This window comes from Antennarius striatus, chromosome 11 (genome assembly GCF_040054535.1).
Source record: "Antennarius striatus isolate MH-2024 chromosome 11, ASM4005453v1, whole genome shotgun sequence".
Classification (NCBI taxonomy): domain Eukaryota; kingdom Metazoa; phylum Chordata; class Actinopteri; order Lophiiformes; family Antennariidae; genus Antennarius; species Antennarius striatus.
Window position 1 is genome coordinate 3301978 of NC_090786.1, and position 61754 is coordinate 3363731.

Genomic DNA, 61754 nt, shown 5'->3' on the forward strand with positions numbered 1-61754 from the left:
CCCACTTGAGGACGGTGGTGGTGGTTTCCACGCCGGCTCCAAAGATGTCCCCCACCGTCATGAGGACGTGGTCGTCGCTCAGCCCCACTGACTCGCCGCTGATCTCCGTCGTGTTGTTGTTCTCGGCGCTGCGTTTGGCTCTCAGCAGGGCGTCCAGCAGGTCCCTCTGGACGTGGTCGCTGTAGTCTGCCTGGGGTGGGGGGGTGATGGTGGTGGTAGGCGGCATAAAGACATTCAGTCAGACGGAGCTGCGCTGGTGAACACTTTCACCTCGACGGCGACGGCCTACTTTGTGTTGGTCGTATTCCTTCTGCAGGAGTTTGTCTCTGATGGAAACACACTGCTTCAGGAGACGCAGGTCAGCGTTGGGAAAAACCTGTGATGGATGGAGTAAAGGTCACATGACCTCATTCGTTCTCCGTCATTATTTCAGACTGCATTGGAGGAGCTCCGTCTACCTGTAACCAGGGGAAGATGTCCACCAGGCTGTCTTTGGCCACCGTGTCCACGATCCCCTGGCTGTAGCTCAGCATGGCCTCGAACTCGGGGTCTCCCCGGTGGTAGGAGGAGTTGAAGCAGAGCGAGCAGATGACGTTGGTGACGGCTCGGGTCAGCTCGGGGGACAGATCCAGGGCCAGGCCCCCGGCCCCCGCCTCGGACAGGACGGAGCACAGAGACTGAGCCTCTGCACAGACTGGGACAGAGACAAAGCTGAGTGTCTGAGAGCGCCGCTGACACCCGCCAGCAGCACTTACGCTGCTTGACATACTCTTCCATGTCCATCAACACACACTGGAGTTTATTTTGAATAACACACACACACACATACACATGCTGTCCTGTCGCTGCTGCAAATACTCATCAGACGAACATATGGGGTGGAATCCACAGCTGAAAATAGTCCCAAACACACCCAAACACATGCACTGTCCCCGCCTGAGGGGCAATTGTTAAAATATCAACTGGAAGGATAATAACGCTGCTCTTTGAGGCGTTTTCTGGACCAGTGGATTTAAAGAATAATAAGTGTGTGAAACATCAACCGTTGTTTTCAGATTGTCCCATTATTTACGTGTTATAAGTATAGAAGTATATAGTTAGATATACTGTATAGTTAAATATAAATATTTGTTTTATATGTATAGTTATAGATTGAAGTTACTTCTTGTCACAAGGTGAACACAAACAAAACGATTCATCTAGATAATAAATATAGTTTACACAGACTTCTATTTTAGCAGGATTCTGTCATTTTATTTCACCTTACAGACAGAGCAGTGGGTAGGAATTTACCCTCATGCGTCTTGAGATGGGTGTGTTTATGTGTGTGTGTGTGTGTGTGTGTGTGTGTGTGTGTGTGTGCGTGCGTGCGTGCGTGCGTGCGTGTGTGTGTGTGTGCTGTACTTACTGATCTTCTCAATAGATGCAGAACCTTCTCCAAACATGCACAAGGCTCCGTGGACTATTTTCCTGTGGAATCTCCAGGTGGCGCTGTAGTCTCCAAACGCGATGTCCTTCCCCTCTCTTGTCAGAACATCTGTTGTTACCTTCATCACAAGGGGTTTGGGACACAGACACACACACACACACACACACACACACACACACACACACACACATGATTACTGCTGCCAGTAATGGAAGGAGAAGACAGTGAGGACGATGGATACCCACAGTTCTGGGTCTCCCTGCAAATATCTTCCCCTTCTTCAGCAGCACCTCTTTGGCGTGTGCGTGCTGGTTGACGACCACCACGCAGTGTGAGCCCATCATCAGGGAGTAAGTGTGTCCGTATTTCTGCTGCAGGTCTTTGAAAAGCACATGAGGAGGTTTGGGGCTCCGCAGACTCAACAAACTCCCAATCACCGGCAGCGCTGGGAGCCTGGGGGGCTCCTGGGGGCCGTCAGCAGACATCCTGAGCTTCAGGTGCAGCAGCAACAAAGTGAGGCCCACGGCCAGAAACAAACACAGGCAGAGAAACCAAGGCATGTCCGTCAGCTGGGGGGCCAGAGCAGAGGAAGCTGATTCAGCGGAGGCCGAGCATCACAGACAGGAGCTGTTCAGGAAGGCTGCACGCTGCTGCAGGGCCACGCTTTTATACGGCTCCTTCAATGTCAAGTCCTTCACCCGGTATTTAAGGCTGCGCCCATTCAAACAAGATAAGATGAAACTTGATTCATTGAATCCTTGCAGAAAAAGCATGACAGCAGGTATCCCCATCACATGGACACGTGTCTGCAGAGGAGGAAAGCACGACGTGTAGAACGCTACTGACATTTACTGATTATCTGTGTTTTTAGTACAGTGTGGTGTAAATTTAAAAGTCTTGTTTAGGTTTTGACACACGTGCACTTTTACTCACGCATCGACATTTTTATGGGTGTTTTGTCATTTACAGGATGCAAATATGGTTGTTTTATCCCTTGTTCTCAAGTTTTATTAGTTTGTGTGTTTTGTGATTTCACAAATATTATTTGATGGAAACATAAGAGAAATGGTCACACTTCAGAGTCTATCAGGATTCTAGAATTATTTTCCCACTATGTTGACTAGTTTTATCAACTATACACAAACTCATAGAGAGATTACAATGGAATAGAAGAGAAGGCAATGAATCTGGATATATTAAACTATGACTTTCAAGGTGGATCTTGATAACGGGGTGGATGTTTGACTATTTTTACTTCACTGCACTAGAAATTGTCAACCTGTTGGAGGACATTTTTTGGTTCGAATAGCGGACAAGAGGAACAATTGAGTGCAAATTGATAAATGGAGTATAAGTTGTTTAATTTTCTCTCTTTGAGATTGGATGTTTTCCATTTTTTCCTGCAGTGAATTTTTTTAAAATTTTGATTAAAACAATCAGGCATAAAACCAAAATATTTGAATATAAATTTAATATGATTAGTCTGCATTAAAATGGGGTTAAAAACATGTTTTTTTGAGTAAAATATGTAATTTTTGCGAGTCAATCGCGTTTCGCCTAGTTTGACCCTCCTCGCGCACTGTCGTTAGCCAAAACAGAAAGATGGCTTCCGCAGACACACAGCCGCGGTTCGGCCAGTCCGTTAAAGGCCTGTTATCCGATAAAGTGGGCTCCTGCAGCGGGGATGTGATCGCGCTGACCCGCCAAGTGCTGAAAGGATCCCGTAGTCAGGAGGTAAAACGATTCGGTGGATTTAATCTCACATTATAGCCGTTGCTAACAGTGTTATCGCGTTTAGCAAGCTAACGCGGAAATACCCGGAAGCGTAGTTATTTTCAAAGTAAAGGCATTTTGTATTACCAGCGACATAATCGCCATTGACTTCTACAGTCAGACTTTAATTCTGAAAGTTTGCTTTCAGGTTTTATTTTCGTTAACTTGGAACTTCTAGCTGATGTAATGTCCTCTGAGGAAATGATGATAAATATGTTATTGATCTGAACAGTCAGGAGTTATTGACGACAATCAATCATACCATCGTATTTGTTTGTCGATATCTCCTCCAGCTTCTGGGCCAGGCAGCGAGAAACATGGTCGTTCAAGAGGACGCCATCCTGCACTCTGAGGATGTGAGTTCAGATTGTGTTCCACTTGTCTCATGGGGGACAGCTAATAATAATCTGTCTTCCATAATCTGTCTTCCAGAGTCTGAGAAAAATGTCCATCATCACCACACATCTGCAGTACCAGTGAGTATCAGAACATCCCACGATCTATACACTCCGGTTTCTCCATCCGTCACACGTACAGAACCACGAGCAGCAGTTCTGTCATTTAGATTTTTGTTTGTTTGTTTTTTAATCTTGGTGTTTTCCACAGAAATTAAATTTAAAATACCTCTAGACCCCCGTCTTTAAACCGGACACATTTCTCCACAATCAGTTCTGGTTTTCATCCAGGACGTCATTTAAAGGTTGACGTAGCTCTGATGGATGTTCTTCTATTGTCAAACAACAGATCACGTCATATCGCACGGCTCAAGTACAAATATGTGACACTTTTTTTTCTCTAACTGGCATTGAATAACGGATCTCTTTCTTTCTCTCTCTCCCAGACAGGAGGCCATCCAGAAGAAGTAAGTCTAAACTACATTCTGTTGTTGCTTGGGTGCAAACAGCTGACGTCGTTGTCTCAGCGGTCAGCCATAACACACTGGCGACGTGCACTGACACTCCTTTGTCCTCCTCCTCTTCCAGTGTGGAGCATTCTAAAAACCTGCAGGACCAGCTGAGGCACCTGCTGAAGTGACGGCGCGTCAGGAGGGCCCTCAGGGCTCCGTGTTGGGCCCCTTGTAGACCGCACTAACGGCTGGTTCAGTTGGGACTCTCGTCATGTGATGGACGTGATGCGTGTCAAACAAAAAACAGCCTCACTGCAGAAATTTTTTTTTTTTTTGCAAAAAGTTTTCGACTTCATTTTGAATTCTTTGTGATTTTACGTCAACTTTTAATTTTAGGTTTTTTTAGAGGGAAACAATCTCATCAGAAAATATCAACCTCTCATGTGTGAAAGCTTGAATAAGGAAACATTTGGCAGAGACGGACTCCTCAGCCCTTGTTTTCCTCCATCAGAGCGAAGATGAAGAACAAAGGAACAAACTTATCCGCGGCCTGAAGGCCAAACAGCTGCGTGACCCTGACGGCGTCCCTGAAGCCACGCTGCAGAGTCCCGTTACGTAATCCTGCATGTGGTCCTCAGCGCCGCGTGGAGAGGGTTCTCCGATGACGGGCTGGCCGCATTCCAGCCCGACTGGAGACGTCCTGGCCTTCAGCAGAAACCCACGTCTGCAGACAGATTCCAATCTGGTTCAGAAGTGTTGGGACTTGGCGTAAAAGTAAACAATGATGTGATAATCCGTTATGATTTAAACTCATATTTTCTTCAACATCATCAAAAAAAAAATTCACCTGCAGAAAGTCAGTTTATCAATTCAAATTCTTAGGTTTAGAAATTAGATTAAAAATTGTGTGTATGCATTGTGTTCCCATCATAATGTTCCTGATTTGTGCCTGTATAAATTGATGTCATAATATTTTATGGCTTTTTTGCTTTTTTAAGTAGTTCAAGCCTCTTTGTTCGACTGGTTTCTTAGCAGTCAGTCAGAGAAAAATACGAAACGAGTGTTTCTATTGTGCCGAGGCTCCGCTGTCGCCCGGGGCTTCAGCCTTGAGTCTGAACGTTCTCCTCTGACAGCTCTTCATCTTATCAGAGCCCCGAGGTTCAGGGACAAACGCTGATCACAGAACACCTCTCATCTTCCAACTCCCAGAAATCTTCTCACCCCTCGCTTCAAGGTTGAGCACGACAAGCTGGTGCTGACGGATGAGGCTAAGTCGGCACCGCACACACACACACACACACACACACACACACACACACCAGAAGCATCCCTTTATTTGGGGTTGTGATTGTAGCACTCTGGGATGGAGTGTGGAAGGTTGTTGCAGATCCTGATAGAAAACAGGGATCCGGGAATAGTTTCCACCTGCTATAAACATGTTTTCTTTCTCAACATTTTCATTGATTAACACTAAAGTAATGGGTCAGGAAAGATAAACTTTCAACCCAGTTGAAAATTTGTGAAGCAGAAATAGATTTTTGCAATAATAATATCACTAATGAAAAATATTCCTGAACAATGGGGACAGAAATGCAAACCACCAGGTTTCAGGCCCACAAGGGAAAGCGCCGTGACGTTCAGCGCCACCTGCTGGAGAGAGTTGGAGGTGAGTCCACCGTCAACAGCGTGGACGAAGCACATACCGGAATACAGTACAGTAATCCCTCGTTTATTCTTACTTCAAGATGCACGGCTTCACTCTATTGCAGATTTTTAATAGGTAGTCACGTGATATAGCACGCGCATGCTATTGGCTGACAGACTCGTGGAACGCAGTGCACTTCCGTGTATTAAAGAAGCATGATTCTTGAATACAAACGTGTTTTAATCTGTCCATTAGAGTGTGGGAAAAGGTAACACAGATAGAAGGTGGTTTAATATCAGTATGGGGAGGGTTTATAAACGTCTAAATTACCGTAAACATAAATAATTTGTCGCCATATCTTGGAATTTCATTTTTCACAAGTGGTAACGAGTAACGAGGGATTACTAAATATATTCCCTCGTTACTCGCAGTTAATAATTTTAATTTGCAGCACGTTTGGGAGCCATTATCAGGGTTTCACAAAGAAAAAAAACTCTACTTCACAAAGCAAAAAGTAAACTTGCAGGAGGAACCGTGAGTCTGGGGCCCCGCCCACACGATGACGGATTTTTTAAAAACGCAACTTTTCTGTTGCGTTTACGCCTTCCGTCCACACGACAACGCAGATATCCGGGACGAAAACGCAACTTTTTAAAAACGCTGGCCGAAGTAGAGTTTTAAAAAAAACCCAAAACGCTGGGTCTGCGTTGTCGTGTGGACGACGTATCCGCGACTTTTTAAAAACGCTGACGTCTTGCCTGCGACGAAAACCGCTGTGACGTCATATTTATGGGCCCGTGTGTTGTGACAACAAAACCACGGAGGATCCCTATTGGATAAAATTTGACTCAATACTGCCACCACATGGTTTGGCATGCTTATAGCCGTCTTCGAAAACGCACTGGTGCGTTTACGTGTGGACGGAGTTTTTTTTTTTATAAAAACGCTGTCGTGTGGACGCGAATCGTTTTCGATGCGTTTTTAAAAAAGTTCCGTTTTTAAAAAAAAATCCATCATCGTGTGGGCGGGGCCTGGGACGCAGCGCACGCTCGGATGCTGTCAGCCAATAGCATGCGCGTGCGGGGATCACGTGACGACAGCTCATGTGCGACGCTTCCTCCTCACCGCTCGCTCCCTCGTCCTCGGTGGGATAAAACTTCCGTCTCATCGAGGACAATATATAATGTATAATTTTTAAAATCTGCATCTTGAATCGCGAATAAGCGAGGAAACTGTAGGAATTCTATGAACTTGAAAAAACAAAACTGGGCTTCAGTATCGGGTTTATTAGAAACATCAGTCATGAATCAAACCGTTTCAGTGTCATTGATGTCAACAGCAAAAAAAAAAAAAAGGATTTCAGCTCATGCATTTAAAAATATATCCTTTTTTCTCTGATGATCAAAGTCTAAATCAGTATTTGATGCTGGCAGCGATCGTTCCCATTAAAACAGGCATGCAAAGACATTCATGAATGATTTCCACTGAAATCACTGGTTCTTCTTGTTTTGAATCACTAATATTGCTCCCATACAGTAACAAGAGAAACGTCCCGTAGGCCCTATGGGACGTAGGGCAGGGGTCAACCGTCAGTACGTTTAAAAACTGACAAACAGAAGGATGAGATCAATACTGTAATCAATAAAAAAAAACACTGCCTCTTCTGGGTTTACAGTATCTGTGGTTTTACAGTAATATGTTTACAGCAGCAAGTCAACCTCAAGTCCCGCCAGGAAAAATACCCACAAAGCCTCCAATCCACACAAACACGATTCAGACTAAAACTAAAGGCTTCATAATCCTATCAATTTAACTCGTTTAATAAATAACACAATGACTGTAAACCTGATTAGATTTTCAGAAACCAGACAGTACTTTTCATCTAAATCTATGACGCAAGTAAAAATAGGAATATAATTATTCCATCATGTTTTCCCTGGCAGAAATGACTTTCCATAGAATCCAACATCAATGTAGATCAGCGGTCCCCAACATGGACCGGTTCAACGTCTGACAGTATTTTCACAAATCGTCCTTTAGGGTGTGGTGGAAAAATAAAACTAAATAAAACAATGCAACCAGGGTTTAAACTGGGGTTTTTTTCTAAATAATAAACGTGAATCCAATGTTTTAATTTTATTAGCAGCGTTCTCGTAACGTCACACCGTTTGTTTTTTTGTTTGTTTTGCTAGCTTGAGGGTTTCAATCTAGCAGTAATGTATTCTGTGTTAGCAGCCAGAGCGGTCCCTCTGGTAGTCATGTGACCGAGGCAAGCCTCTCGTCAAGCGTCATTTAAAACAAAATATCGTTCAGAATCACATCAGTAATGAAATAGAAATAATGGAAGTTCTTGATTCTGTCTGTGTGACCCGGTATCGACTTAACCATGGATCGGTACCGGTCCACGACCCGGGGGTTGGGGACCACTGCATTAGATGAAGAAGGTAACTTCAGTCATAATGGAGGTATAAAAGCTACCAAAAAAAAAAGTAATAAAAGCACAGCGTGACACCAGCAGGACTAGCAGGAAGTTCAGGGTCACGACCCCAACCCCCCTTTACCTGCTGCCCTGTAGTTACAAACCAAAGGACGCATCATCTTAAACTAGGAACCCAGGGTCCGTTGGGCTTCTCTTTACTCCTCCTCCTCCTCTTCCTCGTCGTCATCCTCGTCGTGGCAGTGGGTGATCTCCTGGGGGACTTGGGGGAAGAAGTGGGGGGGCTGGATCTCACTGATGGAGCGGGTCAGCTGGTGGCGTTTGCACTCGATCTCCTTGAAGTCGATGTCGTGGCGGTTTCTGGTCGCCAGCGGCGACTCCGCGTCCATGATGCTCACGTGGGCGTGGTCTACCGTTGACTCGTGGGGCATCTGGAAGGAGGGGGGCGGGGCTTTGTTAATAAAAATTATAATCGATAATGAGAGATCGGGCGTTGCTGAAGAGCGTGATCAAGCCTCACCAGGACGTGTGCGGCTCTGAACAGGTAGCTGAAGGGGTAGTACAGCAGGTTGATGAAGGAGGCGGCGTACAGGTCGGCGTAACGCATCACCTGGGAGGCGAACAGCGTCTGGCGGGATCCGCTGCGGAACAGACTTCCCATCATGCCGTAGCACATGTCCATGTCGTGGGTCACTTTCTGGACAGGAAGAAAGATGCGTTTAAACACATTTGCTTCACCAACATCCTTTCCCCCACCACCAGGATTTTGGCAGCCATGATTGTAGTTTTTTTAATGTTATTTCACCAATAAGGCTAAGTTTTCAGCATCTTTCTATCTGGTTTTTGACAGGAATAAATAAAATAACAGAAGAAGAATCTGGGTGGAGGTGAACGGTACCTTTATCCGTCTCTGCAGTGAGCTGATGTCCGGCCTCTCGTTGCTGCTGCTGTCCAGATGTCTGGGGACAAAACACACAGGATCTTAGTTTCATGAGCCGTAGGTATTCAGATTCACCTTCCGTCTGTGATGTGGGGCTCTAGTGCGACACCTAGTGGTGGGGAGTGTCATCTTAACCTTTTATAATGACGAACTTACTTGTAAAGCTCTGCATGGATGCAGTCCAGAGACTGAAGCTCTTCAAATAAGGCTGAAAAACAACAAACAACAACAGGGCATCGAACTTATCATCTGAAATCAAACTTATGACGGATAATAAAGCAATGTTAATGTGTGTGTGTGTTTGTGTGTGTGTGTGTGTGTGTGTGTTCTCACAGCTCTTGTCTGTCCACACATGCAGCTCCTGGGCCAGCTCGGGGATCACCAGGAACGTCCTCCAGCCCTGACGCTTCTTGGATTTGAGGATGTCGCCGAAGATGTGGTCACCGATGTAGATGATGTCCTTTCCTTTAGCGCCCAGCAGGTCACACACAATGTCTGATGAACCTGGGGGGACAGACGGATTTTACCTCTGAACCAACGGGATCTGCGTCACCTGTAACCACATAATCGATCCTGTTTACCTCCGGAGTAAACAATCCCGTGCTGGAGGGGTCCGGTGTAAGTCCCGATCTTCAGCCGACCCGTGATCTGAAAGAAACCCAGACCCGGAGGAGTTTCACTGAAATGACGTCTCCTAATTTACATATTCTAAACAACACAAAGAAAAACAAGGGGAGCCCGGTAGTTTGGTCTTGCGGGCTCCCGTAGGTCACACTCACTGTGTCGACCTGCCGCAGCACCGTTCCCTCTCCGAAGAAGACAGGCTTACGGGCGTCAACCAGGATCAGGTCAAAGTAGGACTTCCAGGGTCGGTGGGGCGTACCGGGCTGAGTAAACACAAACACACACACACACAGACATATACACACACACACACACATTACAGATGTCTGCTCTGATATATCGGTCAGGTTTCTGAGGTTGCTAACGTGACTAACTCTACCTTCGGTCCGTGAGGGAAGTCAAACAGGTAGGTCATGATTTTCTGGAAGAATACAAGAACATTTTAACTTCCTGTCCTGAAGAGTGAAATTTAAACATCAACACCTTTTCCTTTGAGAAACACTGAAACGTTTGTTTCCCATCTGCTCACCTCTGTGTATTTGTAATCACTGTTGGTGGCCAGAAATACTTTGGACACTTCGTTCATGCGACTGAGGAGGAGAGGAAGCTTCGGCTTGGTGGAGGAAGAACAGAATCAACATCGTCATCATCACAAACGGCTACGTTTAAGCTGCGCTCGTCGCTCCGGTTCACTTACATCCTTCACCACGTACTTCTCCAGGTTTTCAACCGTCTTTTCCTTCAAGGATCCCTGCGTGAATGAATGAAACACCTGAATGAGGACGAGCAGGAGACGACCGGAGGAGAGGAGGAAGGAAAGTATTGGACCTTGAAATGGATCCAGTCCACTCCGTCACGGACGTCCTGGAACATGCTCTTAAAGGACATGAAGAGGTCGCCATCTTTGAAGCCGGTCGCACAGCTGCAGGGACAGAATCAGGTGGGCGTCTGAAGTCTGAGCGGGATTTTTATGTCAAATATCCTGTGTGGGTTTGTGGTACCTCGTGTATCTGGAGCAGTTACTGAAGAAGTCAACCAGGCAGGCGAAGAGATAGGTTTCTGAGGAGGAGAAGAGGTATTTTTAACTGGGAAACATTGTTTGAAATACGAGTTCAGTCATAGAATGGATTAAACTCGTATCTCCAGGTTCTACTCTACTCATTGAGTTCAACAAATATGATGTAGAAATGCTGGTATGGGGACAACAAAATATCTCAAACCTGATCAGAAGCTTTTTATTACAGATAATAATCTCTTCAAACAGTGGCAGTCCTGTTACATTCGGAATTATCTCGTAATAAAGGCATCAGCTGCTCTGATTTGCTTCTTACCAGGCAGGTTGAAGAGAGTGTTGAGGATATAGAAGCGGTCGGTGTCTCCACGCTGGATAAATTTGTTGGGGTACATTTCTCTGATTTCAGGTCTGTAACAATTACAGACACATATAAAGATATAAGAGGTTAACATGATGATAAAAGACATACTAATGACTCATGAGTGACTCAAACCGTAGGCAAATTATGTGTTTTCTACAGACTTTTAAGGACTGCGATGACCTCACCCCTTCAGGAAGTAGAATCCGTGCACACAGACCAGGATGTTCCCGTAGGTGTCCACTTTGAGCAGGTTTCCATACATGGTGTCAAACACCAGACCTCTGAGAAGAACAGGAAGCCAAAAGCATGCTTGAGAGTGAGGATGTGTCACATTTGTACTGAGGAGCGTACTCAAAGCGGAGAAAGGTGAACCGACCTGGTGGGGAAGGTGGGGTCGTAGACGAAGTTAAGCAGCTCTTGTGGATATCCGATGGACACGAGCCGCTCCACCGTCAAGTCGAAGCCCAGCGACTCATATTCAGGAGATTTATACACTAGACAAAGAAGGAGAGGACGAACAAATATGAGTGATGGGAAAAACACATTATCGTTTAAAAACACAGTGAAACCTGCACCAAAGTCTGGAAACTGGAGAGAGGAAATCTGTGTTTTCTGCCTGTGTTTTGTCCTCGGTGCTGCTTCACACATCACATACAAAAGCTCTCAAACAGCCCAGGCTGTATTTGTATAAATAAAACCACCAGGTTTATCAGTGTGGACATGAAACCTCTTGTTTTGTCGTACTTACCTGCCAGAGTGTAATCCATATCGAAGCCAAAACACTTGATCTTCTCCATGGCTAAGCTCCGGTTCACAAACACTCTGCGAGGGAAAGATGTCAAACGACACATTACAGCTGGTCACGAATCCCGATGGGACAAATCCCACGGCGATACAAATGTCTGTTCAGTTTTTAAAAGATCAGGTCCAGAGACAAAGGAGCGACTTTGAGGAAAGTCCTGACATCAAATCTAACAAGAAAAACACAACGTTCATGCAGTCCTACTGGTTATTTACACAGTGATCAGTGCATCTGAAAGAAATCCTCTCAGCTCCACTAACAGCCTGTTCCCCCCACTAACCTCACGTTCTCGGTCATTAGAGCTGCAATTTAAACTCTCGACTAAATAGATCAGAAAGGATTACAAGAAACTGAGCTGAAAACAAAAAATGATGCCAAACATTAAGACAAACGATCTTATTCTAAAGCAAGAAACTCTAAATAATCCCAATAAAAACAATGAGCATTTAAAAGAGGAGTTCCTCAGCAGCGACTACAACCTCAACACTTCATCTCAACACTTCCCTAACATCTTACTCACAGCTTTAGAACTTTTTTTTAGTAATTTCAAGCCTTCAGAATTACTAATTTACTTTCAGATAGGTGGACGTGATTAACTGGATTCATCAAACAATCATTACTAAAAATCACAAAAAAAAAAGACAGTGACAACTTCTCTGTCAGATTTTATAGAAGATAATCTAATCTGGGTCTTTGCTCAGACTGGACAACTGGCCTCGAGTCTCCATTCAGATGACATGAGAGATGGCGTCAACTCGACCGAAATGGATGAGGATTAAAGAAAAGATGTTGAAAAAAAAGGGGAACAAGTAAAAAAAAAAGCACACAAAGAAATCACAAATGATCACCACCTGGTGTCTCCTCAGGGAGAAACCCACAATCAGTGTCAGTACGGATGGAGTTCCGTGAGAGTTGGATGGAGCATCGATTCACATCATGGACACCACAAAAGAAGGGAGTCATTTAGTCAGTGGTCACGGTTTGGAAGTCATACCTCATTGCCGGATGGTTTTGAGCCAGATCCCTTGGAAAGCTTTGTGATAGAGAATACATGCAGTATTACCACTGAACCCATGGCTGCTCTTACTGATGACGTCATGCTATGTAACGTTTCTTCTGCCATCCGCGTGTCGTTATGTCACAGTCTCACAGACAAAATAACGACACAACAGACTACATGAGCTCCTAAATGAATTTAGAGGTGGTGAACAGTTTATTACATACACATCCTTCAATACGGCGAGAATAGAGAAGAAAAGGACACACAAAAAAGAAGAACTGGCGACTTCCTGTTCTATTTCCTCTTACGGTATGAACAAACATCTGAGAGCCTAAAAATAGCTGATGTTTTATTTCGCTTATTCGGGGTTCAGATCGTTTTGGTTGCATAAGTCAAGGAAACAAATGTGGAACTGCAGACACATTCGTACTGAGATCAACCCTGATCCACATTCAAAACACACATCGTGCTGAAAACACACACGTACCTCTGATGAGCCTCACGCCTGTACTTCTTCATGGCCAAACCATCCATGTTGGCTGGGAGGTCAGCGTAATTCTGGAGACGGTCACTCCACGAAGTCGTCATCTTGAACCGTAAAGACTATTTCTAGTAGGAAAAAAGCTGTAGATTAAAGCCAAAAAACACAAATTCCTGTTACCGTGACAACCACAGGTTATTCTTTCATCCATGTCTGTGAACAGGACCACACAAAATGTTTAAAAGGGATTTTATTCATCAGACTGGGAGTGTTGAGCTTGTAGTAGGAAGTAGATGTTAAATTAAAATCAAAACCATTATTTCGACAGTACAGAATCCATTTCTTCTGACAGCAACATTTAAAACTTACAATGCTAGAATCAATTTACCTGCAGGTACGTACCTTCAAATCTCAAATATGCAAAAATCAAAAAGGATGACGACAGCAAAAAGTAGCTTTGATAATAGCAACGACTTTACTCAGGAAACCTGAGGTCATAAATTAAATTTTATAATCGCATTAACATCATTTAACGGGTCCGTTTCCTGGATTTATATCAGTGTCAGTAACGACCTCTTGCTAACAACAAAACATCGAGGCTATGCTAATTTTAGCTTGTTGTAACGTAGCTTCAAATGCTAACACTACCGTTTATCGTCCTGCTGACCTACCTGCTGGTAGTTCGGCTGCTAACGACTCCAGCGCTCCCTCCGTTAGCATTACGTTATGAAGCGTTAGGGAACAGCGCATAAACGGCGCCTATAACCGCTTATTACGTTCGAAATTCGTATTACAAACACAGACACTGTCTGTCACAACACTGTCAACACAAGACAACAAATGCACCTTCTTCTTCTTCTTCGTCGTCTTATTTTTTGCGTCACTTCCGCTACTTCTTCCGGTTTGGATCCGACTGGAGGTGAGGAGACTGAGGCGTCTTTGCGCGTTGATTCATTCTATATTTTTGCTTCCCCCCCCATGTTTATGCACGCTTTTGTTAAAAATAATTTTTAATAATTTAAAAAAGTTTGTGACAGGAAGTGGGTAAAGTGTGGCGTCTTTGTGCGTTTATTCACTGTTTTTTCATTTTTTTTTGCATGCGTACATACCAGTTAATTACGGTTAAATCACAGTTACGCTTGGAAGTTTGTGATGTTTTTGTTTTGTTTTTGTTTTTTTTTCGGAAATCAGGAGGCGACATGGCAACCCACAGGGAGGACATGGCAACCCACGAGGAGGACATGGCAACCCACGAGGAGGACATGGCAACCCACGGGGAGGACATGGCAACCCACGGGGAGGACATGGCAACCCACGGGGAGGCCATGGCAACCGAAGAGCGCAACTGGGCAGACGAATGGTGCAACTGGGCAGACGAAGAGTGCAACTGGGAAACCGAAGAGGGCAACTTTTTAACCAAAGAGCAGGAGGCCGCATTCGAGCTGCTGACAATCCAACACGGTTTCTACCTGGAGCCCGCTGTCAGATGCTCGTTGATGGAGGTGTGCCTGGCGGTGGGAGAGATGCTCGGGTGCGACAGTTTAAAAGCGGCCGACTACATGTACGGAAAGGTGGTGATTTGTGTCGACAGCATTGAAAAGGCGAAGCAGGTTGTGGAGAGCGGTGTGGTGATCAAGAACATCCACACCCCCGTCTTCTCCGGGTTTCCACCTGAGCCTGATTCAGTCAGAGAGAGTAGTTCCAGGGTGGTAGAGGTTCAGCTGGAGGAGTGAGAGGATGATATGTTACTGGAAAATGTGTCATCTTAATAAAAAAAATTTAAAAAAAATTCTGTTCGAGGGTATAAAAAGTATAAAATTTCTTTCTTGACCTCAACATGTTTTTAAACATTTTTATTTAAAAACTCCAGAAGGAAGTGACCAACCAGTTTTTATGGACCAAGAGATTTAAAAAAACAATTTTTTTTTAAATTGCAGAAACTAATGACAAAAGTAAACGTTATTGTAGAGAATTTTTAAAAAAATTTTATCTGCCTTTTTAAACTTGTGTTTTCAGGACTTGTTTGTTTTTAGCTCCTTTTATAAAATTGGGCACATTGAATTTGAACGGAGCAACGGACATGGTGGAAAGAGCCTGTTTTCAGTTTGATAATTGCAAAATAAGTTAGATATTTTATTTGTCCAGGAAACACAGAATTTTTGAATGGATTTTACTTTCATGTGCTGATGTACTTTTTGTGGGACTGCCGTCACGTGGTCCCTCACAGCTTAAATCACTCTAATAGATTTTGAATGAACCTGTTATCACAGGAGGACTCCATAAGAACTATTGCAGGAGCATCACAGGAGTCCGAAGCCATCACGACTAAAGTCTCCACTGTTGGACGTGTGGTGGAGATTTGTGGACCCACCCAGGATGATGCTGCTGCTGCCCTGTCCTCCACTGTGGGTGTGACCTGAGTGGGGCTCACGGAAAGACTTCTGAGAAGCTGGAGGAGGCGACTCACCCCAAAACAAATGACCTTTTATCAGTTTTTATTGTACAGGTTGTTCCAAGTCCAGATGATGCCGAATGTTTCCCTGTCAAAGATTATTTTACTGCAATTTTTTTGGATGTGAATTTCTTTTTAATTGAATCTCTTTTGGATTTTGTTGTGAATAAACATACTTTTTTAAAAAATCAATCTTTTTCTTCTTTCTGGATTTATTCAAAAACTTAAAAACCTTAAAATATTTGCAAACTTCAATCATATTAGATTTTATATTAATTTCAAAATAATTTGTGATGTTCTAGTCATGTCTCAGAGAATCTACTCAGTAGATTCAAAATATTCTCATTAACTAAGCGTGTGTGGTTTAAAATATGCTGAATGAATCCGAGGAGTCTGCTGGACCTTAGCAGAAATATGTTTAGTGATGAAGTCTCACAGAACAGAAACTCCTGATTTCACCTCTTAAAAAATAAATAAATAAATAAATAAATCATGTGTGAAAATAATAATTTTATTTCAGTAGATATCAAAGAGCATACTGTATATACAGAGTATAGCACCAAGCGCTTTAAGACCACTGCTTAATCAAACATATGTGGAAAACGGCTCGATTGGAGAAAGATCCCTCTGTTCACGATCAGACTACCGACGAGCCGGAACGCCTCGACCCGTCCCGTCGTTCCCTTTGGATGCACATGTGAACAGACTAGAACCAACAAACTTGCTGTGAGTGCTTCCAGGAAAAAAAAAAAAAAACACACCTGATGATGACCTATGCAGATACTCTTATTTAAATGCATGATTGCTAACAGTGCAGTATTTCACACGGATCACGTGTGCAGCATTCTCTTTGGCAAAACTACCAGTAAACGCGATACAATTACATCCATGGTTAAATGATGATATCACTGAGGACACTGGCGTCACCTCCTGAGACTGAGAGGGACTCAGAGCTTTGATTAAGTTCATCTAAATATCTTCTATTTGAAGGCTACAATAGGCATCAGAAAAGAAAAAAATCACGCCGCACAACGACTGTGTGTCTGGCGCCCGACGAGAAAAGACGAGCGTTCATCTGGTAGTGTACGAAGCTGCTGGTGATCCATCACTAGCACGACGCTGGTGACTCAACATCTCAGTATGACTGGAGTTTCTGCAACATCCTGCATGTACTCAATGTTTATAAGTACAGTAGAAATTTACAAAAAAGAAAAAAAATTGGCATTTGGATCGTGTCCCGTTCGATGGAAAAATGAAGCCTTGTTCAAATCGTTCGGGCCAAAAACAGAAAAAACTTGCAAAACCTTCAATTATGAGACACTTGTCTTTAAAAGCAACAATATGTGTCGTCTGATGATCGACTCCTGTCTGTAATCAGGTCAACCACGGTTTGCAATTTCCACGTGAGTCTATTGTAAATAATATTGTAATTACAGACGTAATTACAATGTGTGAGCAGAGGATTCACACATTCTTGACACGACCCGTCGATCCGTGAGCAGCAGGAGACGCGACAATCCAACACGACGCAGCGACATGTGACTTTAGCTGCAGCGTTACTGAAGACTTGTGCTCATTTGTGACGCTCCTGCTGCTCGAATGAAACGTGAAGTTCAGTCGATGCTCTGAGGCAGTCACACCGGTGAGGCTGAAATGACTGGTTAAACCGTCACTCATCTGATCTACGGGTGAAGGACGGGACAACACGGTCGGAACGTAGATTTCACACATTTTCGGATAACTGGACAACTTTTTTTAAACGGGACCTGAGAGCAAACGGATCAGAAGGCCACTTTAGCTCATCACCGGCTTCTGAGCCACAAGAAACAAATGAGTGCAGAAGACGCCTCGGGTACGTCTGAACCGACTTCTCCACATGAATCTGCTGACAAAAAAGTTCCGCCCCACCCTGTCCTACACCCTCGATTAGCTCGGATGTGAACACGATGGTGAATCAGCATCAGAATGACCCCCCGGTGTCAAGTCAGACCAACAATGGCTACCCCCCCTCCCATTTACACATTTAGATATTTATACAAAACGAGTTGCAGTAATGCGGCACCACAAGGCTGTGTAATAGTGTTTTGTCAACCAGAAGGCACGAAGGTGTTGGTTTTAATTAGGTTTCTACATGAAAAAGCCCTTTACTAGCAGAGTTAACAAAGGACCAACTTTGGCAAAAACTCCCAAAATAAAGGCTCAATAATGCTTTTGTCTTACAGTATAGACGGTGAGAGGAGATGCGAGTGAACGCAGCTGAAGAACCGTGTAACTGCTACACAAACGTGAACACGAATGCTGCCTCCTGACAGAAGAATGCTGTTACACCGGACTGCCCGTCACCAGGAGCAGCGACCAGGTGTTGCTATCAGGACACCGAAAAAAAACAACAACAACCCAAAAACAAACAAGTACCACGAGATACCGACTCTCCTCCGGTAAACCGTACCTACATGGAACGTGCGTACGGCGTCGCCCGCAGCCAATCAGCTCCGACCCTCTCTGTGACTTCACTCTGGATTACCTAAGCGACGGCGAGTCTGTGTCCACAGCTGCGTGTCCGTCTGTGTTTTCACGTGTGACTGCATCGCTGATATGGCTGTGCTGAAAAATCTGGACAACGTAGTGATCGCACGGGTCCTCCGTTGGCCTGGCGCCCTCTTCCCCGGTCAATCCTTCTCTTTCTAAACAACTCTGCTGATCCCACAGTTCGTGGCTGTCGCCCACTTCGATCCCAGAATCCCCCGTGAAGCGCCGGTATCTGCCTGGAGTCATGTCCTTGTTGGGGTTGTTGGCTCCGTGAAGGTGGGCCGGCGTCACTCCCGGAGTCGGCGGCAGAGCCGAGTTGCCGTCGTCGGGGAGGGAGTTGGGAGAGTCGGGGCAAGGAGACTCCTCGGGTAGGTCTGTGGGTGGTGGAACCAGCTGGACGGGGGTGTAGGGAGGAGGCGGCGTGGACGGGCGGTCGCCGACCTCCTCGTAGGGGGGCAGCAGGTACGAAGGCAAGAATCCTGCAGAGTAAACAATAAAGATCAGCATGAAAGTCTGAGGGACTGGGACACATAACCCTTATCTTTTTATCTTTATCCCTCGCTTGTTCGCGCTTCAAGATGCACAGTTTCAATACATCATGGATTTTTTGTAGGTAGTCACGTGATACCGTACGCACATTCTATTGGCTGACAGCACCTGGAAGTGTGCCGCATTCCGAGACTCACGGAACGCAGCACACTTTGGTGAGACACAAAAGTGCTTTAAACAGTCTATAACAGTGTGGGGAAAAGGTAATACAGATAGAAAGTGGTTTAATATCAGTATGGGGAGGGTTCATAAACATTTCAATTACAGTAAATAATAAAATAGTTTGTGGCTCTATCGCGGAATTTGGAACCACGAGTAACGAGAGATTGCTGTATTCCATTTTTTTGTTGACACTCCAACACTTTTGACTTTGCGAGCAAATTAAAACAAAGTGAAAGTGTGTGTTTGCACAAACTTCGGCTGGTAAATTGATTGTGACTCTGATACAGGTGGAATTCAGCTCTCTGTGATCAGTAATTCAGGTGGTTAATACAATGTCGCAGGTAGAACGTGTATGTGTGGAATGTGCAGCATTTCGTACTGAGATAGAGGGGGAGCTGGGAGTTGTTGTGAGCTTCTCTGTACGCAATGAGGTTGATCTCATTCTGCCGCCGCTGCTGCTGGAAACGCTGCTTTGAGCGCCAGTGGTGACAAACGCAGCAGCACGTCAGGATAATGATCAGAGTCCACACCAACCAGAACCCTGCAGGGAAACCACAGCCAACAACAGCAGCTAAGTACATAGAAAAACAAAGGGTACACTCTGAGCTTCAGCACCGGCGACAAAAAATCTATAATTAATGACCTCATTAGCCGAGCACGTCGAGTTTTTTCACTGACAGATTATCTGAACTCCACAGGCGCTTCATCCAACACCCTTCTCAGTTACTATTCAACTTCTATGACAGGTAGGTTGTTATTAAAACGGCCTGTTTGACAGACGATCAGTCAACCGAACAGCAGCACAAACTGCAGCTCATGCAGATCTGACAAAGAGCCTCGCTGCACTGCCCGACTGGTACGACTCGTATTTCAGACTTCCTTTTCTTAAAAACAAAAAATAAAAGCACTCTGACATGGAACGGTGTTTTCCTCATGACAAATTCTGTTTATTCCTGCTTTATGTAACCCAATATTTAGCTGTAAAGTAAGAGCAACCAATCACTACCAATGAAAGACAACAAGATTTACATATTTTTATCAGTCCCTTCATCAAATTTACCAACAAACCAATAATGGGAGAAGCCGTGTCTCTAAACGCACTGATTATAGTGTGGTGGATCTGCAGAACCTCAGATAGAAAACAGGCCATCCCAGAAGAACTAAACAATAGTGTGTGATTTCCTTTCCACCATGATGGATTTGATCTACGTACTTGGCAGCAGGACTATATTCCGACTCATTACTCCCATAGGTGACGCTAGCCTTATCAGTGTTTACGTTTGACTACTTTTTGTTTTGTGTCATCTCAACTGAAGCCAAAATGAGTCCAAATGAGGGACATGGTGTTCTTTGTCACAATCCCCTCTGGTTGAGGCCTATTTATCAGCTCAGTGTTTGTGCTTGTGTCATCCAAGGCACTCTGCACGCACCTCACCCAGCTAACATTGATTAGAGAAGCATGTCAGTGAACATGACATTATCCGGAACGAATTCGCAGGCGTAAGAACTGGTGAAAGGATTAAAAACTTCAGCAAGATTGTGACTTTTTGTGGTTCTAAAGTGCCCGAGTGTATTCTTCTTTCGCCACAGTCATGCTGTTGATTAGTAGCCAATGGTGGAAGACGTGGGAACTCACACCACAGTTCGTAGTAGTAGTTACAGCACTGTGTCTCCCCGCAGCAGTGACCCCAGTCACAGATGTAGCTCTGGTTGTTTACTCCCTGGCACACCAGCTGGCCCTGTAAATACACCAGGATATCAATCTGTTACACAAACTGACTTGAGGAAATGGCTGGAATCACATACTGCATCATACATACCAAACTGAGGTAAAAATAAATGCTATTAAAAACATTAATACCAACAGATTACTTTCTTCTGCCTTTTTGGATGAACATGTCAAGGTGTGCTGATTTATCAACTCAAAAGAATAGAATAAAAGTTTAGCATTGATAGTTTACCGAATTATAATGCTTTAAAGCCATGAATACAAATCTATCATGCAATCCTGCAGTCACACACTTCCACCACTTCCTGATTAGCCAAACAGATCAACGACTTTTTTTTCCTTTTTTTTTTTTGGTGGATCAACTAGTGCCATCTGATTCAAAAACAAACATTTTCAGCTAACACTAATATTTTCACTGAAACATTACATAACTTGTCGTTAAATTAAACAAACATGTGGCCTAAAATAAGAGCCTGTGGAACCAGGTCACACTTTGTTCAGGTACATCTATAGGGGAATCTAAAGCTTCCTCGTATTTCGGGAAAGCGTTCTTTAAATTCGGTCTTAACACAAGTGCATGACTGTCTTTGCTTGTTCAGGGAGTTAAATTAGAATAACAAGGTTATTTTGGGTTCAACGTGATTCATAAGCTGTGCCATAACCAGTCCCTAGTTAGCCTGGTCTAACTTGCTATTTTAGGAACGCTGCTAACTTTTAAGTAGTAACCCAGGCGTGTGACTTTTGTGACAAGTGAAACTAGCGGAAATGTTGTGCAGAAATTAAATGCTGTAATTAAACAAACAAACAAACTCGAAACCAAAAGTAAGAAAACTAGTCGACGAATTAGAAACTAGCTTAGAAAAAAAAGTTCAGCTAACAGGCTAACTGTGTTAAGGCATTTAGTTAGCTTCAGAACTAGCTAAGGAACTATCGGGTGGGCTAACGCTAGCTTCTCGCATTACCTCCGCCACCGCGTCCAGATTAGCTGGAATGTCTTGTCGACTGTTGCTCGCTTGTGTCCCCATTTCCAAATTTATTTAAGACTGATAGTTTTACACCACACAACTTTTCAGGAACTGTCACATTGTTAACATGGCTACAGCTAGCTAACATCACAACATAACTTCCAACAATAGTTCCGTCAGAGCCACCCTTTGCTTCTATGATTGGTGAATTGTCAAAGGCCGTCCTGAATACTGAAGAGCGATTGGCTCAGTCTGCCGTCAATCTTGGATGACGTAGCGTCACCGTCCTTAAGGAGGCGGGGTTAAATTATTTTACATGAAATGATTAAAAAAAAAATAAAGGCCATATTGCATGGAAAGTATAGTTACAAAAGAATTAAAACAACAAAAAAATTTCTAATTATTTTCTTAACGTGACTCATCAGACAAGAAATAGTTTGCTCTTAAAATGTTGTGTATCAGAGCAAAACATTAATAAAGAATTGTTTTATCATATTATGAGTTTAATAAATCATTTAACTTCTACTTGACGGTTTATTTGTCATCTGCCTGTATGTAGGAAATATTTGGTGCTAACAATGTTTTGGAAATAAAAGAAAGGCAAAAAAACCCCCCATCCTATAGTAACTTCTGCAGTAACTTATACTGAATAACTAGTAACTAGCAAATAAAGTCTGCATTGACATTTAGTTTATTTACTAGGTGAACCAACTCTTTATATCCATCTTCGAAAAGACATGACGTCCAACTGTGAGAAAACTGGATCTGATCATAATCTTCATTATAATACAAATTTGAAACATTAAAATATCTCCTTTGAGGGGGTTAATAGGTATCGGGGCAGAGACACAGCTATTATATGAAGTCTAGATCCAATAACCTAATGAAAAATCGTGTATTTTTCATAAATACATGATCCCTAGGTGAGGGAAGTGGGTGCGGTGACTTCATTTGGCGTGATGAAACAGAGCAGAGTGAAGTGACATGATGATGACATCACCACACTGTCTGCTGTGCCCCAGGCACGACGGTTAAATAACAGGTTATCTCCTAACTGTGCACACATTATGAAAAATATTGCGCAAATGTTTCTCAACAATAATGGATGAAAAGAAGATTCTATTTGACTTTTATGTCCCAAACCTGCTTATTCCTGAAATCTAAGCTCTATTTTGTCTTTTTTTTGTTCTCTCAAGAGTGCCTTTATTCAAAAATGGCAAAGAAATTGTTATTTGTTCATTTGTCATACAGACTCTAAACTATCCAGGACTGGAGTGCATTAACCTATCAAAGGTTTCTCTCTTTTTTTTGTGTGCATTGTGCATATATTAATAAATAATTTGACATTAAATTGTGGCAGCTGAATCAAACAGGTTTATCTTTGCAGTGTGAGCACCCACTAAATGTTAAAGAATAGGATTCAACCCTTGATCATAAAGTGGAGGCCCCTATATGAGGTCAGTTTCCTGTTATTTATGATTCCAGATCTTATTCTGTTTTGCTACGAAAATAAAATACATTAAAATAAAAAAGACTTAAACCTGTTTAGTGAGCACCCTGCACAATAAAATCACTTTGCACCCTTTCTGTTTTCTTGCATCTCTCTGCTCTCCTCCTCTCAAACCCTTTGAAACCTTCCAGCCCAGTTTGAGAGAACAAAAGCAAACAAATCACATTGTCCTCTCAGGAATTTTGGCTTGTTCGCTGCCTTTCATGACCTCTTCTTTAGGCACCTCTCTGCCTTTCTTCATTCAGGGTCCCCAAGAAAGTCAATGGTTCCTTACATCCCAGTTTGACAAGTCAGGAGGATACACGCTAATCCCCTTAATCTGGCCTTTCTCCCGCGCGCAGCCACAGGGAGAGAGGGACCACAGAGAGTAATCCTGTCAGAGAAACAATAGGATTAAGGGCCCAACCCGTGAGTGACAATCAGGTATCCACTGACTGATCTGCAATGCAGGAGCCCCAGCCAACCTCTCTTCAATGTGACTTTATTTTTGTTTGGCGGGCCCGAGAGGGATGGGGGGGGGAGTTGTGACGGGAGGAAGGACATTTCTTTGAGGGGCTGCTGGAGGTCTGACAGGCCTGTGGTCCCCTAAGCACCAGGGACCCAGGAATGACTGACAGGTGAGGGGTAAGAACCGGGAGGGTGTGGTATGGGTGGATGGGAAATTCGTATCTGGGGGTGAGCGTCCATGGGACGGACAGAGCACAGGCAGAGTGACCCTTTTGTAAAAGAAAAGGTCATTTGATCCGCTGAAAACCAAATTATAATTGCCTCACAAAGGGAACTGGAACAGCAGGTTTTTAGCAAATGTTACAGCAAATATTCCAGCCATTGTGGACTATTTACAGCTTTGGTAAACTCATCATTTGGTGATGATTCACACGGGTAAGAATGTGAAACGGATAAGAATGTGAAACATTGTGAATTAAAACTTCTCATTTAGGGTTAGGGTTAGGCTCATTTATGTTTGAAAATGGGCTTTTAGAAGCAGGAGAACCTCCACGAAGACGCATCAGTTCCTTTAATCTAATAAAACATCATCAAAAAAAGCATCAGACCATAATTTTTGGCGTCTGGATTTACAACAATCAAACATTTAAAATCTGGTAGATCTGGATTTATATTTAGTTCTGCATAAAACAGCTCACACCCATAAAAACCAAGGATATCTGATCTGGTTAGTCAGGCTGCAAAAGCAGCAAACAATTGGACGCTGTTGAAAAAACAAACTTCATGGCGAAGAAGATAAAAATAAAAATTCACATTGGAAATCTGCCCTCAGTAAATGTAACGTACAGTATTCAGATGCGTCAGATATTAAATACAGATAGATAGATAGATAGATAGATAGATAGATAGATAGATAGATAGATAGATAGATAGATAGATAGATAGATAGATAGATGTGTAGATAGTGTAAACTTTTGAGCTGTGCAAATTTGTTGCTTATGCAAGTAATAAAACACCACTGATTAAATCTGGTGGATGATAAAACCCTTGCACAAATAAAAATTCAACCCTAAGCTCTTCTGGAAGTGTAGTTTGATCTGTGGTGAACTTCCCCTGATGGCCACTAGGTGGCCTCATTGGCGCAGATATGTCTTCAGCTGGGCGCTGACAGGAAGAGACAACACAGCCTTCTCATCACTTTGAATACAATCAACCACCCAGAATTCACACACACCTCAAGCAGCGAGGTGGTCCAGATATCCTGAACCATCTCCACCAGAGCCGGGCTTCAGACCCGGGCCTCAGACCCGGGCCTCAGACCCGGGCCTCAGACATGGGCCTCAGACCCGGGCCTCAGACATGGGCCTCAGACATGGGCCTCAGACCCGGGCCTCAGCGCCGGCCTTAAGAGCTGTGCCTCAGAGCCAGAGGAAACAAGCTTCACATCCAGTGAAAAGAGAAGCTGTCCACTCCATTCAGCTCCAGTGAACTTGGCCAAAGAAAACAGCAGTAGACTCTCCACATCTGCTCATGTTACGGCGATGGTCTCGCTAAGTGCTGGAGGTAAATTACAGGTTAGCCATTGTGTGAAAAGGAATGAGTCACAGGATGGTGGATTTCCATGTGTGACAGGTGCTGCAGCGGCTGCTCTGTTTGTTTAGGGGAGCTGTAGCCTTCTGATCAGACACTGTGGAAATTCCCAGTGAAGGTTCAACCTCAGCGGAGAAAGAGTGATAGATTTGACCACTATTAGTCTCTGTGGGATCAACCAGATGGTGTCATGTTTCCTAATTTTTTTTAACAACATTAATATTTGACATTTTAGTCCCAAGCGATTTCCGTCCTCTTTTTCAAATGATGTGCAGATTCTCATCACAGACCTGTAAATAACGCTCGTGGTTTTTTTCCTTACAACAAGGAGGTTAGATTCTTGCACCCTTGCCCCCCCACCCGCCTCCATTGTTTTTTAATGGGATTACACAAAAACAACAAGATGGATTTCCACACAAATAGAAAGAGTAAAAAGACATGTGCCAGGAAGGAATCCATTAAACTTTGATGTGGATCTAAAGTTGATGCTGAATTTAAGGGGAATATTTACCTTATTGCACCACTAAGAGCAGAAGCAGCTGTCTCCTCTTTAGTTTTATGCTGCATAAAAATATTTAGCTCTTATTTTAAAGCTGAAATAAAGGCTGGTGTTTGAAATAGATAAACTAAAGCGAGGCAGTCGGAACTGCGTCTTTTAAAACAAAGATTTTCTAGAAGTGTTTGGATGAACAGCGGGGCATTCTTCACAGGCCAGATGGTCGACAGCAGCTTTGTACCTCATGATGTAGCACCTTCTGAAATAGATGATGTCACCCCAGACATGGGTATCAGGGATGAGAGGACCAAGCAGGAGCGTGTCCTTTTTCTTCTCCTGCAGCGGTGTAAGATCCCAAACCCTGAGCGACACTACAGAGGAGGGAAGACGTGCACAGACAAGAAAGCACATTGCTGACGACCGGCTCCATTTATCCAACAGTGGACCCAAACATCCATCATCGACCAGGCCCTGTCACCCACCGCCAGCTTAACACGTTTATTTTAAATGGAATACCTTTGGTTTATTTCAAACAACTATTAAACAATTAGATTATTACCTACATATGTCAACAGGAAGTTTAACGTTCCACTGAAACATGAAGAGAACTCCACTTTTCCAGATCTCAAACTTTGGTATATTCACGTGTTTCAGTCAGAAAAGATGAGTGAATGAAGAGGAGACAGCTTGTTCAATTCAAAAAACTTTATTTGTCCCCAAGGGGCAATTGAAGGCACATAAAGCAGCAGTATTGGTGCAAAAGACAGGACTGGTGCACAAAAAAAGGAAATGCAGAAGTGCATCATTATTATTATTATTACTATTGTTCCGTTTGTCAGGAAGTCTTTGCCGTTTAGATTCTACAGCTGCATCCGAATAGATCCCCAGTGGTGGTGGTGGTGGTGGTGGTGGCTGATGACTCCGCTGAGACTGAAAACCTCAAATAGTGGGAAAATAACCAAAAAAACCCCACCAGATCTGGATGGAGTACTAACCACCCGCTGTGAGAAACACAATCCTACGAGTAAACCCGACATGTTTTTTACGAAGACGCCCCCACCCCCCATTTCTTGTCTCTATGATTAATTCAACTGCCAGGAGTCCCTAGGGGGTCGCATCTCCTGCATGGGTGTGCAATGTCTGTACGCACCCTGGCCAGTCCTCTCAAGCCACCCTGGTATATTAGCTAATGGATGGCGTATGATCTAATATATGCCATTAATGGCCAGCGTGGAAGCTCCACTCTCGGAGCCTCGTTTGACAGCAGGTAGACGCGGAGGTGGGCCAGACCGGGGCGCTCTGGCAGCGGTTCCTGACGCATCTCAGGTGAGAAGTGTGCTTTTAACTGAACAGAGGCGTTAAAAAAACATATTTGAACTGTGATGCTACAGAAATATGTTCTCCACCGCGACCCAACAGCCCAACTTGATTCAATCAAGTCTTACCCATTGCACCTTAATATAATCGACTCGGCAATGAGTTTAATAAAGTTTATTTTAGTTTGGTGGTAAAATAACTTTTGTCATAAAGTCTTTTGACAATAAAGTTAATATTATCAGTGACACTCCTGGTATCCATGGAACGGCTGCAACTATTTGAACTAAACCGACCTGATGAGTCCTGACCGGATGGATTCTTCTCTCCTTTACACTGACCACACACACACACACACACACACAAACTGTGCTGATGTGTGTGAAACACCAGGTGCACTGTATGTGTGGTTGATAATCCACGTGTGATGGCGTAGATTTGATTTCTGTCCATCAAATGGATCCTCACATTGTACGGAGTGGATTTGCAGGGTCAAACGCTCCAATCCCTCCTGACGTGTGATCTCAGGTGTTAAGGGTCAAATGTATGTAAACCTAAACAGTGTGTTTCCACAGTGATAAGATGGGTTTGTCAAGAGGCTAATGTGCCTTAATCCCCTCAAAGGCTTGGGCTGGGTTTGGGCAGCCACTCCACGGCGTTGAGGAGGAAAGGCCCGGCTTATTCTCTGCCTCCACAAACAGCTCGCGCCGCTGATTTTTATGTGTTGAGCGTTTGTGCCGGCGACGCCTGAAGCCAGTGGATTAGCCCTTTGCCGGCAGGCTCCGGCATGCTCCTCACCTACCCAACCAATGACTTCTTCTGGGCTCACTTTCAATGTTTTGGTTTGTCTTTGTCTGCGTTTATCTTTATCCTGGATGAAAATACCATTCACACTCACACTGGGTATTCGCAGGGATGCGAGGTGAGGCAGCAGCTTTAAATGCTAATAAAACGGGGCGGCCAAGTGAATCGATTTATATCGGCAAACACTATTTATTCTGAAAATAGACAGCTTTATTCCACAGATAAATACTAAGATTGTTTATGTGTGTGTGCATCATCTGACTGAGATGGGGTTCAGGCTAAAGTCCAGTGAGTGCAGGCAGGTGGCCAGAGCGGCGTACAGGTGAGTGCTGCTGAACCTCAGGCTGTACACCGGGCTGCTCCACTGGTCCGACCTCAGGTGGAAGAACTGAAACATCAAATCAACATAAAATCTTAAATCATCTGAGGTAACAGGAGTTTTTCACACGTTACCCCCCCCCCCCAGGGGATAAAACAAACGCACCTGCAGGCATTTAGTCTGACGCCTGTCCCACAGTCGCACGACGCCGTAGTGCGACGAGCCGCTGGCGATCATGTGGTTCCCGTCCGTCTGGATGCAGTACAGAGTGCTGTCGTGAGGCTCCTCCCACTCCATCACACACTTCCTGTTGGGTGAGTCCACACACACACATGTTCAGATGAAATGAGAAGAAGGACGACAACTGAGTTAAATTTAGTAAGATTAAAAAATAAACGACAGGACAAATGCAAATGAAAAGTGATGTAAAGATTTATTGTAAGACATTCAAATCTTATTCTAAAAGATTTTCAGTCTCTACTGTTATAATATCCTGATTTAAATACAGAAAAATTGAAGTAAACCAAAAATTGTTATCTTTAATGTCTGAAAACATCTCTGCTTCGAAGGAAGAGATTCCACTTAAGACTCAAATTCTAGATTACCTATGTGTGTGTGTGTGTGTGTGTGTGTGTACGTGCTATGGAAAACCCTATATGGTAGTTAACACAGAGGTCATCGTGTGTGTGTCTGTGTGTGTGTGGTTGACACTGCAGTGGTTGTGGTTAGGAGAGGGGAAATATTTTGGGGATAAGTATTTTCTGCTGATTGACATCGATCTTCCATTAGCGCAGCCTCATCAATAAGTGATGAAGAGACACTGGGGAGGGGGGAGAGGTCTGGAGGGGATGTCTGGAGGTCTCTCTCTATGGGGGGGGGGGGGGGGTCATTACTGTCATTACAATCTGGAAGTGAAAAACACAAACAGTCCACAGCCGCCAAGGCCGCCTACGATTCACGGCGAGACGGAAGGATGGGAACAAAAAAGTGACACAAAGAGAAGTTTTCTGAAACAGAACTCACAGCAGGTTCATTTTTAAAGTTCACAGAAAACGACTGAACATCGGAATCATCTTTAACTATGAACTCACACCCACTAATGCTTCAATAAAAACAGATAATTTGTGTTCTGTTCAGGCAATGTGGCGGACACCACGAGAGAAGGAAGGCGTTTTCATTTCATTCATCATTCATTAAATCTTTAACGCTCCATAGAGAACCTGAATCTATTCTGAACCCCCCCCCCCCCCGTATGACCCCGTGAGCTTTGAGATTTGACCGTATAAATTATTGATATCTAAAGAGGGACCCCCCCTCTGCCAAAGTCCCCGGAGTGATCTGACAATCAGATCTGATTTGTCTTACTTGACTGATCTCCTTGAGATACAACCTGGACGACCGTCTCTGCCCCCCCCCCCCCCCCCCCCCGGAGTATAAAGGCCGCACTTTAATATGAAGCCAGCAATACTTCAGCTGCTTTAACGAACCCTCTGGATTATTTTTCCATGAATACACACACACACACACCTAGAAATGAAACGGTTGAAACACAACAGGTGGCTTACCGGGGGCTGAGCCGGAGGTCCCACATCCGGATGAAGGTGTCGTAGCCGCAGGTCAGCAGCTGGAACGGCGACTCGAACACGATGTCCAACACGCCGGCGCCGCGACGAAACTGCGAGCCCAGACTGCACACACACTCCATCCTGTATGGGGGGGGGGGGGTGATGAGAGAGGAGACACATTCACACCACTTGTCCAGGTGTGTGTGTGTGTGTGAGAACTAAAAGTACGAACAAATGTGACCGATTCATTAGTCTCAGCATTCAAATGATGGAAAATGTGTGTGTGTGTGTGTGTGTGTGTGTGTGTGTGTGTGTGTGTGTGTGTGTGTGTGTGTGTGTGTGTGTGTGTGTGTGTGTGTGTGTGTGTTATCCGTCACTGGGTAGATGAGTGTGTGACGGCTGTGGGGTGATAAATAAGTGTGTGTGTGGTTGCTGCGGTGTGACCCGTGTGTGTGTGCGTGTGTGTGTGCGGGTCGAGCTCCCCGCGGCGGTACGCTCTTGTGATCACAGCGCCGCCCCCAGCTTGCTCCTCGCCTCTTGATTATTGGAGAATAACTTGCCCCTCAGCGGGGCGGATTATTGCAGAATAACTGCCTCTTTGTTGCCATTTAATACCCTCCATGACCGTGACTGTGTGCAACTCTGGCACGTTTGATACCTGCCCCGTAGCAACCATTTAAAGGAGTCCTCTGGCCTTGGTGACCGAGCGGGGCGCTGCGCTTCACTCGTGCCCCCCCCGCCTCGCCCCGGAGCTCAATCCGCAGGCTTGGGGCTGGTAATCTCCTAGCCTTTACCCCAGGGGGGCTTCTTATTGGACCAGGGCTTTCCCCACAGGTTGCCTTATTGGGTGAGAGCTTTCTCATTGCCGGGGTCTCATGACTAAGACCCGGACCGATGGGGAGTCTGTGATGAGGCTGGGGTGTGTGTCTGTGTGGGGCGGCGACCCCTCATTTTCCTCTTACCGCTAAAACCAAGGGGATTAGCAGCCGCCACACAAAAAGAAACTCATTCAGACCAAAGGGTGACGAGGCTGTTCATTCACAACTACAGTATTTTCCGCACTAAAATAATGTCTTCATCTCAGCGCTACTGCTTAAAAAGAAAAAAGACTCCAGCAATTCATAACCCCACCCTCAAAGATCAGAACCCGACTCCGACAAACAAAAAATCCCCAAAAAGGTCAGAGGAAAATAAAAAACAACTAGCCTTTCCATAAAAACGGACTCGACACCTGTGCGTGGATCATAAAGTCGGTAATAGCAGCGTTGCGACGAGCCGGAGCAAAGCGGGGCCAAAACAGCAGGGAGGCTCAAATTGGTAGGTCAGCGGGTTTTTTTTTACGGGCGGCGTGTGATTACAGGACGGAGGCGTCGGCGTGTCATCCGTCAAAACCCCAGCGGCGGCACAGCGTTCTGATCTGACCCTCGGCCGTAACGTCGAATTACTGGATAGCGTCGCACGGTGATCTCCGATTGGCTGAGTTCTCGAAAGGTTAGCGGAGTCTCGAGAGGATGTAGGATGTAACCGGCATTCTGGGTGTTGAAGGAATGTACCTTTGAGCGAAAGGGAATACCAAAGCCCCCCCGTCAGGTCGTTGTAGACTAATTACCTGATTATCAACATTATCGTTTTGCTATAACATCAAGGTGAACGTATCTGGACTGCTGCCACCTGCTGGTGAGGAGGTATTTCCTCTCCTGTGGACACGCGTTCAAGTTCAGGTTCGTGTTCCTGGCTGCTGGAGCTTTAACGTCTTTTTAGAAGTTTTTCAGCATCTAAGAAATCTCATACCAACACACCTGAGAGACAATCGCTGACTGAGTCCGTATGGATGTCGTTACCCACAAACAGAAATCCACACGGTCGGATAACAAGCACCGGAACGCAGGTAGTTAATGGAAGTAATCCCTTAATCTCGATACAGAAATGGGCATTAAAATAACGAGGATTCACAAGGAACCCGTCGGGTTTTGGGAGAGAAATAACTGATCGGGAACAATGCAGTTTGTGCTGCAGTGTGGCAGCTACTTTGGAGATGGGTAGACTGTTGACCCTGGGGGGGCACGAGGCTTAGTAATTGTTATGAAGGGGGCTGCTGGCTGTGTAACATACAGAGTCTAAGTCCTGATTTCAGCCTGTCTGGTCTCCCTGCAGGAGTCAGGTTGGCTTTAGGGGCCACACACACACACAGACACACACACACACACACACACACACACAATTTGTGAAAGGATTCATTAATGAATTGACAATGTTGGAAAAAAAGAAGAAAAAAAATAGAAGCAAAGGGAATTATCCCTTAGTGTGGGGACGGTTAAAGAAAAGCAGTGTGTGTGTTTTTGTGACAGAAGTGGTTAAGTCTGAGCTCTAAACAGGAGCCTGGGGACGGGCCCTCTTGTCAAAAGCCGTCAGACAGGTGGAGAAAAGGAAGCCCCGCTGAGGTTTTTACTCAAACTAAAACAAACAGAGGGGAGCCACGCAACCTGCTGCACATCCACCCAATTTAGCCCGCACCCCCAAGCTCCAGAGAGAGAGGCAGAGGTGAGTAATGTGGTGGTGGTGGTGGTGGGGATTCACCTTTAAAATGTCGCATAGACGTGTGCGCCGCAAAAGACAATACAGCCGCAATTTGTATAACAGAGCGGCTATGCTAACAGACGCTAACGCCCTGCTCCTTTCAGCGTGAGGAATGTCAGGAATCCAAGCCTGGCCATTTGATTGTAAAAAAAAAAAAAAAAAGAAAAAGAAAAGAGAAAGAAGGAGCGTTGCATTTCTAAAGGAACAGAGGGGCATCTTGGGAGTTGGGAGTGATGGGCCAGGCTCCTTCTCTTTGATGCTTTTTTCCCCCCTCTGTGTTTAGCCATGAGCGAAAACGCTGTGAAAAGTTCGGGGCGCTGCTCCGATGGCGCCACTTGTGTGGGATCCCGTCTATATGGATGATCAGAAGGCTTCTTTGTACAGGCGGGGTGGAAGAAGGAGAATAAATTTTAAGGAAGAGAGAAAAAGAGAAAAAGGTGTTAAATTAAATCAATACGGCCGACATGAGATCTCATTGGGAGCCCCTCCCCGCCCTGGGTTTCTATGGGTTTACAACCTGCTGTTGGGCTACTGGTGACAAATCAAAAACACAAGTCCGACTTCAGAGGTCATGTGGGGTTTTTTTGGAACTGCTGGGATATAAAAAGTCAAGACTTTTGGAGTGAATATAAAAGGTCCATATTGATCTAATTACCTTTCAGAAGGCCTATATCTATAATAAAGACCTGGTGGGGGTCAAAAACAGCCCCAGTCTCTATTTAGGGACATATTTTTGCGTCTAACCACCACAGACTATATAACCACATATTCAACACCTGTTCGACACAGGTGATAAAAGGTTAACTGGAGAGCAGTCGATTGGTCGACCACAATAAAATATCTACACCTCATATCTGGTTAACTGCCCCTTGTGAACAGGTCCACCCCCCCTACCTGACACTTCAACCTGCCCACCCATCCCTTCCTTCCCTCTCTCCCGATCTTTTCCCCCTCCTCATATTTCCCGACCATTTGGGAGCAGGAAGCAGCTTTTTGTGTGCGGCCCGGTGTTGTGTCACGTCGGCCCGTTTTAATTGGCTCAGGTAAAGCTGGGAATTACAGCCGCCCAGGCCGGGTTGTATCAGGTTTAAGCCTTTCCTTTCAGAGACAGGAATTTTCGGAGGCCCCTCATTTTGCAGCGCTCTTTGCTGCGGACTAGCGTGTTGCAGGGTGTTGTCAAACCTATGCTTCACTTGCTTTATTTTTTTTTACAGATAAAGGGAAACGCTGTTGTTGTGTTCATGCACTGATGCAGTAAAGCTCGATGTGGAAAAACTCTAATCAACAGAAGCCGTGCAGGAACATGAACCTGCTTTTTTTGCAGCAGAACCTGTTCATTGTCAGTGTTATGGACATTAAAATGAACCCAAAAACAGATTTTAAGTATTTTTGGACTGCAAACTGTCCCGTTATAAACAATCACTGCTGGGTAGGGACAGCATGAAAAAGAGGAGTCTGTAAAAGAATAGTTTTTGTACGATTGTGCATGTTATTAGTGATATGATGCTTTTTACAGGTAGAGGATTGAAGCTGAAGAGCGGGTGCATCGTTTCCTCAAACCTACTATTATTACATATATGAGAAAGTTTACTTTCAGAGGCGTCGATGTTCTGTTCAAGAGCTACAATCACAGCCGGAGGAGCTTCCCGACTCACCGTTCCACATCCCAGATACGAAGAGGGGAGAAGTTCTCACAGCAAGCGGTACCCGTCACAAAGGAGCTGCAAACAGAGGGGGGAGAGGAACAGAGAGGAATGAAACCACCCAAAAATGTAATAGAAAATATCCAGAGAATCATCTGGACCTGACAGAAGTCCAGTTTGGACGAAACAACATTCCAAAGTTTAAATACGTATATCGTCCACTTAAAGGAACAGGTCATCTACCTGAAGTCTGGTCTCCATCTCAATAAACAGGGTTTCTGCCAAATGATGAGGACGGCAGAATTTTGGGGTAACGGGGGCACAAAATTTCTGCTACATTTTTTACAAAAAAGAAACTCAATTGTCTGCTTGTTGCAAAAAAAATCATATATATTTGTTTACCATTCTAAATCTTGACCATTCATAACATTATATGTGATATATACATGATATATAATTCTTATATATTCTCATATATAATTCTTTTTGAGGTTAATTCCAAACAGTTGAACATTCGTATCCAATAAAACTTGAAAATAAAACATTTAATTTTATGTTCTGGCCACAATGTGGAACATGAAGATGATCAAGATCTAATTAAGCTTCAGGACCCTGGATAAGGGCCGATCATGTGAACAGGGCAAGAGCATTTAGCGTGATGCTAACAGTCTGTAAAAGGTAACATTAACACCCCATAGATTCAGATTTCACGTCATGTTAACATGACTCAGCAAATCTCAGCCTAACAGTTTGCTCTGATGTCAATAAACATGTGACTCAGCAAACCTAGAGACGTAGAAACCAGATGGGGGGATGATCCCTCCCTCGTATATACACTGTATGTATTAAGGTGTCAATGTCACTCCTATCTGTGATTGATTTGAAACTCCTGATTAGGTTTCCAGGGAGCTCGGAAGAGGAAGAAAACGACGACATCATCAGTTGTGATTATTTGTGTCGATTGATTAAGATGATTGGGGGCTTCGTTCACCGCTAACAACCAAAGCTCTGGAGCTACGAGTCTGCTCACTCAGAGCATTGACACAACGAAAGTAAAATGAAAACACATAGCATCACACACACACACACACACACACACACACACACACACACACACACACACACACACACACACACACAGTTTCCCAGCAGTAGAAAGGGGCGGAGCTGCCGCGGTGGTGATCCTTTGATTGGGGTGGCAGGTTGGAATTAGCGCCCCGGGTCTCCACAGTGAATGTCACGCATGCGGAGCGGTGGAGGGGCTGTGAAAGGACAGGGGTGGGGGGGCCGGGCTGATGAGGTGTGTTCGGGTGTTAGCGGCTTTAGAGAGGGTGGGGTGGAGGCCAGGGGTGCCGGTGGTAGGGGGGCTTCTGTTGGGCCAAGCCACAGGCTCAGGGCTTAGTGCCCTCCTACGGGGTTGACGGACAGGGGGGAGGACCTGCATTATCAGGGGGGGGCAACGATTTAAAAAAAAAAAAATTATTTGGCTGTTGCTCAGATGTGATTCCCTAATCTTTATGTGTCTTGTATTTCAGCATTTGGGGGGGTGGGGGATTGTGGTGGTGGTGGTGGGGGGCTGAAGGAAGCTGCTGGCATCAACACACAGGGGTAAGGGGTGCTTTGCATTTGGGTTGAGGGGGTTGGTCAAAGGGGCAGCAGAGTAAACCAGGTCTGGGTGGGGTGGGGGTGGTGAGGTGTGGTTGGGTGGGTGGGGGGGCAGCTTAATGGGCCTGACAGCTGTCTGTCAGGCCCATTAAGCTGCACAGTCCACTGGCAAGCCCCCAGTAATTAGTGTTGGGTAAACTCATTTATGGTCCAAATGGGTCGGGCAGGGCCAGGACCAGTATGCACGGTGGGTGACCTTTGACCCCGCTGACACAGGATACAATAGGGTTATGGTCACACTCGCTATCTGGACCCTATTACTCTCCATTACTCAAATTACTCACCCCTCACTGGGCCACGGCGCTGGCAGAGGCAGGGCAGGGGACGGCCGCCATACAATGAGGGGACGACTTCCCCCTACCTCCCCCCTACCTCCCTCCCTTACCCGTTCTGAAGCAGCGGCGAGGCCTGATCTGGGGTCAGAGCTCGCACTGATATTATAGCTGCTAAGGTCAGAGCCTCTCTCGCCCGAAATGTGCAAACACACACACACACACACACACACACACACACACACACACACACACACATAGTAAAATCTGACCAAACTGAGTGAACTCTCCTCTGTCCAATCCCGTGCCCCCCCCACCCACCTTAGTCCTCCCCCCTCATCATTAGCAGCATGCTGGGCCTCCGCTGCCGTTTGGGTAACCTCATCAGCTAGCTGCATTATCTAAGGGCCTGTGTGGCGGGGTCACGCCAACCAACGGGGTCCACACTGGGAACACAACCACACACACACGCGCACACACACACACACACACACACAGGCAGTGCCGTTTGGACCGCCTCCACTCAACGGTCCCAGCTGGGTTTAGACCGACACCCTCGCACACACACCTCTGCCAGCGTTCAAGCTACCACACACACCTGATGGTGGAGACAGAAATGATACACTCTCTATATTTTGCACACTTTGTCTCCTCTCATTCTCCTGAAATCACCAACACAACTAAAACTGAGTCTGAGTCACACTTACAAATTATTATCCTCTATATTTATATATTATTATCTGGAATTTTAGTGCTTTTAATCATCTTCTGCAAAATTAAAATCACTAAAAAATTAAATCGAGGACGTCATCACAAAGTTTATATTTGTGAAACGGCATATAAATGGAGCAGCTATCATATAAATGCTTTATTTGAGTGTATTATTATTGACTATATACGCTATTACAATGGGATCGTCATATAAAGGGTTACCCAGTTTATTAACTGGCGTCAACATGAGATGGAATAAAGTTAAAAACGGAAGAATGGAGGAAAATAAATCTGTTAAAATGCCAGCTGTGCTCTTAATCTCATAGTATTTTAAATATAAACCATTTATTATCCAGAATACAGAAGCCTTCCTCAGCAGCTCCTTTATAAAAGACTGGGATGCACTTGTGATCCTGACTGACAAGTGACTTAAATTCTTGCCTTCAATAATGGCCGGCTGGACTGTTGTTGGAATTAGGGAATTCCAAACAAGTCTTCTATTAAGGAGACATAATACAAACACAAAAAGTAAGTCAGTATTTATCTCAGCCTCTGCCCCGAGGACCAATTACACATGAATGCAGGAGCACAGCCCACATCCCCGCTCTGGGAATGTGGAGGCATTTGGCTCTGGACTCCAGGGGCGGTTTAGCTTTGCCCCGTCACCCACCGCCCCCACCACCCCTCAGAAAGGAGGGTTGTTAATTTGTTGCGCTTGACCCCGGGCTTTGTGCCCGACGTGTATCTAGTTTGTAAAAAGTGCTTTTATCTGCTTTCTAAATATGTCTGAGCTCAAAGGGTTATGATGCTTTTATATCGGTCAGGGAGGGAGACAATGGTCAAAGGGTGCAAGTTCTGACCCCTGCTGACACACACAGACACACACACACACACACACATACACGCACACACACACTCTTGCGGGCTCTCTTTCACTCCCTCGCCCTTTCTTATGCACTGATGTGCATGGGCAAACATATGCATCCCCATAACACGCACTTTCTCTTTCACCAATTCACACTAGTTTCCATGCACGAAAACACACACACACACACACACACACACGCGCGCACACACATGCACACAAACAGCCGTATGGTATAGCCAGACCCTGTTGTCCCATCCCCACCCCCCACCCCACCCTTGAGGTCCTTTTGGCTTCTGTTTGTGTCTCCTGTGTGCGGGGTCACCAGGACATTCCTCAGCCGGCCCCTCGGCTCTGTTCATCCAGCTGGAACAGGCCGGGGACCCAAAACCGGCCGCACACACCAGACGCCCCAAGATAACGCTAGCTAGCTGAACCTGGAATTCTGGGAAGAACAATAACGATCATCCATAACGTCACAAAGTTCCTCTAAGTGGCGACAATGACAATAAAAACTGTTTTCTGTTCACACCTGTGCTGACCTGTGCGGGATAACGCTCCAACTAATCTGGGATTAGGCTACGCTAATTAATGTAGCGCCCAAAGGGGTTTCTTGGGATGTAAATCAGGTCAGTTCTATCCAAGTCGGAACCAATAAAAGTTATTTCTTTCCAAGAAGATCCCATCTAGACTATCATCTTTATTCTACAGCTGAAAACGAACCAAGACAACGATGGATTCTTCACAAGGAGCTGGAAACGCATTTAATAAACAAGGAGGTGTTGTTTTTTCTCATCACCTGTTAACTCTGAATATATAGGGGATGCTTCCATTGTACTGCATACATCATAAATGACATGTTAGAGTTCAGATTAATCTATTAATCTCCTTTTTTTTTTGTGCTAATCTCCAGTAATTCACTGTTGTTCGCCAGATGAATAAATCCTTAATCTTACACCCTGATGGTGTGATTGATTAAGGGTTTAATTAATACTAATTGATAGATACTTCAGGAGGTAACACACTTCACTGCACTGAGGAACCTCCCCATGCAGACCCAAAAACACAACTACTCAGACTTCAACCGATCGACGCTTGATTTGTTTTTGCGAACTCCAGGACGGTTTGAAGCAGAAACGAAAACAGCATCGAGCCAAAACCAGTTAAAAGTGACAATCCGCTCATAATCCGGTGACATTTTCGGCGCGAGTCGGTGAAAGGCGGGGGTCTCTGTGACAAGTGGTTGTATGGTCGGGGTCAGCCAGGAGCGCGACTGACAAGTTTTAAATTGGGAAGCACTAGAAGCAGAAGCTTCAGTGATCACAGAGCTTTGTCCTGCTCAAAATGTGGTGGGAGTGACGCTCATTAGGATAATGTGCTGTATGAATAACACCAGCAGCGGCAGCCATCACACACTCCCACGCTGTTTGGGCCGCGCCGCGCCGGGATCGATACGCGTCGACTTCAGCAACTGGGTTCAACGATTTTTGGTTAATGATTCCAAAACCTGTCCATGTATACGTTTAATTAAATTATTTGAAAAGTCCGCACTCATCGGGTTTGTATCTGCTGCGGGGGTCCAGGTGAGAGTGAGAAGTTGCACAAGAATGAACACATTTTCATGGAAAAATGTCTAAAATTAAAAATTATTTGAATTATTGAATGAAACCTACAAACTCTTCGGTTGCAGCGTCATTAATGTGAGACCGATGTAAACAGAAATATGAAGGTTTTAACTGTTTGTCATCATCTTCAATGAGGGCTTATGATATGGTAAAATTATATTTTAGTTATTTTAGCTTCATACTTTTATTATTTTAATCATAAAATTAAATTGTTGGTATATAAATAGTTAATAAGGTCCAGGCCCCCTTGTGTGTGTGTGTGTGTGTGTGTGTGTGTGTGTGTGTGTGCTACAGGGACCTGTACTCATGCGTTTGAACTAACAACTAACTAGAGTGCGCCTTCTTAATTTCGGTTCGGGGATCAAATCTGTATATCACTTTTTTTTAAAAAAATTAAAACTAATTAAATAATGTGACAAAAACTATTTTTGTTAATCGTTTCAAAAATTACTCAAGTAATACAAATATGTTAGAAATGTAATTTTTAAATAACATGCGTCAGACTCAGAATCCTTTATTGATCCCTAGGGGAATTTGCTTTATGATCAGCTCTAGACAAAGGACGCCTACTTGATATTATTCAGTATTCTGACATTATCCATTTTAAACAGTTGTGTACTTTTGTGTGTTTGCATCATATTTAATGTACGTCTAACTTTGTCCTGCAAAGTGAATGCATGAAAACACTCTTCCCTTGTAAACCTGAGACCTGAGAACACCTGTATGAGGCCAGCATATAATGAGAGGTCTTTATATGCTGTGTGTGTGTGTGTGTGTGTGTGTGTGTGTGTGTGTGTGTGTGTGTGTATGTGCATGTGTGTGTTGTCAGTATGTGTTTATGTGCGTCGTAAGTGTGGGGTGTCTGCAAGGTGTGTCTCTCTGCAAGAGAATGTAGGCCTGCAATGTGTGTGTCTGCATGAAGCGATCTGGAATGTAAGGTGTGTGTGTGTCTGTGTGTGAGTGTGTGTGTGTAATGAGGGGGTTCAGAGGGAGCTGTGATTATTCTCGCCTCCTGCAGTGTGGGTCCTCTAGCTCTGTGGGCCCCTAGGAAAGCGCCCTGTATTTAGCGTGTGGGAACGCACATTCTGCCCCCTTATTGCTGCATTGTTGCAGCCTCGCTCTTTTCTTCTCTTTTTTTAACTAATTGAATTCTTGACTCCTGAGCCACAGGGACGGCTCGGGAGAGACCAAAGAGAAAGACATGAATTTCAGGCTTTTTCTTGCTGTTGAGTGGGGCAGAGCAGTGGGGGTGAAATTGGAGTGTGTGAGGTTGGTTTGTTGGTGGCGGCGGTGGGGGTAGCAGTCGGAGAGAAGGGGACGGCTCTGGCTGGCTGGGTGGCTGCTATGGCGTCACCTTGTACTTTGATACTGGAGGTCAAAGGTCCCCCCCCCACGCCACCCCTCCCAGCGGTGCTGAGAAAGTGGCGAATTGGGGACGGTTTATCCAACAATAAATTTCTCCTTTTAGAAAGTTTCAAAAGCGCCTTCGGCCTCTGCGACATCTTTGTAGTTGTGCTTGAGGAATTCGAGACAAAACAATTGTAATCCCCTCCCTGTTCTCACCTCTCTTCAGGGTAGCTTCTCCCTTCACTGGCTTCTGCCAGACCCCCTTCTCCACACTAGTGGTCAGTGTAGCGTGCACCCCCCACATGCCAAACCCCAACACCAGCTCCAAGTGACGATACCCACCTAATCTGGCAGGAATCCTGACAAACATGCTTGGAGCTCAGCATAAGAGTCTGACAAATTAACAACACTAATGATTTTTATTTGTGACACGGACTGTAAATCTAAAACAAATACATCCATCGATCCCATCTTTTGTTGATTTGTCAATACGAGCAGCAAAATAGCAAAAGTTCAGTTTATCCAACTGAAGAATAAGTGGTGGACGTTCTTTGTGGATTAGATCCTTTACCAAATCCCGATTCCTAGAAACTTGGAAGACTGTATAAACCTTCAATATAAGCAGAATGCAGCCATTATTATACTTTTAGCAGAGTCTTAATGTTCTATCGTTTACACTCTTGTGTCAGGATGAACCTCATCCCTGATGGATGGAACCTTTCAAAAACGCCCAATCCTGAAGCTATCACCTGTTACCAGTTCACCTGTTTAGCTGTGGAATGTTCCAAACAGGTTTTTAATGACAAGTACACATTTTTCCAAGTTATTAGATTTGTTTTCGAATACCTGGAATATTTGTGTTAAACATACTCCGTGCTAACTGTTAGCTAACAAGCTAACAACACCCTGGAAACAATCCTGAACAAAAGCAAATGAGCGATACCCCAATCCTAAACTCAACCTCGTGTCCACAGTAAATAACTAAAAGCCGGACAAGCATGGCTTGTCAAAGAAACCCTGTCAGCCGTGACTCCGTGTGAGAGCTGACCCGCCGCTACACATTGCTGCTGCTGGCCAGCCTTACCTTTAAAAACCTGTTGGGTCTTGTTTGAATGAGAGCCAAGTCTGCAGGAAACACCTCAGTCAATTATTAACTACCCACCTGCCCCACTTCCTATTGCCTGGACCTGCAGAATGCAGGCTTACAGTACAGGGAATGGGAGACAGCAAGAAAGAAAGGTAAACAAAACACTCATCCCTAATTTATCATCATAGTTTAAAGCACGGCCGTAACAGAGTCGTATCTGGTCTCATCAGTCAAGAACTTGAGCAAAGCAAGTCCTCCCTCCAGAAGATGGTTGAGACTGCTTTTAAGCAGGAGCAGCATCACAAAGGTGGACCAACCTGGACCTGCTTTGAGACTGGGAGGAGCAGGTGAGGCCAAAAAGTGAGGATGAAATCTTTTTCAGATTAAACAGACTGACAGAAGCTGTCTGATTAAAGGGGAGGTAAGACTCCCAACAGAGGGGGAGAGGTCAGGTGATGAGGCAGTAGGACCCCTGAAAAGGGATGAAGATAAAGTTGTGCCCCAAATGTGGAGACTAACACATCATTGTCTTCTGGGATTGCTATTTTGGAACCATAGGGACAGTTGGTGAATGCAGTTCTACTGGCTAGAGGGGAAAGGACTTCCTATTTGATTTGGAATTCAGGGGATTTTGCAGCACAATCTTTTGCCAGAACCTACCTGATACTCTTCTGATGGTGAAACAAATCACATCCTAGGTGTTGCACCAAGAAAGGGCAAGTAGAAAACTAGTCTACACACAAATAAAAGCTCTTATCAGAGACAACTGAAGATGACTTATGACGAAGAACCACAACCCCAGATGGTTCCAGGGTGGATTTTCCCATTAATTCACGGATGTAAGAACATCAAAGAAGAAGCAAAAACGTCATTGATGAATTCATGAATTCTTCAGTTCCTGCCAATAAAAGCAACATTTGAAATATTGATCATGTAGGTTTCATGGGGGGGGGGGGGTGCCAAACAAAGTTGGGTTCTTCAAACAACACCTGAAAACGTGCACTGATGTAGTTTTGGAATTTGACATACAGATAAAAAGATCTTCAATCAAAAACTTTTATTCATTTTAGTTGAAAATCAAGTTTTCAACTTCAATTTTTAAATTCCACACTCTTACTTTAGGTATTTTTGATGTAAAATAGGAAAGTAAAGTTAGACTCTCCACATTGTGGCAGAGGGATCTGTAGAAAACCGTGGACTGCACAGCTTTAAATAGACAAAAGAAACAGATAAGCGAAAAACGCATCTGACCCTATTCTACCTCCTACAGCGCCGCGTTTCATTTCACTGACCCCGTCCAATATGAGCTCCAACAGAGACTACCAGAACGCAATAAGTGTGGAAAAAGAAATACAAGTACTTAAAGGAAAAGGTCAAGGTCTGTGGTTACTGATAGGATCAATATCTTTTCCAAGGCATGGACGGGGGCGACCGCCCTGCACTAACCTTGGCATTTCACTGCAGCCATAATAATCCGTCTAAATAGACCCAGAGATGGTATCCAGTAGGGAAATAAAACAAGGGATGGAAACAGAGGTGGGACGTGTATGTGGTGGATAGAGTACTGTTAAGACTTCAAGATTATCTGCAATATGCAATGAAAACGAAATGACTTTTATCAGTTAATGTCAGTAGCATTTAAATCCAGAAAAAGCTCAGAACAATTTGTGTAACTTGTGTGGTTCGGGTGGAAGCCGTGAAGCAGGGACGGTTCCATTTCACACAAGCTGCTCTGCCTCTCTTCCTCCCGTTCGGTGGTGGGGGGCCTGCTGTGAAGGCAGTCACCATTCACCTTTAAGCAGTGTGCAAATCTGTCAAAGGGGCACATGCCACCAACAAATGCTACTGTTGAAGAGAAAGAGTTATGACAACTGTCCGGGTCGTACATCTGGGAAGAGAATTAGCTTCCTGATGGGAAACCACACAGGCTGCTGGGGCCAGAGTTGAAAGCAAAGTTAAAATTAACAAAATAAGAGCATATCTTGTGTGTTATCACATAACAATGGAATATTAAGATTGGTATTGTGACAAAGTCACTAAAAGCTATCAACACGTCTCAATCACATGGATATCAATGAGAAGCAAGGATCTATAATCAGTTCTCATTCTTTTTCATTTTAATTTTATCTCATGTAATTTCTGGAGTGTGTTTCCCTTGTCTTAGTTCTATTTATTGCTTAGAAATGTTTAGTTTTAGTTTAGATTTGATGGTTTAAAACTTAATTTCAGTTGTAAATGAAGAAAAATGAAAGTTTTAACTTAGTTTTACTTACAGCCTCCTTTTTCAGGAACCCACTGGAGGTTTCATTACTTACAATGGGGTCCACAAGTGGGTTTCATTGGTTTATCATTGAGTTGACACCTGCTTTCCAGAAGAGTTTTAATTAACCAGGCCATTGGTCAGCAAGAGGTAGGGAGAAGGTTTCCATTATGAGGGGGTGGCAGGCTGAAGCACAGTCTGCTATTTCAGCCAGCAAATTGGAGAATTAATGATGTGAATAATCTGCCTGTTGCTCTTAGATCTGAGAAACGCTCTGAGGCCCGGATCAGGCAGACGAGGCCACCGTCCACGCTCGCCGACACGCAGGACTTACTGCCCTGTCTTTTCACCACATCTTTATTTATTTAAGACTCAACTAAGATGAGGTTTTTCTTTATATTCTTCTTATTTTTTATATTATACCAATTTAAAGCAGCTAGTAGGAGTAACCTGCTTCTCTCATCTGCTTCTATGTCATTTAATTTATACTGAAATGAAATGAAATAAACCTCCAGTCAGTGTGTTGCTATGCTGAACCCATAAGCGCTAACTATATATTAAACTTGCCTTTCCTCCACCCTCCAGCTTCACACAGAGCAGGTAATTATTCACTGAGAGCTGTGATGTTTCCACTCTGCAGCCGGACTGACAAACACCTGCCTCTCCGCCGGACCGACAGGTGATAAAGTCAGGATACTATTACAACGCTCTGCATCTGTCCGCCTGCATGACATCAATGCTGCGGCTGAGTGTGTGCAAGAGTGTGTTATTAAGTGTCCGGCTGTAAATATGGCTGACAAATCAAAGGCTCTTCTAAATCACCACTACAAAGAATCTCCCTCTGCTCTCTGGAGACCGATTCAGTCGGTACCGTCACGGATATTTTAACGTCTCACACCAGTGGTGGGAACCTTTACAGCTCTATAATCCGTGATGTGGACAAAAATGTTTGGCCAAACATCACACGATTAGTTTAATAGATAATCAAGAGCAATGATGATTCAACAGTAGTAAAAATCTGGTAGTTTTTGGGAAAGACTCCTGAAAATTGTGGATCTGGATTGTCTCCAGAAGAATTCACATCTTTAAAAATAGAAGAAAAAAAAGCCATTTCTAACTTTCTGAGTAATCCTGTTGACAATGAATAATATATGCAGACAGACATAAACTGTAAATACAGGAACTTAGTTTACCACGTAAGGAAAAACAAAGCTGAAACAGTCAAAGAACTATTTGTTCTCAGAGAATCAGCTTGAATCAGGGGACCATACAAAAAAAACCCAAAACCCTAACTTCCATCCATGGTGTCAAATCAGTCGGGAAAAAAAATCATGGTAGAAAAATGTGAATGAAAAGACGGAGAAAACCTTTCTGCTAATGAAGGAGGAAATAAAACACTTAAATTTAAACGTTGGTATCAAACAGTAAAGCAGAAGTTCAGAGATCCTGGTGGGACCACAAAGTGAAACCTCCCCTCCCGATTAGGTCTGCCACCAGATCACGTTACAGTATTACAGCTCCTATTACACCTTCATTGTGTTCAAACAGGCAGGGTAAAGGTGCACCAGGCCCACCATGAAAAGTTTTCCATCTCCCACAGATTCTGTTAAACTCTTGGGAATCTTTGCTGATGCTTACCTCAGTGTGGGATTAATAGCAACAGACCAAACTCTGTCATTCATGACAAGTGGGTCTCTGCGCCATTTGGAAGCCAAAGTCCAAATCTAGAGAAACAGACGTCACCGTTAAGGAGCTGAAGTGTAACTCATGCAGCTGTGACTGTAGATGCGTTCTAACCCGAACTGTCCGGTCTCTGGATCCACTGACGATGAGTCCATCTTTAGCGTCCAGGCAGTTGACTTCCTGGTTGTGACCTGATAGGTCCAAAGTCATGCCACCCTTCCTGCTGCGGACCAGGATCCTGCCGTCGCTGTCACAAACACAGGAGTCATTTTTACGACTAGTTTAGAACCATTTTTAATCGCAATGAGAACAATGAGGGCAGGAAGTACCTTCCGCCGCTGATCAGGTGAGAGTCTGTCACGACAAAGCGACACACGTCACCCTTGTGGCCTGAGAAGATCTCAAACGGTTTACGCTGAGGTCGCCCTTGGCGCAGATGGTACGCTCTAATATCGGCAGCCTGAGACAGAAACAGCGTACTTTCATCCAGCTGCAACCATGGCAACAGTCTGAAGTCAAGATATTGAAGAGATACAAGATTTATAAATGAACAGGTTACACTTCGCTTTGTCTAGATCAGTGGTCCCCAGCCCTCGAGCAGCGGACCGGTACCGGTCTGTGGGTCAATCGGTACCAGGCCGCACAGAAAGAATATTAAATTTTTATCTGATTCTGAAAGATTTTTTGGTCGCTTTTTGAGATGCTTGCCTCGGTCACATGACAAACTTCCTTAAGGTCCACTACAGCCACTAACACAGAATACATTACAGCTAACTTGAAACTCCCAAGCTAGCAAAACAAACGTTGTTGCAATGTTATGAGGACACTGCTAATAAAGTTGATACACAATGGATTCAAATTGTTGCAAAAAAGGTTGGGGACCACTGATCTACGTGACAAAAAAATTAAGCCTTTAAAAAAATGAGTTACCTACATTACTTTCCATTTGAGGGGAATATCCTTTTTGCAGACCCCGTTATTCCAGTTTTGAGCTGTCTTCACTCTGTCTTTCAGGGGGATGTGACGATATCTGCAAACACATTGGAGAATCTCGATAGTAGACATCATTTATATGATTTATAGACATTAAATGAACATGTGATAGAAGCTCCATCTTGTTGTAATAACTAATGAAACAGGTTAAAGTTCAACTCCCCAGTGGATAATTACACACTAGTGGTTGTTCAATGACATTAGATATATATCACTGAAGGGTCTCTCATGCCATGGAGTTTAACGGCTACTTATTTTGTCACACTGAGGCTCTGAACAGGTGTCACAGGGTTAACATCTCTGAAACAGCCTGGAGCCATTGGAGGGGGAGGACTGGTCCGTCCGGTTCATCAGGTCAACAAATAGCACCATTAACGTCTTATAGATTCTAGTTCTTTTTTAACAACTCATATCTTACTCTCTACAGAGAGCTTTAAAAGTCTAACATGACTGAGTTTTAACTCGGGTGTCTTGGGGTTTACTTGTGTTCTCCTGTTTACCCAAACAGCAGCTCCGACAAACACAATATGAATCCAGGAAGGAAACGGAAGGTGAACCCAAATCTACTAAATCCACCAAAGCTTGGATTTGGAATAAGTTACGATCCCCTAACTCGAACCACGTAAAAACAATCTCTGGTGGACTTGGACGAATGCGGCGCCGCGGGCCTTTGCAGGCCTCGACCCCTCCAGTTTTCCAGTGAACGCTGCCAGAAGTTGGGGTCTGAACATTCATCACATCTGCAGGAGGTCATCACAGATAAATGATTTCCACAAAGCAACACATTAAGGGCTGAATCATTTACTGATGGCAGTCAAGGCTGGGTTTTGTGTTGTATTTGGGGTAATAACACTTGTAATGAGCTATTTAAACTTCGCATTTTCTCATAATAAACAGCTGATAGTATATTTTGCCTCTAAATGTTATACACAATGAAGAATGAATATTGTTTTTTCACTTGTAACCGACTGAAAGCTACTGGTGTCAAACCAGTGGGGCTAACTTTGGGTGTGTCTCCTAGAATAGCCCGTGGCTACTGTACACACAGGGATATAAACAAACAAGCTAACACTATGTACTGTACATGAGCAGAGATGCTAAAGCTAAGCTACAAATACACCACAGGGTTCTCTGGTTATCTTACATGTCCGTTCCATTCCGAGTAATTCCAGTGTTTAAAAACTCTTTAGCAATCTTCCTCCACACAGCGTCCCGGTTCACGAAGTGGTAGATAGTTTTACAAACTTGGGAGAGGCGACTTAGAGATTTGTAGTCCAGGTATGACAGGATAAGGTAGAGAACGTCCTCTGGAAGTTGGGCAAACAACATGGTGGGTGCCCCTCCGGCACCGCCGAGCCCCCCGAGAACGCTCTGTGTTCGGGTGTAGGTGGTGAAAATTCCCCTTTACTCTGAAAATTTGCGAAAACGGATGATAACGAAGGTAAACGACATTCCATCTTTCAAGACGAGAGCGAGGTCTGCGAAACAGGAAGTAGCGATGCAGCGACGGAGAGCGACGTCGTCATACGCGTCAGTACGTGATGACGTAACAGATGTGCGTCTGTGTGAGCCACATAGAGAAAGCCCGTACTATGAGGGCTTTTATTTATACTGTACTGTATGTATGTATTTTTATGTGTATGTATATTTTTAGGTAAAGAGATACTAGTAAATAAAAAATAAAAAATACATATTTTTAAATATATTTTGTTACAATCTATATAAGTTTCAGTGTAATATTCTCTTTGATTGATTGATTAATAGAGTTTTAGAATCAGAAATAAACTCATCATGGAACGTACAAAAGCAAGTTTTCATTTTTGATTTTATGTTTATAACATTTTACATTTCATATGTTTTGTTGAAACAAACGAGCACCCAATATTTGTCAGCTCATTAAATTATCTGAATATCATCAATAATTCTTGTACTTTCTTAATATTTAATCAATTTAATTACTGGTTACAGGTGCAAGTAAGAGGCAATTCCGGGCAAGGCCCGAATGAATTACAGTATTATAAAATGAGGGATAAATTAAATCTCATCACCATCTACAAAAATAATTTCAGATTTAATGAGTAAACCTTTGTTAGAATAATAAATTAAATTGAAATCTTTCAGGGGCCTTAGAGATGGGCTTATTTCATAAAATGTTTGAACATGTACAATATGTTGTCAGATGAAATGAAGATTTCTTGGTTGAGGTGATGACTGTAAAAAGTAAGTAATTCATTAATTAATCAATAAATTTACTTATTATCACAAAAGCAGAAAACCAATGGCTTCCACAGGAATCTGAAACACATTCAAATAATTTAATGAATTAAGGCAGCATTCAGTCAGGCATTCACTCTTCAACTTTGAAAGGGTCAGCACACACAAATTTTAATATTATTTAGTCATTACTGAGCTTAAAAAAAGAAAAAATACACTTATTTTATTTTTTCCCCATGCATTAGACACTTATTCTGCACAAGAACTGATAAACCGTGAAAACTTCATCATCACTGAACTTCACTCCCAGAAAGGGGGAAGGAAATATAATTGGTATACTAGTAAATATACAAATTTTTTCTCATCTGGCATCAGTTCCCGATACTCGTTAGTTGGATTTAAGTAAAAATAGTTTAATTGACTAAAACATTATTACTGTCACACAAAAGCATCGGCCTTCAAGCCCGTCCTGCAGACAGACACCAGACCGCCTCGGCCCTGTGGCCTGTTTAGCCACTATAACTGCCAAAGTTGTGTCACGGTCAAATGACTACCAAAAGTTGATTGACCTTATAACATTTTGTGAGGCGCTTAACCATTTAGCATCAGTAGCATCAATTTGTGCTCATTCACGTCACGAGGGTCCTCCAGTCTTCGGTTACGAGTGACATCCCTGCAGCTCTTTGATCAGCTGAGCGCAACCACACATAATTACAATATGCAGATCGTTCTTCTTTCTTTCTTTTGTGTGGGACATGTCCCCTCGCTGAAAGCTGGGCTCTCAACAAGGCCATGTCCCAAACACTGGGCCGTCGAAAAAAATCATTTATGGTTGGCTTTCCAGCTGAACTGTCATGACTAAAAGGAAATGAAGAGGTCGGGAGGAGGGATATGGGGAATAGAGGGGATGTTTGGGGGATGTGGTGGGGGTGTTTCAAGGGGGCTTTTGATCTTTTTAGGGCAGCAAAGAGGGAGGGGGGGCTCTGCCTGAGCTGGCAAACACATTTAGCTGGTAATTGTTCAGATCAGACTGACAATCAGTCTTGGAAATGCACGGACAAACAAAAGTTTACAGCTCCAATTGGAAAAGTCAACAGGTCTCGCATAAGGCCCGTACATACACAATGAAACTGTTGAGACGCCGCTTCGCTTTGATCACTTGTTTGCGTTTCAATTATCCGGCCGAGTCGGGGTTGGTGGCTTTTGTTGATAATGCTGAATGGGGGCTTGGGGTTTAATGGGCTGCCTGTCATTTTTGATTGAGAATCCACCTCACTGCATCTCAGTATATCTGAACATCTTGACACAGGAGGCAGCGAGCAGCCCAGTCCAGTACAGTGTTAAAACCAGTCAGAGCTTCATCCCACACAAAACAACGGATAATTCCAAAGTTAAATCCTCCTCAGAAATGAACATTCTATTTTTCTTCCTGCTGCTGCACAGGTGTACCTTCACCCTGACCTGTAAGAATCATGTGACAGGTGGTGACCAGGTTAGATTCACATTGTCAGGATGATTTCATTCCAATTTAGTGTCTTAATGTGGGAAAAATTATAGATTGGATAGCTATCTGATTTGTGTCCACGATGCCTTAATGGTAAGAGTCAGAAAGGAATTCATGCAAGATTACTTGAAAATTGCAAAAAGAAAAACTAGAAATGTCATCATATTTTTTTTCATACGCACCCCAATCAGGTTACAAAATTTTCATTTTCTTGAAATGAGCTGTTTTCCGGACACCTTTGTTCAAACTTTGCAGAATCAAATCTCCTCAAAACTCGACGGAAGGACAGAGAATCTGACAAAACTCACTGATTATCTGATAGAGAGCTGGATAAAGAATTTTTTTGAAACATTTCCTGGAAATTATGATATTTTAAACATTTTCTGTTGATCCTCAGAAAAAAAATCATCCATTAAGAAACTAATATATTTATAGATTTATTGTCTAATGTAGATCTGGACCTGCTGAATAGACCCATTTCCTGTTTCATCACCACATCATAAACAGTGATGGAGTACAATAAGACAAATTGTGGCCCGGCTGAGTCTATGGCGTTATAATCATGCCTGGTGTAGTTACGGTCACTGCCAGAAGGGGGAGACAGTGCAGGTTTCAGTTAATTCAACTCACTGATTGGAATTATGAAATCCAGACACCAAAATCTGACATTAAATAAATAAATATACAAACGAACAAATATGTGAGCTATCAAGGGATAAATAAATAAATATTTATAGCTTGAAAGAATCTGATCAATCCTATGTTATGTTCCATCTTTCGAGATCCAGAACACGAGATCAAATGGTTTTTAGAGTAACATGTTGAAAAAAATATACTGAACAAAAGAATTTTAAGAACCTAGCGATGAATCATGAAGACCTGAATAAGTCTAGACACCCTCCTGTCAAAAAACATATTTATCAGCGGGGTAACATTCATTCCAAACCAACAAATTTCCGATTTGTATTAGGGTCTGACTCAGAGCATCAAAGGTCAGGGACGTGGCGCTAAAGGGTCGGCGCTATACGAGTGGCAGGACGTTGTAAGTGGTTTTTGATGGGAGCAGCTTCTGTGTCGGCTTGTGGCATTCGAGGCTGCTTAAGGAGGCAGGGTCACGTTCTCTGGTCACCCCTGCTATTCTACGGCCCGCACCGTGGGGGTCGAGGCAGGGGTTAAATTGCTCCCTAAGCAAATGAAGAAGGTAGCTCTGTTTGTTTATCCGGGGTTAAGGATGATGGCCGGGCCTCAATAAAACGGATGAAAGCATTACCCTCGTTTTTTTTTTCTTTTCCTGGACCGGAATTGCTCTGCATTTGCATGGCAGGATTGGCGACACAAAAGGTGTGATTTTTCCCACAAGCTAGTTCTTCTGAGGTTCACTCTGACTTTACAGGCAGAGGGTGGGGTGGGGGGGCTATATTGGAGAGGGCAGACTAGGGCTCTAATTTAATCAGTTTACACAAAATCTAATAGCATTCGTGAATTTGAATGGCAATATTTAATCATATAACACATATCCTCGCTTTAAAAGCATCAAAATTGCCACCATCTGTAATCTCAATTACTATCCAGTCACATCATTGAGTCGTCACAAAGCACCGGCTGTAATTGACTGATCCGTCTGAGTTTATAAGGGAAGTCTGACGAGACGGGTCCCTCTGCTAATCCAATGTGAAAAGAGTTAAGAAGATTAATGTCAAGTATTGTCAAGAGCATTTAATTCAGCGCTTCGGGTTTGGTTGGGATTAACTGGCAAAGGAAGTCATCCATTTCTTCTTCTCAGCAGGGAGGAAGGTTGTAAATGTTTTTATCGTGACAAAGATTGTTTAATACACAGAATGAAGTTGACGTGAGGATAAATGAGACGTGATGAGGAGCACATGTGGGGAAGATTTCACATGTTCTCACATATAAAGAATAAAAAGTGTTGCCCACACACTACGATACGCTGAAACAATTCACATCAGAGGAGTTTAAATAAAACATGACTCTTTTTCACTCTTTATCTGCAAGGAAATAAATATTAATTTGCCTTCAACTCAGCAAAAAACTCTAAAACTCTTAAAATTAAATAATCACTTCACTCACATTCAAACCCAATAACATAAAAACCGAGGCTACCGGCGTTTTTAATTTCCCAGCATGCCCTCACGGACCGACATGCACCTGCTTTAATGTTCAGAAACGTCACACCTGTCGTTCCTCCTGCAGGTACGACTCACTCATATACTCCACTACTGGTTTCTACTGTGACACAAGTTTAATCATAAATACTTTAAAGTTCAGTTGCAGTTAGCAGCTAATTCCAAATTAGCTGAAATCATCTTCAGATTGTCGAAACAACATCTGGGATTTCCTTCTCATCCAATCGGAGGATGCGATTAACTACTATTAGACAGAGAAGGTATTCATCCATTGGAAGAATCCACACATTGGAATTAAATTATTATACAGCTCAGCATGTGGATAAAAAACCTCCAACAACAACAACAATAACAACAACGTGAGTTTGTCCAGTTTTGTTTAAACTGGGATCGTTCCAAAATCTGCAGCGTGAGAGCTGAACTTTTTTTTTTTTAAAATCAATTTCAAGGAAAACATTTTCATTTTACAGGGCTGAACCAAATAACAAGTCAATTTCAGCTGCTGGGATCGTCCAATCAGATTAAACTCTGGGGTGTTAAGAGGCAGAGATGAAAGAATAACAGTGGAGATGCTGAGTTACAGAACGCGATGGAGGTTAAAGCCTAAAACCAAACACGGTATCATCCCCACAACAGAAAAGTGCTCCGACGCTGCTATCTCCTACAAAGGAGGAGTGTGTGTGTGTGTGTGTGTGTGTGTGTGTGGGGGGGGGGTCTTCATGACTTCAAATGACCTTGTTATCCTTGTTGGGATCAGACTAAGAATACCCACCCTGTTAGCTTTCCCTGGTCAGGTTTCATGTGGGGCCAAACCAAAGGGCCCCGGCGTTTCCCTTCTGGTCACCTCAGACACGACGGGTGAAGACGGTGAATACGGAAACTGAAAACCACGATGAAATATCTTCAAATGAGACCAGAAGAAGAATTAATTCTGGTTTGAGTGTCTTCGACCAGAATTACTAGAATTTAAGAGAAGTACGTCAAAAATTGGATTATTATATGGATTCCACCAAGTTTCCTGGAAATCCATGTGGTAATTTTAACAAAATCCATTTCTGATGGAACATTTACAGGCTGGGAACAAATGATTAGACCTGTAAAATCTATTATCTCCTGTGAAGAGGAGATAGGGTAAAGAAATGAGCTGCGGTGTCGCTGGCGGCGGTGAACACCAACACCGACAGCAAACACCACAATCCTTCAGTCCAGAATTAGAAAAATAAATGAAGAAATGTTTTGGGATCCAATACTTTGATGAGGAAACTGCCTGTTTGGAGTATTAGCGTGCTAATCGTAGCCTCCGACCCAGACCCATGACTACTTGCACACTCTGTCCGTGGGTTCTGACCCATTATTTTGCAAAAGTTCCATCAACTTAATTCTTTTCAGAGGGACTGAAAGACAATTAGGTTATTTTTTAATTTATTTACTCACAAAAGACAAATTCAAGTAAATGTTTTGAAACTATTCATGACCAGAACTAAGCTTGAAATTTAGGTTGTTTTAAATTATTTTTCTTCTGTTGGTTTTCGTGCAATCTGAAACAAGTGCTTGTTTCATGAATTTCTTGTAGTTGACATATTATATATAAAAACACCAAATGGACATTTTAATGCTTAAAACTTTTCCACTGGAGGGGTTCTTCAAATTAAATTCAGACATGCTTGCTTGGAACCAAATAAAAATGTTAAAATCAGTATTTTAATGTACATTTATTACACATTTTTAAATAAATATTCCATCCTTAAAATTATTTTACACATCCTCAAATAAAAATATATTTATATATGTATAAAAAGAGACATTCAGGGTCCAACGAGAACACAAGAGGTGGAGGGTTAGCGGGTGTGTCGGAGGGGGGGTGGTGGTGGGGGGCTTCCGTACACTTCAATGCATTTAGAACAAATCAACATTACAGTCACAAACGTAGCTGCCACATGGTTCCGTCGGACGCAGTTCATAAAGCTCTACTCGCTCCACCCGTCTAAAAAAAAGAAAGGCGTCGTCGAGCACGAAGCTCCATCGCCGCCGCGGGTTCTTCCCGCCACACGCTAATGCCACGCTAACCGACACCCTCGCTCTCCGAGGCAGTGTTTGACAGTTTGTTGTCTCTGAACGCAGCGTTTCCCTGGCAGTGCGGCCAATCAGGGCCCTTCAAGTCTCCTTGAGCAGCAGGTTTTGGAGTCCAAAAAAACCAAGATTCCAAACCGGTCGAAATGAAGCAAACAAAAACAACACAGAGTCTCCCAGAAGTCCGATAATGAGTTCAGCGTATCTGAAGAGACTCTTCTTGTCCTTTAACAGAGACCAAATACCAAGTCTGAAGTACAAAAATAAATCTTTTTTTTTTTTTTTTTTTCCTTTTTTCAAGTTGAGAAAAAAATAGACGTCAAACTACAAGATAAGATAATAATCCTCAGTATAAAAATGTCTTGAGGTTAGGTTTTGTTTTGTTTTTCTCGGGGAAGAGAAGGAGTGTCATGGCCGCTGGGAATTCAGTACACCAGCTTCCTGTCTTTCAGTTTTCCATCTACCCTTCCCCTCCTCAACGCTCCGATGAGTATCTCGTACGTTTAGTCCTTTTATTGAAGGGGTAGTGGACGAAATCGAACGGATGGTGGTGGCTAGGGTGCGGGGGCTGCTGCCCCTTGGGCAGTCTCTTCATGAAGTGGACCTCGCGTTGGTGCTGACGCGTCCGAGAGCCTTTCCGCGGTCTCCCTCGACGGGTGAAGGCCATGTACCAGCCCTCGTAGCGAGCGTTCCTCAGCGCCGTGTAGTTGTTCTCCAGGACGATCTCGGTGAAGATGCAGTCGCGTCCGTGTCCGTTTTTCTGCGGAAACACGGCGAAGACAACAGCTCAGAGGCGACTCCTCCGTGAAGATTTACAGATGGGAAATATCACATGTATCAAGGTTTCCCTGTGCAGCCTACCCCCTTCACACACACACACACACACACACACGCACACACACACACACACACACACCCTTCCCCTCATACACGCAGCATATGCTACAGTCATTACAGATCACAGAGAGCTGGATGACAGTAAACGATGACCCTTCTTCCCCCTTCACCAACCGTCCAGCAGCCCTTAATCAGCACCCCCCAAAAAGTTTCACTTTCACGCAAGGTTTGATCTCCCGTTTCATTTGTGGCTAAATTTAACCCAACCGGGTCGGCTGGAGTTGAATAACCATCAATACATCCTGTCGGGACCGGTTAGGGCCCGTTTGATGCAGCACGACCTGTACGGTAAGGTCAGCTAGCGGTGTTAGCCTAGCCTTAGCAATGAATGGAGTGTTAAAAATAATCAACGTACACGTGTGTGCACATGCATGCACCCTAAACACACACTGTGTTCACGCTTTCTCTTTTAGTAACACACACACACACACACACACACACTGACTGGCTGTGGTAGCTAAAAGGGCAGATGGTGTTCGAGGCAGGGTGCTGGGTGGGTGGAGGTGTGTGTGTGTGTGTGTGTGTGTCTTCAGAAAGGCTGTGTTTATTAGCTGTCACAGTGAGACACACACACTTTTACACTCCAGCATATTTCAATGCTAGGAGGAGGGAGGATTGTCCGTTAGCATCTCAAAACCAAACGTGCACACACACCTTAAGCCAGAGCAACATGCTAAAAACACTATAAGTCATCTAAAGTCGGAGGAAGCTGCAAGAGATTTTTGATTCAAAATCAAGGCGTAAATGTTTTAGAAGGGCTCAAAAAGGAAACCTTCTGACAGCAGACCCTCCTCTATCACTGACATTTTGACCTCGGCTACCTCGAGGCTGCCAACCTTTCACCTCATCTACTACTGGTTGAGGTGAACTTTTCTCCTCACCTTGCCAATGAGCTTCCCCCTTTTGTTCATGCAGATGTAGAAGCCCGTCTCGGCTCCCTTGATGCGCACTCGGCTCCCGAAGGTGTCCGTTTCCACCACCAGTTTGGCTAAAGAAAGGAGAGTGTCGTCAGCAAAAGGTGTGATCTTGGACAGAGAAGCATCAAAATGCTTGAGCGTGCTTCTAAGCATGCATACTCTATCTCCTCAGACATACACACCCACACACACACACACACACACACACACACACACACACACACATACTGAAACCTGAGGGACCATTCCTGGGGATTCATGCAGACTAAAATTCTTTAAATATTATAAAACCACGTGTCTCATCCTGGTAGGATCATCAAGAATTTCCTCTTCAAGTAAATCTAGACTGACCTCACAGATAAAACTGTCTTTATCTGGTTGTCTCAAGAACAAGTCAAAGTACGTCTGACCTTTTTTTTTTTTTTTTTTTTTTAAACGTTTCCATAAACTAATTAATAGAGGTAACGTTTAAGCATTGTGGATATAATTTCACAAGATCTCTTTTCATTGAGCTGGAACATTGAAAACTGATGGTCAATGAATTCCTCTTTAATCTTCATCATCTCATCAAACTGTTTCCACGGGCACCCAGCCGCTGATCAACCACAGCATGTCTGACTTATAGTCGCAGGACACACACATCCCCTTTCACACTTTAACATTCCCCTCTCTCATTTCATACAAAATGACTCCAGGTGACCTGAATAACTCTGCACCCTCATTTTTTGAGGCCACACAATGACAAAATTACATCCTGCGACAGCAAAGCAGCGCAAACACACCCCTTATCGGGAGGTATTTTCATGGATGAGTGTTTTCTTGGTGGAATTTCCTCCAAACACAATTTTAAAAAAAACAACCCAAAAAAAACCTGCAGGCCGAACCAGCCGCAGAGCTCTGAGTGGCTGAACGGAGAGGGTTTAACGGTGGGGGTGGAGAGGGGGAGAAGGCGCTATGCAGGAAATGTTCAGGAGGTAGAACTAAGATGACTTCTAATGGCTCTTCCAGACCTGCGGGATCTCTGGAGGATCCCCAACAGCACCATCTACAATCCACCGGACAGTTTCTCCCAGCCTGTTCGGCAGCACAGACTGGAATCACAACCAGTCTACTGCTGGGTTCAGAGGGAAACGCTGCTGATAAGGACATTTCACTTTTGTCTGACTGAAGGGTATGAATGCAGCAAACATGCTGGTTTTTGCATCAGAAACTGATTTACAAGAGGGATAAAACTGTTAAGGTTTGTGTGACATTTTTAATAATGCAGGCCTGGATTGATTTCACTGATTAATTTATGTCAGAATTTTGGCTTTAGCCATTTTAGAGTAAAACAATGGTAAACGTTTGAAAAAGCAAAATAAATAAACTCATAAATATCTTGATTAAGAAAGTTTCTTTGAATGTTTGAAGTGAAATTGTGTAATTTTTAGTTTTAATTATGAAAAACTGCAAAAACATCACACATTTCTAAGTAGAGTTTTAAATTAAATGCTTGTTGAAATTCAATTAAATCTGGATGCTAGAATTTCCATTTTCTGGAAGGACAGTGAAGTACACAAGCTTCAGTATTTATTCTCTCCAGACGCACAAGGCCTGGTGGAAAATCCTCAGATAATAAACTCCTATAATAAACACTTCAAACCGAAAGTGACCATAAATGAATGAATACGTTTCCACTGGCTGTGGTTCTGCGCTCCTCTTACCGTGCACGTCTCCGTCCTCGGCCATGGCGTTGATCTTCTTGTTGGGCAGGACCTGAACGTGTTTGCCGCTCGTCCGGCTGTACAGCTGGTAGATCCGGATCAACCTGCGGCTGACGCGGTCCGTCACTTTGCTCTGCTCGCTTACATGCTGCGTGAAATTAGGCGGGGACTGATTGGTTACCTGTCAGAAATTAGACGTCATCACAATCATCAGTACGTGTCCATTTAAAAAAAAAAAAATTGATCTAAGTAGTAGTTGTGGCACTGAAGGGAAGTAAATAAGGGAAATAAAGTCAGGAGGGAAGTGGATTGGATTTAATCTGATTTTAGTAGGAAACGATTGAAAGATCAAATATAGATGGCTAAGATCTATTGATTAATTTTCGGGTGACAGGTAGGACAAGATCCAGTGGATTAAATCAACAACTTCTAAAAATAATAATAATAATAATAATAATAATAATAACAACAATAAATAAAGAAACACCGGTGTGCGCGCAGGAGAACATTTGCCAGGGCGCAGCTCCAAGAACATTTTTAAAATAATAAAACGGTTCGGATGTTATTTTAAAATACATTTTCTTATTTCGTTCAAGCCACGCTCTGCTGTGATGGAATGAATGTTTGCCGACGGAAACATTGGATCCCGGTTTCTGTGAACCCCACGACATTTTTCACAGGAGTCGGGGGCAGAGCTTTCCCTCTGCACCCTCTGCGTCCGCGCGTCCTGTGCCAAGGCCGGTCTGTTCATCAGCAACCTGCCAAGCAGGCCGTGCGTACCCGCTGCCCGTGGCGCAGTGGGGGCCATCCAATGTCGAATCACAAATTGTGACGATGATTTCCCACCTTTCCCTCCCTTTCGGCGTCATTGCGCAAAAGCTTTTCCATTCCATATGTTTTGCATTTATCTGAGATATTTCATTCAGTGCCCGTGAATTAAAATAGAAATATTAAAATTGGAAAAGAAATAGAAAATGTTGACATACCTGAGCATAGTAGCAAAATGCAAACAAGTGTAGGAACCTGGAAGGAACAGGACAACAGGCGTTAGGTCAGCCCGTGTAGCTGCGCAGAGGAGCGCTTGGAGTGAAAGTGAAGGAGGAGAAGCACTCACAGATAGCTGAGTCTGGATGGGATGGGTCGCATGTTGGATGGAGGTTTGGATGGAAAGCTCTCCCAGAGCTGCTGGCCGCTCAGTCCGGATGAAATCAAGACAAATCAAGTCCAGAGACTTGACCGAAATCTCCCCCTCAGAAGGTCAGAGGTGCTGACGGAGACGCTCACAGACGCGCAACGGACACATTCCTCATCAAATCAAATGTCCATCGCAGCCGGGCTCCTGTTCTGCTCACCAGGAGTGATTAATGCTGCTTTCTCATTGGAGTAAAGGCTGCGTCCGAAAGCGCTGCGGTTCAGGCTCTAAGTGCACTTGCAGAAAGCGGAGCCGTGCGTAAAAGTTTTGGGAAACGCGCTGCAGGATTTTATTTTTTATTATATAAATATGATCATTCAGATGATTCCTCCTGCTCTGTAATCCCTGTACTCCTCCAGGTGTGTGTGTGTGTGTGTGTGTGTGTGTGTGTGTGTGTGTGTGTGTGTATGTGTGTGTGTGTGTGTGTGTGTGTGTATGTGTGTGTGTGTGATCCCGCTCCTCACTGCTCGATGCTGCTCCGCTCGGCTTTGGCAGGACTGCAGACAGGGCGCTCCTTCTCTCCTCTCTCTGCTCCCATCCCACTCCACTCCCGTGTCAAGCTCTCGTTCGGCGCTCACACACCCCCGGTTAAAATGGCAGGCTGATCTGTTAAGAACAAGCCCCCTTTTTCTGCAGAACAAAAGCCCCAGCCCCACTATCCCCTCCCATCTCTCTCTCTCCCTCTCTCTCTCTCTCTCTCTCACCCCCCCTCCATGATTTAAAACATCTATTTACCTGAGGAGCGGTTCACACTTGGAGAAAAAAAAAAGGGGGGGGGGGCGTGGGTGAGCTTCCCCGCGCGTAATGACCCCCCCAAAATCTGAAAATCCCTGACTTATAAAAGGAACATCTCTCCTTAGAATAAATTAATAAACCATTCCTCCAGTTTCTGGGACGGTGGAGCTGCACAGCTTTGTGTATTCAGAGTAAAGTGTGAGACATTAACAGGATTACAGGCGATTAGCGTTTTTTAAAAACACCCCCCCCCCCTCCCTCCATTTGATATGAGATCTGCTGCCTCTCGCCTCAACTCAAGACAAACAGGCCTTGAAAGACTTTTTTTTTTTTCACGACCTCATCCAAAGTGAACCTCATGATTGGATCAGCGGGTCATAGACACACCTCTGTTAAAACCCAATTTGATTAATGCATCACCTGCAAATCTTCTGTCATTGTTTATAAAAAGAGAAGAAACCCCCGCCCCCCCCCCAAACAACAACAACCTGCGAGCCCGACCGTGATCAATTACACTGATTGATTAATTAGTCTGCTCTTTCGGATTAATAAACATAGTTTCGGGTTTCATTTTAAGGCTGGAGAGCCTGTCGGACTGTGTTTGTAGTGGAAAACGAGGTCAAACCACTAAAGAACCGCAGAATAGGGAGCAGCAGAACAGTAGGGGGGGGGGCTTTTTCAGTTTTTTTGGTCAAATTTTCAATGATTTCTGCAGAATAAATGTTCATTAAACAGAGTTAAGCTTTTTAAAACATCTTGAGATCAACGCCGGCGCATCCTCGGGGTTCCCTGTCTGCCTGTCCTGCAGGATCCGGCCACCAGTGGGCGCTCCAGAGGGGATGAGGAGGTGTAGTAGCCCCCGATGGTGGGGGTTAATATGACAGCATTTACAACAGGGTGGGGCTCTGCTGTCTCCATCACTGCTTCATCTGCCGCTCCTCTGACAGGCTTCATACTTTTTATGCTTTGTTTTCTTATTTAATAGTGTGTGTGTGTGTGTGTGTGTGTGTGTGTGTGTGTGTGTGTGTGTGTGTGTGTGTGTGTGTGTGTGTGTGTGTGTGTGTGTGTGTGTGATGAGCGGCAGGTAGCTGCCACTCCGTACCCTGGCCCAGGGCCTGGTTGCCCTCCCCTTAACCCCAGGAGCCCTGCATCCATCAGCAGCCCAGCAGGGGGGCAAACACCCTTCCCCCCTCCTCTGCTGCCTCCCTCCCTCCCTCTCTCTGTTCCACCTTTTTTTTTGCTCTGGAAATAAAAAAAAAAGAGACATTTGACAAAATTTATGCAAAAATAAACCGTCAGTTTCTTTCTTCTAGTCCAGAACTTTATTCCCTCATTTGCAGGAGGGAATAAAGTTGCAACCTTGAATTTTAAAGTGCACCGTTGCCATTTACTGGTCAATAAGTGTCAGGTTACCTCATATTTCTCATCCCAAGTAAACACTTTAGCATCCTAGAGAGGGTTGCATGGGAAAAGTGAAGTCTCTAATGCAACATAACATAATAAAGTGGGAGAACAAACTGGGTTTTCATCTGAGGACAGATTCTTTCATGACGCCTGAATGTTTTCATTAGTTTTAATAAAATCTCTCTAATGAACAAGAGATAAACTGGAGGTCATGAAAGTAGATGTAATATTGACTGAGATAGGAAATTAATCTTTGGAAAAGATGAAATTTTAAAAACAAGCACAAAAAAAAAGGAAAAAGAAGAGAGATTATTGTTTCATCTCTGAGCTGGCGGCACAGAAAAAAAGTTTTTGCTGAAAAAAAAAAGATCCAAAAATGATCCGTGAAAAGTAAAGTTTAACGCCGCAGTGGGCATGCCAGACCAGCGGGTGGCGGTGTAACCGTTTCTAATTAACATCTC

General features: G+C 44.0%; 6 protein-coding genes across 12 annotated transcripts in view; 1 reads left to right on the forward strand and 5 right to left on the reverse strand.

Annotated features, from left to right (window-relative positions):
- Positions 1-2369, reverse strand: part of cyp17a1 (cytochrome P450, family 17, subfamily A, polypeptide 1) — a 3524-nt gene extending 1155 nt beyond the window's left edge. The window contains exons 1-5 of the mRNA XM_068327607.1: positions 1675-2369; positions 1409-1547; positions 459-694; positions 290-376; positions 1-190 (exon numbers count right to left, since the gene is read on the reverse strand). The exon at positions 1-190 is cut by the window's left edge and continues 29 nt beyond it. Of these exons, the coding sequence (XP_068183708.1) occupies positions 1-190; positions 290-376; positions 459-694; positions 1409-1547; positions 1675-1989 (967 nt within the window). The 5' untranslated portion in view covers positions 1990-2369. The remainder of the gene's footprint in view (positions 191-289; positions 377-458; positions 695-1408; positions 1548-1674) is intronic.
- A 654-nt stretch (positions 2370-3023) lies between these two features.
- borcs7 (BLOC-1 related complex subunit 7) lies at positions 3024-5005 on the forward strand. Its single transcript, XM_068327617.1, has 5 exons — positions 3024-3163; positions 3496-3558; positions 3635-3678; positions 4044-4064; positions 4186-5005. The coding sequence occupies exons 1-5, from the start codon at positions 3032-3034 to the stop codon at positions 4235-4237; spliced, it is 312 nt and encodes a 103-aa protein (XP_068183718.1). The 5' UTR covers positions 3024-3031; the 3' UTR covers positions 4238-5005.
- A 1955-nt stretch (positions 5006-6960) lies between these two features.
- nt5c2a (5'-nucleotidase, cytosolic IIa) lies at positions 6961-14205 on the reverse strand. 7 transcript variants are annotated; one of them, XM_068327600.1, is made up of 20 exons: positions 14026-14205; positions 13757-13842; positions 13361-13482; positions 12868-12906; positions 11820-11893; positions 11448-11565; positions 11257-11352; positions 11027-11118; positions 10697-10754; positions 10524-10617; positions 10393-10446; positions 10225-10308; positions 10075-10116; positions 9851-9958; positions 9653-9719; positions 9405-9575; positions 9228-9279; positions 9030-9090; positions 8652-8828; positions 6961-8562 (listed from the first exon to the last, which is right to left on the reverse strand). In XM_068327600.1, exons 3-20 carry the CDS (start codon positions 13459-13461, stop codon positions 8329-8331), a joined length of 1722 nt encoding a protein of 573 aa, XP_068183701.1. In that variant the 5' UTR covers positions 13462-13482; positions 13757-13842; positions 14026-14205; the 3' UTR covers positions 6961-8328. The 7 variants fall into 7 exon arrangements, with proteins under 7 accessions (XP_068183701.1, XP_068183703.1, XP_068183699.1 ...); XM_068327602.1 differs by having other exon boundaries at positions 13361-13497; XM_068327598.1 differs by lacking the exon at positions 13757-13842.
- A 2091-nt stretch (positions 14206-16296) lies between these two features.
- On the reverse strand, positions 16297-21893 carry wbp1la (WW domain binding protein 1-like a). Its single transcript, XM_068327281.1, has 4 exons — positions 21738-21893; positions 20683-20785; positions 19426-19587; positions 16297-18814 (listed from the first exon to the last, which is right to left on the reverse strand). Exons 1-4 carry the CDS (start codon positions 21798-21800, stop codon positions 18327-18329), a joined length of 816 nt encoding a protein of 271 aa, XP_068183382.1. The 5' UTR covers positions 21801-21893; the 3' UTR covers positions 16297-18326.
- Positions 21894-26503: 4610 nt separating this feature from the next.
- On the reverse strand, positions 26504-48010 carry fbxw4 (F-box and WD repeat domain containing 4). The gene is made up of 9 exons (XM_068328090.1): positions 47658-48010; positions 46455-46550; positions 45850-46029; positions 45635-45767; positions 45476-45561; positions 34018-34083; positions 29786-29926; positions 28386-28527; positions 26504-28289 (listed from the first exon to the last, which is right to left on the reverse strand). The coding sequence occupies exons 1-9, from the start codon at positions 47840-47842 to the stop codon at positions 28155-28157; spliced, it is 1164 nt and encodes a 387-aa protein (XP_068184191.1). The 5' UTR covers positions 47843-48010; the 3' UTR covers positions 26504-28154.
- A 6808-nt stretch (positions 48011-54818) lies between these two features.
- On the reverse strand, positions 54819-59223 carry fgf8a (fibroblast growth factor 8a). Its single transcript, XM_068327631.1, has 5 exons — positions 59077-59223; positions 58949-58985; positions 57963-58143; positions 56224-56330; positions 54819-55205 (listed from the first exon to the last, which is right to left on the reverse strand). The coding sequence occupies exons 1-5, from the start codon at positions 59106-59108 to the stop codon at positions 54921-54923; spliced, it is 642 nt and encodes a 213-aa protein (XP_068183732.1). The 5' UTR covers positions 59109-59223; the 3' UTR covers positions 54819-54920.
- Between the last annotated feature and the right edge of the window lie 2531 nt (positions 59224-61754).

Excerpts from the sequence above, each read along its gene's own strand:
- borcs7 (XM_068327617.1), top strand. The coding sequence starts at position 3,032 with ATGGCTTCCGCAGACACACAGCCGCGGTTCGGCCAGTCCGTTAAAGGC. Across the intron at positions 3,679-4,043 it reads ACCACACATCTGCAGTACCA|ACAGGAGGCCATCCAGAAGA; the intron begins GTGAGTATCAGA and ends TCTCTCTCCCAG. Across the intron at positions 4,065-4,185 it reads CAGGAGGCCATCCAGAAGAA|TGTGGAGCATTCTAAAAACC; the intron begins GTAAGTCTAAAC and ends CTCCTCTTCCAG.
- wbp1la (XM_068327281.1), bottom strand. The coding sequence starts at position 21,800 with ATGGGGACACAAGCGAGCAACAGTCGACAAGACATTCCAGCTAATCTG. Across the intron at positions 20,786-21,737 it reads ATCTGGACGCGGTGGCGGAG|GGCCAGCTGGTGTGCCAGGG; the intron begins GTAATGCGAGAA and ends GTGTATTTACAG. Across the intron at positions 18,815-19,425 it reads CCAGCTCCCCCTCTATCTCA|GATTCTTGCCTTCGTACCTG; the intron begins GTACGAAATGCT and ends TTTACTCTGCAG.
- nt5c2a (XM_068327598.1), bottom strand. The coding sequence starts at position 13,461 with ATGACGACTTCGTGGAGTGACCGTCTCCAGAATTACGCTGACCTCCCA. Across the intron at positions 10,447-10,523 it reads TGGACTGGATCCATTTCAAG|GGATCCTTGAAGGAAAAGAC; the intron begins GTCCAATACTTT and ends TCATTCACGCAG. Across the intron at positions 9,091-9,227 it reads ATCCATGCAGAGCTTTACAA|ACATCTGGACAGCAGCAGCA; the intron begins GTAAGTTCGTCA and ends TTTTGTCCCCAG.
- fbxw4 (XM_068328090.1), bottom strand. The coding sequence starts at position 47,842 with ATGTTGTTTGCCCAACTTCCAGAGGACGTTCTCTACCTTATCCTGTCA. Across the intron at positions 46,551-47,657 it reads ACTCGGAATGGAACGGACAT|ATATCGTCACATCCCCCTGA; the intron begins GTAAGATAACCA and ends ATGTGTTTGCAG. Across the intron at positions 45,768-45,849 it reads CACCTGATCAGCGGCGGAAG|CGACGGCAGGATCCTGGTCC; the intron begins GTACTTCCTGCC and ends TGTTTGTGACAG.
- fgf8a (XM_068327631.1), bottom strand. The coding sequence starts at position 59,108 with ATGCGACCCATCCCATCCAGACTCAGCTATCT. Across the intron at positions 58,986-59,076 it reads CCATCCAGACTCAGCTATCT|GTTCCTACACTTGTTTGCAT; the intron begins GTGAGTGCTTCT and ends TGTTCCTTCCAG. Across the intron at positions 56,331-57,962 it reads CGAGGACGGAGACGTGCACG|CCAAACTGGTGGTGGAAACG; the intron begins GTAAGAGGAGCG and ends TCCTTTCTTTAG.